This window comes from Epinephelus lanceolatus, chromosome 17 (genome assembly GCF_041903045.1).
Source record: "Epinephelus lanceolatus isolate andai-2023 chromosome 17, ASM4190304v1, whole genome shotgun sequence".
Classification (NCBI taxonomy): Eukaryota; Metazoa; Chordata; class Actinopteri; order Perciformes; family Serranidae; genus Epinephelus; species Epinephelus lanceolatus.
This window is the reverse complement of record NC_135750.1, coordinates 13,232,206-13,304,294: the sequence shown is the minus strand read 5'-3', so window position 1 is coordinate 13,304,294 and position 72,089 is coordinate 13,232,206. Positions and strand designations below refer to the sequence as shown.

Genomic DNA, 72,089 nt, shown 5'->3' with positions numbered 1-72,089 from the left:
GTGCCCTTGCAAAACAGGGGATCAGAACTTGTTTTGGTGGAACATCAGCACGTGGGGAGGTAAGAACTGTCATTAAAATGGCTCATGCTCTGCAAAAAGAAACAGTAATAGTCGTATGTCGGCTGTGTGATTCAATGCCCACTGATAAAAAAGACAAACACAATTTGATAATCGATGGAGGTGAAGCCTGATTATACCTCTACAGGGGCTGACTGGACCTGTTAAAACCACAGATGATCTGCTGGCTGTATGTGGCTCTTGAAGAACATTATTAAGACGATATCACAGAAGCTTGTGTGAAGTGGAACGGAGTTGGTGAAGTCAGTGTCACTGGTGCATGCTGCTGCCAGAGTTAAAAGATGTGGCAAATTGGAAATGGTAACATGCAGGGAGCAGAAGGGGGAGAGAATACTGGCCTTAATAGTTGGCCAAAGGCAGGTTTATAGCTGCAGTCTACATCCGGTGAGTCAGTTTCAGGCGCGTGCAGGAAGAAGCTGGAGCAATGATGACACAGCCACTGATGGAACACACCTGAGAGACACCAGGAAAGCAACAGTGGAGAAGTTGTATTGTGCCACACTGAGATGATCCAGCAAGGGTGAGTACTTTGATTTGTTGTTTTGGACTGTGCGATAATTTGGAACTCCCTCCACCTTTTTTTACCTGTAAAATAAAACCTGACCTGTCCATATCAACAGAGGAGTGATTGTTCACATCCAGGAGAGGCCTTCCAGTCGGATATCTACGTCCTCCAAAAGCCTTTTAAGAGAACATTACACTGGAGCGGTGACAAAGTCTAATCCTGATGCTACAGGTGAGTCACAGTGACATCTGTACTGCAGAGGTGCAACACACAGGCTTGACTTCATTGAGACAATTAATTATGCACTTTGCACATTTTGTGGTTCATTCTGGTCTGTTGAGGTTTAAAAGCAGTTGTTTTACCCCTGAAACTTAATGATTCATGTACACTGAACCTTAAAGATATACTACACAGGATTTTCAAAAAGGTAGTGACCAGGTGCAAGACTGCATCCAATGGGAAGCTACAAGAAGCCTGGACAGAACGCCGAGAAAAAAAAAACCCTAGGAGGCGAAACACCTAGCAGACAATGATGTGGTTGGCTTTCACTTTTTTACCTTTGCTGGCAATACTGTTTGCCAACACTGTCAATTCCTGCACAGCAGTGGCGTAAGGTAGTTAGCACGGGCCTCAGCACACCATATTGCGATGGGCCCTTGTGTGCGCTAGTTACAAGTTACAAGGCGCACACACATACCATTGGTAACTGTTTATAAAAAAGCCAAAAAATCGAATTTAGGGAGCTTTGCTGCTGTTTCCTCCTGTTCATTTCTTTCCTGTCCTTTCTTACTAAAAGGCATATCGTCGCTGTCCGATGAAAAACATATATCTCCACTTTTGACGATTTTGACTTTCTATGTGCTTTGATGGACATTTCTGACACCCAGTGCAGATACGTGTTGAATAGACGATGTAATAAAACGTCTTTCCATTGGTCATTTGGATACCCAACGCTAACGGTTGCTAGGGAGTATTATGAACAGTCCATGCACTGTAGAAAGTCAAAATCATCAAAAGCAGAGATACGTTTTTCACTGGACAGCGGCGATATTTATGCCCCTGCTGCATGATAGACCTTTAATGACTCATGTACATCGGACTATAATCTTAAAGGAAAAAACTTAAGGGGATTTTAAGGGGTTCCATTTCTTCTTGAATGTAAACCAAAATTGTGAAATTGACCTGGGTTATGCTCAATCAGTAGCATGCAGGCCTCATGCTGTACACAGTTACAGTCAACAGCCTGTTATGTTCCAGTATTTAATTCAATGAATCAGTGAATGAAGCAGACTGTTGTGTTTATTTGTGCCAAAATAATAATGAGTGAAAGGTGAAACTGATGATGTAATCCATTAGTTGTTTTCGTCTCCATCGCTTCTCGTCTCCTTTAGATCAAACCGCTGCAGGATATGTTACTGTAATACTTATTACACTCATTACCTCACGTCTCTTTGATCTATAACTACACCACACACTCTGTATAGAGACGTGTTCACAAACACAATTATACAGTGATTTAATTAAAGCCATGCACAGTCAGGTTCACTGTCATCTTCCTGTTCTCAGGTATTATTCAGAAAAAAGAAACATTAGACTGTATGTGAGAAGTTTTACAGAAGGCGGGGCTCATAAGAAGGGGCGGAGCCAGATGTTGTAAGCATTCAGGGCTCAGACAAAACCAAGGGGGGTCTGGAGGCAGATTTGTATCCATTTAAGGCAGCTTTACACACCATTTTCAAGCCAATGAAAATAATAGAGTGCTCAAAAATCTGTACATCATTTGGGAAAAACATGACAGTAACCAAGGGCAAAACAATCCTCCTGTAGAGCCGACATCAAATTGTTCTCCAACTGTCATCATCATTCTGAAACCAAAACACAGCAAATGTTGAGGTTGACTTTTTCTGACCCTGCCACCTAAAAAGCGATAAAACTAGTAGAAATTCACAGAATGAATGTTTATCTGACAAATCTGATACATTTAAATCACCCCCATAATAATTTGGGCTGCTCTAATCAAGGATCCACAGCGATGCAAAGTAAATTTAGTTTTCATACCATGTCTAACTTTGAAGTTGTCGAAATCTGGTGCTTGGGCAGTGACTTGCAGCTTCAGACACTGACGAAAAAGCTGTCCTTTAACGTTGGCATGATACACGGCTGGTCGCCTTTACAGTTTAACATGGCTTGGTGCCATCAGGGGGAAACGTGGTGGGGCAAGAACAAAAGTTCAGGCGGTGAAAGTCCCAGTGGGGCGGGTGGGAGGGCTGGTGCATGGGTCCAACAACCACCAACCTTTACCCGGGAGAGCGGTGTTCATGTCCCATAAGATTATAAAGCCTTTTTTCCTTAAGCTAACCTCATGCGTTTGTTGTTGAAGGATGACTCAAAGTTTAATATTTTTAAAACCTAAATGGTCCGGAGCTTTAGAGAAGACATTCAAGACCTGAGCACCAGAAGATTTGAGTAGAAACTGGTGCACTAGTCATCCAAAAGTAGCCGCATCCTTTCCTTCCAGAAGGAGAACTCAGTCTTGTCTTTGGATAACATGCTGCCTCAGACAGAAGCTTCTCCTTTGTTATATATGCTGTAGAGGACTGTATCACAGCACGGCCTTTATTTGAATCAGCCAAGTGCAAAAGTACAGACGTTTATCCACTACTCAAGCTGCTTTAAATTTTAATGTGCAAAAGTGGTACAAAGTGCATCATTTCCTGTATAATGTTTCTGGTTTGAACAGGATTTAGTGGCAAGTGTTTGGAGCACGTAAGAATGGTTAATAGAGGAATGGTTTGTGCTGCAGGCGTGATTTGGAAAGCCTTTGTTTAGTTTTGATCTTTTTTTTTGCCCTGGAAACTTTACAAAGGAGCATAAATCAGTAGATATTAAGAATCTTTCAGCATGAACTGAAAGAGCTCCACAATTCAAAAGCTTTCTTGGTCCATGACCTGCGTCAGCAGTCCGGTGGACGCAGACTTCCTGTCCTGTTAAAGAGCTGCCAGTCAGGGGAGCAGTTGTCAATTTACAACGGAAGCAGCGGTCGGATATTTTACACCGTCTTTCCTGGAAACCCAACACTGCAACGAGCAGCCGAGCAGCAGGAGGGAGGGGAGAGAAAGTTTTCACTCGTTCCCCGGAGACGAGAGAAGATGAATGAGGGACAGAAAAAAACAGTGCATGACAGGGGTGATAACGAGGTAATGTGGGTCATCATAGAGCTGCATAATGTTTGATTTTATCCATCTGTCAACACGTAGATTTATTTTTTCACTGTGGGACACTTGGTCCATGGTTATGGTTTCTGAAATGAAATGGTATAAATGAAAGTAAAGACTTCGTAGAAAAACCAGGTGCTGTCACCAGGAGACCCAACAACCCAAATATAAAGTTTGATGTATGTGTTACCGTCTGATGGATTGGATTTTAATTAACCGTGGCCCTTTCAAGAGTATTTTTCTGTAAGGAATATGATCAAAACTTGACCTAACGTTGTGCAAAGCCTTCAATGAATTGAGGACAAATTAGTTTCCCAGTTTTCAACATTGAGACAGAAAGACATTTTCACCATATGAAGAATCCAGATGATCAGGATTGCTACTGAAATCTGTTGGAGCATCGCTGATAAAGACCTGGATGTCAGAGCAATACCCCTTTTCGAACAAAATGAATGCATGTACACACGTTTTTTAAACATGGAAAGTCCTGCTAAATGTAGGCTATTGACCACTTTCCCATTACCAGTGGACCAGAGGCGTGTACATGGCTCTGCAGAAGACGAACATGCCTTTCCTGTTTTTGTTTTTACTGGTGTGTCACATGCAACATCATGGCCAGACGGAGAACAGGTTAGTAAACCGTAGAAAGCAGCATCGAGGCCAGTGAAAATGTTACCATGGTTACGTCTAGGCTATATCTTTGACTTATTCAGTGTCTCTTAAACTTGGTGCAGACTCATTTGGAGTGATGGACTAAGACAAATGGTATTTTATGGTGGCGTGTCATTGCATCTCGTTCGTTACCTGGGTGTTGTATTTCCATCACTGCCATCACTTTCCATCATAGCCGGTAAATACCTGCAGAGTCATTTGACTCGGGTATGAATGTCAATCATAACCTTTCCCATTACACATAAAAGCCAGATGTGAGCGGGTGGTAGTGGGTTTTTGTGCGGTGGGAAAGAGGCTCAAGACAGTTTCATCCAAAATTTCAGCATTGTAGAAAAAGCATTTTGATAAGATATAAATTAGGTTTTTCAAGGGTGAGAATCAGAAACCAAACACAGGAAATCTGACCAGAAAAAATACGGACCACAATGGATATACAAATAAATATGAGAAGGAGGACATGTTATTGATAAATCTGTGTGCTAAACTTTCACCGTATTCATGACTACAAACCCTCAAAACAATAACAAATATATAATAACGGTCTCATTGTTATAATAATTTGATTTGTTTAAGTGTCAGGAGCCCCAGTGTGGCCTAAAAAGCTAATTCCTGTTATCCCGTATCTGTACTGGTCTCTGTAAATGATTTTGATTATTTCAAACTCACTACTTGAAGAGGAATTTCTCTGGTTCATTTCTTTGGTTCTTTGTTTTTTTCAGGAAAGTCTTTTGAATTCACACTTGTCCGTACACACACACACACACACACACACACATACAGAGTGGTCCACCCCCCCCAACCCACTTCACCTCCTCCTCCCCCTCCTCATCTCTTTGATTCTCTCCTCCTTTCTCCTTGTCTGAGTCGCTACCTGTCATCAGCAGCTCCCTCCAGGGATTGTGTGTGTGTGTGTGTGTGTGTGTGTGTGTGTGTGTGTGTGTGTGTGTGTGTCTCTGTCTGTCTGTTGCCCTGTTAGCTGAGTTCTTTTCGTTCATTTTGCATCCACTCACTTTGACGTGACACCTTTAACTTTAATTTTCAACCTGACCATTTTCACCCATCATCTCCGATGGAAGAAGTATTCAGATACTTTACATGAGTAAAAGTACCAATACATTAATGTAATAATACTCCATTACAAGTAAACATCCTGCCTCCACATCCTACATACGTAGTAAGTAAATACAGAAGTTACGTTATCAAAGTAAAAGGACTCATTCTGCAGCAAAATGTCTCCTGTGACTGATGTCTGAAATTATATGACATTATTAGATTGTCAATACTGATGCATCACTGTCAGAGCAGCATGTTACTGTTGTAGCTGCTTGAAGTGGAGCTCGTTTGAAGTTGGCTAGTTTAGTTAAGGTTACGCCTTTCCAAAGGGTCACCAGGTAAATCTGAGGGGTCGTCAGATGATTAATGTGAGGGGAAAGAAGGAGAAACTATGCTCTGTTTACACAAATCTGTTTTCAGTTTTTGTATTTTTCTTTCACTGCTTTTTTGTAAAATATTGGATGCCCTTACCTTAATTATTTAAATTAAACCAGGTGAGACGTTTTGAGGGGAAATTTCTCTTTGGTGGAACTGTTCACAAGCCACAAGCCCTTTTTCCAGATCACACCGTAGGGCCACAATGAAGTCCCTTCTTTACGATGGCTTTGCTTTTTTATACAGAACCAAACATTGCCAACATAACACTGCCTCTTTGCATGATTTTAGACAGCATGCCGGCATTCCAAAAGCAAAAGAGGTGTGATGGGCTTGATGAGTAACACAACTGCTTCAGCCTCCAGTGTGACGTGTAAGATGTACGTCAGCAGTGCTTTATAAACAATAACAACGGCATAACATTGCAGCAACAATAATTTACTGTCTCAGAGGGTAAGAGGCACCCGTTTGCAGACATTTCAGTTGCTCTTCTTTTTTCTTGAGGTAGCTGCTAACTGCTATTAGCTGCTTTGCAAATCTCCCAGCGGTGGGTTGCTCACATAACACATCATCAAAATATCACACTTGTCCCATCTTGCCAGCTGTGTCTTTTACACAGACTTCAATTCAGTGCTGTTACTACCTCTGCAGCCGGCTCAGAGGTGAGACAACTCTGTCTCCCCGTTCCGTGAACCTATACAGAATGGTGAGGCAGAATGACGGCACAACATTTCCACAGTGTAAAAGGGGCTATAGACATCTGAAACATACCAAAACATGTATATAAACATATATATAGAATTTTTACATTAAAAGAAAAGTCACTCCAGCTGACAAATAAATGTAGTGGAGTTAAAAGTACGATACTTCCCTCTAAAATGTAGTTGCATAGAAGTATAAAGTAGGATGCAATAAAAACAAGTACCCTAAAATTAAACTGAAGTACAGTACTTGAATAAAAAGTAGTTAAAAGTCAGTATATCTGTGCTCTAATTTCCCACTGCATATCTACTGTATATCTGGATAATAACATCCAATAACTGGTCTTTGCATGAAGGAGTCTTGAGACATAACTTGGAGACAAGACGCTTCTCTGCAAAGTAGTGACAATGTGTTTGTGTTGCTGTAAACTCTGAGCTGAGTCAAACATAAGTTGATTTAAATGGTCCATAAAACATCATGCAGAAGTAGGAAATGATCAGCCCTATGTCGTTACAAAATAAATATCCAATGACTGGACAGCAAATGTAAAAAAGAAATGTGGAACCCCAGATTTTAAGACAGAGGAAGGTGAGTAAGGTGAGGCGCGTTGGGTTTGACCCCCGGGGCAGCCCCAGGCTGAGGGGTAACACCAGGACTACCGGTGGTCCACTTCCTTATCTTTCAGGCGGAGCACCCCGCCGAGCTGGCAGGCCGCGTATCGGGTTCGGGCCGGGGCGAGGGGTCGTGACCTCTGCTGGGAACAAGGGCTACTGTTCTGCTCCACTCAAGCTTTAAAAAGAGACGCCTGTTTTCAGAGAGGAGAGGAGGCAACGAGTCCACGCCTCATACACAGGGACAGTCTTTATGTAATAACGGTGAAATCAGAGGGTTATAACGTCCATAAATGGTCTGATATTAAAATATGTCTCACAAACCTTCACAGCTATCCATGTTTACTACAACAAACAGATACTTACAGGACTTCTTCCCATTATACAAATCACCACATCAGTCTTTGTCCTTTCAGACAGCCTTTAGCTGAGGTAGAGTCCCACATTTAAGACCTTGCTTGAATCAGCTAATCCATCACAGAGTGAATTAAATTAGAAATTGGTGGAAGTTAGTCTGATATGTCCTGTTAATGCAGTTTTGGGAAACATTTGTACCTTCAGCTCTGATCTGTAGGCTCCCTGTCTCTTGCCTAGCCCTTTTGGTTTGGTCATATTTGGTTTTGTTGCTGCATAATTCAACATCCCAGTACATTTTACACTCAGTCATGCACTGCAGACACTGACATTGTATCTCGACTTCTTTGAATTGTACTTCATTTCCTCTTAGTTGGGTGACAGTAGCTGCTTTGATTGTGGATCTAAGTTGGCAAATATCGAATCCATTAAGCTTCAAGCCTATTAAATCTTTTGCTAATACAAAAAAACAAAGAGACACAGCAGATCTCTGATCTTTAGTCAGCCCTGACCTGACCTGACTTTCACTGGTTAAAATGACAAACATAACCCACACCATCAGATGATATCAGCTGCAGTTAATTAACGTTAATTGCTTAGGTAGATTGACCAAACAGCGAACTGAAACTCGGCTGTTCTCTGGTTAATGAGGCCCCCGCAGGCTAGTGTCTGCCAAAGATTATGCCAAAGATTATTTGCTAGTGAGTGTAGTGTACTTGTTCTGCAGTCCAACAAGACCCAGAACAGAGTGTCTGATCATGTTCTATCAATGTGAGCTGATTGACTCTCCCATTCAAACTTCCATGGAACATTGATTATTGGTCCATTCAAATTCAGTGTTTTTACATTTCAGCCAATAAAAACTCTTTCTGTTGTAGTTATTTTCAAATTCAGTCCCTTATAAACATTAAAATAGCATTTTATCGAATCTTAAAATCCCTTTTAAAGCAACTTGCATTCACCTTTTACATTACAGCTTTTAACTCCAACCCGAAGTTACACATTCATGTGTGGTCGTTCCTTTCTGTCCAACCTCGAGCTTAAGTGGGAATTATACTTGAGCGTCAGCTCTATGCAGAGCCTACTCACATGGCCTAGGCTGCTGTGAGCATTTATACTTGTGTGGTGGTGTGTCTGTGTCACTCTGCAGTTACACCTTCCAAACACTAGTCAGTGGTGGGGTTTCTGTGAAGTGCTGCAAAGTTTAGTTGATTCAATACACACCAAAAACACACATTAAACACACATTAAACATGGCTTAATAGAGACAGTTTCAAACATAAATACACAAATCAGCTTCACTATAACTCGCAGCGTTCACAGACAAACACTTGTCTTTATCTGGACACATTTTCCCCACAAATACAACATGCTAACTTTTTTAGCACAAGCCTATGGCATTTTACAGTGTATAAATTAGCTTAGCGGCTAGCCGACTTTTCCTCTACTCATACAGAGCCAGGGACAACAGCAACATTTAACAAAGGTAACATTACAGGTTAGACTCCATTGCAACTCACAAGGTTCACTGACAAAACAACTGTCTTATACTTAACACGTTTTCCAAACAAATACAACATGCTAACGTTATTAGCACAAGCTTATGGCATTTTACAAATTAGCCTAGCAGCTGGCAGAGATTTTTTTTCTCATATGAAGCCAGGATAAATCACACACAAGACTTACAATGCTATTTTTGTGGAGTCATTATTGTCTTCACAATTTATTGTTTCATATCTGTGAAATCAAGTAAATAAAAGTTTTGTTTCCACTAAGTGAAATGGCTTCAGCTTACAAAAACAGACAGGAGCTCTGCGTCACTGCGGCGTGTAGTTACATCGTTTTTCCCCGTTAAGTCGTCAGTAGAAACAGAGCCAAATCGATGTCTGCGTAAAAGGGACAGGTGGCACTCTGGAACAACATGCAAACACACACTAGATCCTGACACGATGGTGTTACACGTCATAGGTATGGGTCACTGGCATGCATTATGTTGGCATCGCTTGGCTCAGTGAAAAAAAGCAAAGCCAGTGTAATGGTGGATCGTCTTTACAGCAGTAATGGGAAATACACATGTAAAGGGGGCTAACGTCTAATGAAGAGATGGGACGTCTCGTAGTGTCACTGAACCTCTGCTGTTGCCTCAGGGCTGACATACCTGACGAAGGGAAATGACCACTCCACCTCCTACCTGTGTGTGTGTGTGTGGGAAGCAGCATTCTTTGTTTACTCTGATGAGGGAGTAAACAAAGGAGAGAGGAAGTGTCCTTTATGTGAGGGAAGAGTGTCCATCCAGCCCTGCAGTGCACAGACACACACACAGCAAGACCACCTGTTACACAAACACACACACATGGCTTTGGTTGCAGTGGAGTGTCCTCAGGCTACGATTGCAGATCAGACACACGCACACACACTCTGGTCATTGCAGTGACTCTAATCAGCACTGAGGTGGATCAGCTAAGGTGTGTGTAAAGTTTTACGAGCTGAGATGACGTTCACAGTGAACCACAAGCTAAGTATTTTTCCCTGCGGTTTGAATTTGTGTGTGTGCGTGTGTGGGTGTGTTTGTGTGTGGGTATTTCCCAAGAAAGAAGCAGAGCTGTGTTAGAAGTGACACGTCTTTTTTTAAGAGCACAAATCGTCTTCAGAGCTCAGTCACAGCAACGCCAACAGTCTTTCTGCAGCAGTCTTTCACTGCAAATGTTCAGTGTCACACATAATACAGCAAAAGACTTTCAGTTTTAATTTATGAAACGATATTCTTGAAATGACGCACAAAATGCCCTCAGTCAACACAGTGGCTCAGTGTCTGGCACTGTCCCCTCACAGTAAGAAGCTCCTGGGTTTGAACCCGGAGTTTGCATGTTCTCTCTGTCTGTGTTGTTGTCCTGGGGGTGCTCTGGGTTTCCTGGTTTCCTCCAAAGCATGTGAAGTGGAGACTGTTAATTGCCTGTAGATGTGAATGGTTGTCTGTCCGCAGCAGATTGGTGACCTGCGGAGGAAGTACAGTGCCTTCAGTCCTTGCGATCCTGCACAGGATTTAAATAATGGCATTGTTAGTTTCCGCAAACCACACATACGTCACATGTATTCATTTCATACCCATCATATCAACATTTCTAAAGTGACATAGTTCTGATTACCTGCTTATGAGTTGACTTTGTTATCTTGAGGTGGAGGGAATGGGGGATGGTTGCCAAGCTGCAGATTACTATTAGAGACCATTACACAGTAAAAAAAACTAGCATAGTGTTAGTTCAGGTAGGCCATGATGTCAAGCTCAGCTCACATCCCAGCTACATGGATCACATGATTCCCTTCTACGCAGCCAACTGGTAAATTTCATTCAGGGCGCCCTATTAAAACTGCTGTAGCCTGCCTACTGTTGCTGCTTCCTCTGCAAGCTGCTTTGCAACCCGCCTCCACCCCAGCTCCTCCTTTTCATGCTGTGTCTGACTTATCAATGTCATTTCTGTTTGTCACTGATGCTGATCTGTTCTGTACCTGGGGTCTGCTCTCTGCCTTAGGCTCCCCATGTAGGTGTGTGGAAAGGTAGAAAGGTGTGCTCTCTCCGCCTTTGGCTTTACACATAGGCGTGTGGAAGGGCAGAGAGGTCATAGAATAGAGCCGTACCACCAAATATCAAATAAGCGGTCTTGACTGAACGCCTGTTTTTAGCAAGACATCGGCAGCATTTCTAGCCATGATTGTGACACAAAACCTGGGTATTATAGTCCAAAACATGATCTTATTCTAACCATAACCAAGCAGCTTTTGTGTTGTATTTTGGAGATTCCCGTAGGAATGAATGGACTTCCGGTTGACTCTTCTTCATACACATATATGGAAACAAGGCGTAAACCTGAAAACATTGTCTATGTGTGAGAGAGACAGCTGGACTCATGATTTAGATCTCATTTCCTTATTTTTCAGTTTCTGTTATCAGACAACTGATAATGGTTGGATTAAAGGCTCCCTGTATTCAGTTACAGTGCTTGTTGTGACCTGTCACACTGGTGCACTGAGATGTGGATTGGATGTGTGTCTTTTTTTAAATTTAGTGACTTAAGTGTGGATTTAGTCTCACCATCTCTGTCTCTTCTCCTTCTGTCTCTCCCTCTCTTTCAGCAGTGTGTCCTCCCCCCTCTCCTCCCTAATCCATTTATCATTTACAGTAGGAAGCAACCTGCCAGCCGTGAGTTATCTGTGCTCCACCCCCAACCAGCACACACAAACACACACACGCACACACACACACAGTTCCTCCATCTCAACCCAAACTGCCAGTGGTGGAAAGTAAGGTTACTCAGTTTTGAGGTACTTGTACTTTACTTAAGTATTTCTATGTTCTGCAGTGGAAGTCATCTGAGGAGCTGTGTCAGTTTCCCCCGCAGGATAAAGGTGACAAACTCTCTCAGTAAAGTAGAATTCGATAAATTGGTACTTTCTGAAGGAGAGGATGCCGGCTGTTGCTCAATATGATGTGTGAAAGAATGAATCAGAGGAAATTCGAAGAATGAAAAAATGCTTTGAAATGTTATGTACAAGATGTGGCAAGAGTATTTCAGAGACTAAATCAAAATAAATAGTTTCATCTTGTCTTCCTTCACTGATCTCTTACGATCCGTCATAACTTCCCTCTCTCTTTCTCTGCGGTTCAAAGACAGCCAAAATTCATAATTTTCCTAAATCAATATATTACATTATACGCTCCTGTCAGTAACGTGCATTAATCAGAAACCTGAGCGTGTTCAGGTGTGTGTGTGTGTATGTGTGTGTGGAATGTGTGTGTCACGTCAGATGGAGTTTGTGAATGAACACCTGAACTCCGCCCACATACACACACACACACACACACACTCACGCACACACATACCCACACCTATACCTAACACACACTCACACACTTATTCCTGGCTGCTCTCTAATTCCTTCCCCAGTGACCTCTGACCTCTATACATCAACTGAGGTGCTACCTGCCCTGCGGCTCTGTGTGTGTGTGTGTGTGTGTGTGTGTGTTGTTGGTGTGTGTTTCCTGTGTCATAAAATTGTATTCTCCAGAAAGTGGAGGAAAATATTTACTTCATCGCTAATCAAATGTCAGTCAGCTCAAGCTATCCTCTGAGATTAAGCTAACGTAATCAGGTTAAGGTGGAGAACAGGGCGCTTTTATTTTGAAATAAGGAGTAACAACTTTATTCATTAATTATACTAGGAGTCGACTGACAGAAAAGTCATTGCCAGCAGTCAATTAATCACCCAAGTCATTTATCAAACAAAAATGTTAAGATGCTTTCAAGTTGCTCCTAAAAAAATGAGAATTTACAGCTTTTCTTTCTTATATCATGGTAAACTGAGAATCTGTTGGTCAGACATAACAGAACATTTGAAGATGGGAAATCATAACTGGGTATTTTTTTACTATTAATTATAAATAGATTGAAAAAATAATAATCAACAGATCAATTATAGTGAATAAAGAGAGAAGAAATTGTCCTGTAACTGGTGACTGATGACTTTAAATCACCCCCATCCTTCATACCCTCCACTAGCTCCCTATCCCCCAACGTATCTACTTCAAACTCCTCATCATCATATATAAAGCCCTCCACAACCTGGCTCCCCATTACCTGTCTGAGCTCCTCCACTGGCACACTCGCTCCCACACTCTCAGGTCTGCTGATGCAACCTCCTGTCCCCCCTCACCAGGACTAACCACCACCCCTGGGGGGACAGGGCTTTCTCAATTGCTGCTCCTACTCTCTAGAACTCCCTAAGACTCCTCAGAGACCCCCCCCCCACCACCACCACCTCACTTTCCACCTTCAAGAAATCCCTCAAAACACACCTCTTCAAAACTGCGTACAACCTCTTAAAATCTGTGTTCTTCTTTTGTTGTATTACAGGTAGTTTTTCACATTTTTCCATTATTATACTTCTGGGAATCCTGTTTTGCGGGATTGAATCCTATGTGCAATGTCATTTGGCAACACACTGCATTAGCCAATAAAATTAATTCAAGACCACATTCTTGAGAGATTACTTTACTCAATCTTATCATCTCAGCTGTACCTGTAACAACACGGCCACACCGACCCCTGCATATTTTTATGTTTGGTCTAAACACTTCAGCACTGGATCTGTCCTCAGTCACTGCGTGTGAGTGTTCAGATAACTCTCTATCCCATCCTGTCCCTCTGCTCTTAAGGTTGAAGCTGAGAACTGTAATTATACCGTCTGGCCCACAACCTACCATGTGTGCGTGTGTGGGTGTGTGGGTGTGTGTGTAACAGTACACCGCTGCATTGCAACACACAGCTCCACCTTATCTGCTGCCTTTGAAACACTCCTGTCTGACCGCAGCATCGCTCTAAGTGACTGTGACACACTCTGTCTACAGTTCAACTCTTCCAATCTCACACACACACACACACACACACCTGTAACTAAAGGCCTGCAGGTAGTCAAACACCGGTCGACACGTCATTCTGCATACTTTTAACATATTTTGGAGACACATCATCCTCTGAGCACGAACACTCAGTCGCCTCTGCTGAACACTGACGCTTCCTGATTCCAATTCATTTAACACATTAACAACAAATAGGGTTACATATCGGACATCTGTACTTATTTTACTGACTGAAATGTGTCTTTAGCACTGAGTAGAAAACTTCTAAAGGTGCTGTATGTAACTCTGGAGAAAGATAGTTGATTGTTGAGTCAGTTCTCAGGTTGTCAAATACCAAAGCTTTGGCTTGGTCATCAGAGTGAACCACCAACCCAAAGCATCGGTATTTGACGACCTGAGAACTGACTCAACAATCAACTATCTTTCTCCACAGTTACACACAGTACCTTTTAAATGTTTGGTCAGTCTTGAACCTGTTAATTTATTTAAAATCTATATAAAGAGATATCTGCATGCAGAATCTGTAGACAATAGGAGCAGATTTTGGTATCGAAAGTGTTCTGGTGTCTGTTCGTAGTCCTAGTTGTTTTAGCCAATGACATTTGAGCAGCAGGTAAATAGCCATGTGGATAGACATGGGACAATAAACAAATTCATGGTGGTTTATGATTAAAAAAATATATATATATATTCATTATCAGGATAATCATGAATATCTTACAGCACCTTTAGAGACTGCTGGGCAACCAACAAGAAAAGAGAACCAACCTCAAAAAACTTAAAAGAGATCTTAAACAATCATTGGCATATTTTATATCGTAAGATATGATGCAAGTTCAAATAGTTTAAAATCCTTTCCTTTTAAGATTTTTTGTTTTTCACTGAAGGATACTCTAAAAATGGACTTCTGTCCTATCCATGTTACAATAAACGTACTTATTTCTTGACAAAATGTAAGAACAACTGATTCTAGTCTCTTTTTTTAGTGCCATTTTAAGCATATTTTGATGAATATCATGATTATATTGTGAACTGCAACTATTTTGACCAGGATTTGTGACATGAATTTTTTTTATTTTTAGATGCCTACATGTGGAAAGGCAGGACACGTTGTCTGTAATGAATTTCCATAACCAATTGGCTATCGTTTCAAGGAAATTTATTTGTATTTATTATCATACTTTTCCAAATTATCCACATTAAGATGCAGAGTTGATTAAGTGCAGAAGTGACTGGGGCATGGAGGAGGAAGTGTTGGCCTGGATATCCGCTTGCCACATGGGATCTCCTGAAATATTGCCTGTTGCACGCAGAGGCTTATTTTCATCAGACAATGCTTGGTCAAATATTTCCTAATGTAAATCGTGTTTTTTTCCAGTTTCTTTTTCCTGTTTTTATGGAGCAAAAGTTTTTAAATGGCTGCATGTTTTACAATGCACATACAGTAATTAGCATGGTTTGCATACTAATCTTAAAATTGCAACTGAGGCTGAGAGGAAAAACACTGATTCACTATGCTGTTCTGGAACACCTTCGAGGATAGGGACCACTGCATTGCTGATTGTTCTCTTTTTTCACTTCCACAGCAGCACAGTTACAAAGAGAGTAAAAGTTTAGAGCAGCAAATGAAAAACCTTTTAGAAAACCGGACACAGCCTGGATAAAGAAAGACACTCAGTGTGATGGTAATGTCAGTGTTTCTTGACCCACCAGGACAATAATCTGAACATGTTATAATGGAAATAAAATATTACATTTATGTTGTAATTCACTTGTTCCTGTCGTCCTCCTGGTGGCGGCACATTTGCCTCAAACTGGCTCTGTGTCATAGATTGTACCTTTTTAAAGGAGATTTAATTGTCCAAAAGCCTCCATCAGGATCAGACTGATGTGTTATCAATACATTAATTGAATAGTTAGATTAACTGTACGAAGCGTGTCAGGTAGGACGAAGCACCAGCTCGGCTCAGACTGACACAAACAGATGAGACGAGCTGCAGGGAAACGGCAGGAACAATGAGAGAGCAAAACACACGGGGAGCTGCCCCGCCTAATGCCCTCCATGGTAATTGTATTGGCGTATTGTGTGTGTGTGTGTGTGTGTGTGTGTGTGTGTGTGTGTGTGTGTGTGTGCTCTCTCCCCTGCTAGGTGAGGGAGGGTCAGCATCACTATGAAAAGAGAGGAGGAAGGAAGTTTGGCCAGCAGAATAAAAGCTGATTTAATGAGAAAGTAAAAACCCTGAGAGACTCTTAATTTACTGGAACTCTTGTCCTGAGTGATGGATGGCAGAGGAGAGTGCGTGTGTGTGTTTGGCATTTATTAAGTGTATTTCTGGTGTATATATGCGTGTAAATGTGATCTCATAATTCTCAGTCAAAATGCAGCTTTTTAATCTTTTCATTTTCCACACTTTCCTGACCACTGTTGGCAAAGACGCTTCTTTACGTCTCTTTTTAGATTTGTGTTGGTCTCCTAACCTCTGCTGCAGGTGCACCCACTGATGAAACATTCAGCCCTGAACAGGCTGAGCAGGTGCAAACAATGGACAGATAGATTTTCTCTCCGTGTGTTTCTCGCCTGCTCACTGTTCTGTCTCATCAGGTGTCGTCAGCTGATTCTTCCCACCTGTGTTCTCAGCCCTCATTGGCTGGTTTGAACCTCAGTGGTCCAATCTCCAGCAGGAATGTGTGATATAAAAGGACTCCTGAGGCAAGAAGCTCATTTTTGACTCGATGTTGTTGTGTGTGTCTCTGTCAGTAGATTTGTATGTTGGCTTGTCAGTTTAAAGTGTGATAAAAAACAAACATGTTCCAGCTTTAATGGTGAAGACTATGACTGAGAAGATTCTCATGTCCAGTATTTGAGCCATGTACACATTGTCTGTGCTCATTAGAGGGCGAGTTTTGACCTTGTGGAAGCACAATACAAAAAAACTGAATATCACTGGCATTGCACATTTAATATTTAATTTTTGGCCTCAACAAAATTGCATCATCCCTAACATCAAGGTCAGGCCAGATTTAAGACTGTGTCATACAACAGCCACCAAGTTATACTGCTGCTAAGACTAACGTCAAATGTGAAGCAAACTGTGTGGTTGATCCTACTTTGCACATGTGGCATGTTTTCCCTTGTCCACGCAAATCTCTTGCCGATGCAAATGCAGATGGGCAGAAAAAGTGAAGAACCACACTGTAGGCATGAGTTTTTGCTACACCACCCCTACAGTTTGGGAGACTAACAATTTGCTGTGAGGAGAAACCTGCACGAGTATAAAGGATCCAAACATTTTTCTTGTCTTGATTCCACATCAGCTCATGTTTGTTTGACCATTCTTGCAGAAAACATGACTGAGGCAAAGTAGTGTGTAGAAGTTATTAGCACCTAGCAGTGAGCACTGAAAATCGCAACCAGCTGAAACTTCTCCTGGAAGAACGTCCAGTTAGGATTCCCTCAGTGTTCATTTTTCAAGAGGTTTTTACTTGGAGCCAAACTACCTAAAAACATTGCCATGAGCCACGCAAACATTTTTGAGACAGGGGAAATTGGCAACACAGATGGTGAGGTGGTGGACTGAAGCCAGATTGTAGAAATTAAATGTGAGAGGAATCATCATACGTACAATGATGCCTCTCACACATTCATTTCGCCTCGTATCACATGGTACTTATAGATTCACTTTATCATAAACATTCAGTTCACCCGTTTTATATTTGTTTGTGCTTATGATCCACAAACACCTGTCAGCCTACTTAAATCTCCCATTGAATTCTGGACATTATTTCATCAGCACCAACGACACTATCATATTGAGTGTAGAGCAGAGGGCCAGATGACACTCATGGTCAGCTATTGAACGCATATCAAATTGCATTAAATAACTGCAAACCAGAGCGTCAACAATGTAAATAAATTTCACCAAGTGTGACTTTCAGGTATTTTTTGTGCGTAAAATCACTGCAGTGAACATTATCTGTGCACACACTTTTCCTTCTCCAGTCACCTTACATCCATCTTCACCACCTGCGTATATGAACTGTGTAAATGTGTCGCCTTGAAGGCAGTTTCTTCAAGTTATACTTCACTTTCCTGTTTATTTGTTCACAGTTTAATTTAGTTTGTGGGTAAAAAAAAGAAGAAGTGGATTATTACCTGGCTTATTAATGTTTAAGTTGTAAAATAAATATTAGTGTTTTATATTTGAAACATACTGACACCACATCCTGTTAGGTCATTTACAAGTCAGTTATTTCCTGTTTACCTGGTCCTGCCATGAGAAACATGTGCTGCATGCTCCTGGAGCAATTCATTGCAATCCACTGATAAATATCATAGAGGCACTGTCATAAGCTGATTTGTGTGATTTTAGAAATATTAAAATGTATTTATCAGATGCTATTTGTTAAAAAATGAGACTTGATTTAAAACACATTTATTTACATTGATGTACCATGCAATGTTTCGTTAAAAGGAAAAGACAGATACTTAATACATTTGTGTTGTTTTTATTTACAGTTTTCACCGGTTGTCATTGAAGTGTGACACTAAATGGTCAAACTTATTTAAGACTTGTCTTCACTGGCATCGGTTTACTTTGGTGTTTAGTCAGTTTCCATACAATGTGCACTAAAAAGCACCCAGGTTGATATTGCATTGACAGTAAGTCTTGAATTGCTCCATGATAAACATTGCGCCAAGAAACACCACATTCAAAATTTGGAAGAGACCCAGAAAGAAAGTGTGTGAGATCATGGTCAAGAGGTACAGGAGAGTAGCATCAGGATGAAGGGGTTAAAGTCCCACAGGGGCCACCATAGTTACTATGTATGCACTCATGGGATTGTGAGGTGTCTGGATAAAAGCCTCCAGTTAAATCTAATATTTGGGAGGAGTCGGTGCTCTCCCTCACCTCTGGCTCCGCTTCACTGTAACATGATTAAGAATCAGGTTGATGAATCATCTGTCAGACGAAGTTAAAAAAGACATTAGATACAGTGGTAGGAGATCACACACACACACACATACACACACACACACACACACACACACACACACACAAGGGTTGTTTTAGTGCTTAAATTAATCAAGAGCGGTCAAAGAAACTGTGGCTAGGTCAAAGGAAAGAAAGTAAATTACCAAGACTGAAATTAAGAGGACAAAGGAAGAAAAAAAGTAGATTACTTAAATAAAATCAAATAAAAATAAATGAAAAGGATCAACAAAAGTTAACACAGAGAAAGAGACTTTACGTCCTCAAACCCCAGAACAATAACAACAGTGCTGATCGGCCATTTTTGTTTGTTCCGACATCACTTTGGGGTCAGCTGTCTGAGGACACAGAGGTCAAAGGTCACACCAAAAGAAAACTCCTCTGTCCTCCTGAAGAACCTCTGACCTCCTGCTGAATGGATTCTGCCACAGTCAGACACAACTTGTGTCTTCATCCAGCCTGATCAGCATCGACCTCAGGACCTTCTTCATGTCGACCCTGATGCACCCTTTAAATCTGTCCCTCTCACCAAGATGATCCAAGAACCCACTAAAACAGCTGTCAAACACATCTACAGAGATCCTGGGTTTTTAAAATTTTGTGAACCCCTCAAGAACATTAATCTCCACTTGGGTTTAATTGCTCCTCCTGTAGAATCTTGCATTAACTTGTCCAGATGGCATTAAACATAACCAACACTAGCTGACATTAAAGAACAATTAAAACTTGCGAAGTTGAAGTTCTTGAAAACCTCTCTACAGTTATCTCTCGTAGATGGGTTAGATGGCCAGAGGACTTATTTGTCTCCTATTCTATTTACCAGTGGATTAAAGCCATTCTTAACACTTAGCCTATTCCGCTAACTTCTGATTAAACCACACTTTGCAGAATTTATTCGCTCAAAGCCAGTTGATGGAAACGTGTCTAATCCTAAATTCGTTTTTGGGACATTTCAAAAATTTAAAATTAGCTTGACGACTGAATGGAAACGACACTTTTGTCATGACAGTGGTCAGTTTCTTTTATCTTTGGATTTGTGTATCCAGTTTACTCCACACGTTCCCAAATTGCTCAGCGTGAACATCAGAAAATGTATAGTATAATCCAGGTCATAAAGTTGCTAGCAACATGCACTTTAAAAAGTATGGTGTTCTGTAAATATCCAACCCAGTCTTTTTCCCAGGGTGTGAATTACAGATGCTTTGTCATGCTCCCTCTGCGTCTCATAGCGACACGCAAGCCTTTAGCATCTGTATCAACACATTCTCACTCCAACCTCGTCACATTTTGACGTTTGGTCGAGGACTTTCCACGTCCAGAGACAACGTGAAAGGTACCCTGGGTGCATTGGATGTTAACATTCTGGGACGCCGTGTCCACTTCTGCCTGTTACACGCATTGTCTTCTTTTAAAATCCACTTCCGTTTTCACAGGAAATTTACTGTTTACATACAGTCTCTTTCCATATAAATGGACTTGCCATTTGCCTTACAAAAATAACACGTGGTCGGGGTTAAGGCAACAAAAGAACAGGGTTTGGCTTTAGAATCTTACGGGATGTGAACACCACTCTCCCAGGTGAAAGTCGGTGTCTGTTGGACCCATCCACCACCACTACCGCCTGCCCTGCTCAGACTTTCGTCGCCTTAACTTTCATTCGTGTCCTGCAGCATTTCCCCCTGATACCACCTAGCGCCACTAAACTATAACAGCAACCAGCTGTGTATCATGTCAACGTTAAAAGACGGCTTTTTCAATAGTGTCTGATGCTGCAAGTCACTGCCCAAGTGCTGGATTTCGTCAATGGTTGTTGGATCTATCCACCACCCCTCCTGCCACCTTACTTGGAATTCTGCTCACTTAACTTTGGTTGTTGTCCCGCTGCATTTTTATCTGACGCCACCGGGCATCGACTGGCTTTGTATCATGCTGACGTGAAAAGACTGTTGTTTTTTGACGGTGTTTGATGCTGGAAGTCACTGACTTGTATTTGTCGACTTCGGCGTGAGACCGGGATGTCTGTATGTGATGCATAGTTGTCTCCTGGGTGAGACACCTTGTTAAACAGTGGTGATTTGATTTAGGCAACAAAATTAGTTGGTAAGGTTTAGAAAAAACATGTTTTGTGTTAAAATAAGTACATGAGGTGAGTGACGGAAGTTTGTCTTGTACCTACGTTAGCTACTTAACACTACGTTAAAACAATGTTGACTTTTTGTTTCACATTGGATACAAACAGTGGTCTCCTGGGTTAAACTCCGTGTTTGTTTGTCAACCTCCCCTCCCACCCACCCTACACAAACAATCTCTTACTTTATACTACGTCACTTGCTCTGAGTGTTATATATTGCTGCAGGTGGCATTGGAGTTAGCTAAAAGCTGGCGTCTCATGATGATGCCAAAGGGTGAGGGAACATGACCATGCTCGGTATTTGACAAACTGGGAATTAGAACAAGCTGAAATATCATTTTTGGACCCTGTTTTTTATTTTATTTTAACCCTTTGAAACCTGGGGCAACATCACTTTTTTTATGCTGCTTTGAGATGCTTTTCGCAAGTCTGTAATCCTTTGAACCCTGAGCAAATTGATGCAATTTCTTTCAAAAACATAGGAATGTTTGGTTTTTATATTTATGTATATTCTGAGACTCAAGACGGGCAGTCATATTAGCCCAAAGGAGATCCTGTAAACAAACAAAAATCCAAGTTTGCTCTTAAAAAGACGACAGAATAAAGATTAAGAATCTCCTTCCAGTCTACGATGAAAGCTCACATCTCCAAAGTGGCTGAGGCCCGTGATGGGGGTTTAGAACAGGTCTGATGGGGTCATGAAACTCACTCAACAGGCAGACGACTGGGTCAACTTTCAGTTCAGGTAAGAGAAAGAAAAACAAGCAGAGTTGCAGTTTTTGCAGCTTCTTCAGCAACGGGCTGACTCTGCTGACACATGCAGCTCCTGAAAGGCAAGAGATACACCGAAGGGGTCAATCATACACTCACTCAATGCATTCCTTCCTTCCCCCCGAGCTTCTGTCTTTCTCTCATTTCTTTTCTTCTTATGGGAGGCGGAGGGGGGGTGACAGGGCTGCTGGAGCTTGAGAAAACAAAAACCCTGGAAGAATGAGAGAACAGAGAAAGAGGAGAAGACAGAAAGAAAGAGAGGAGAAGAAGAAGAAAGAGGGAGGGCAGAAGTTAAAGTGAATGGCTTTTTCTGAGCGCCACAAGTGGACGGCGTGACGGGTAGCTTTCATCGTGAGCCGCCCTGTCATTCAGTATGATTAATGGGCCGCTCAGGGACAAGCGGCGCGTTCTGAATGAGAAATATGACTACTATCTGCTAACTTGTTTAGCATTGAGCTACTTAGAGACGGGCTGGTGTGTGTGTGTGTGTGTGTGTGTGTGTGTGAGTGAGAGAGAGAAAGAGGCAGCCCCATCCATCCTTAAGACAGTCTGAAGCAAAAGATGCTTGAGCCAATGACTACCACACACACTTTTGATTGACACCCTCTCAATTTAGAGAGGGGGGGGGGGGTCTGTGTGTGTGTGTGTGTGTGTGTGTGTGTGTGTGCCCCACAGCTGGCACTTCATTGCCAGTTGGGTTCCTAAAACTGTCAATCATTCTAACAATGTCCACCAGGGTGCCATCCCCCTACCGGTGTGTCTTTCTCACACACAGACACAGACAGACACACACACACACACACACACACAACAGCGCACATTGGCCAACACTCAGACACACACACATACCAGCACATGCAAGCACACACCCTCACACACACTCAGACACACAGAGACAAAGCTGCAGCGTCTCTTCCTGTTATATTGTTGAATCCCAGCAATTATCTGAAAATTACACCAGCCTAATTTAATTTAACACCTGTGTGTGTGTGTGTGTGTGTGTGTGCGTGTGTGTGTGCATGTGAGAGAGAGAGAGTGAGAGAGAGAGAGAGATTCACATTTAAAAAAGTCTAAACCACATCAGTAAAAGGAGCAGCGTGTAGGATTTAGATTAATCTAGTGGTGAGACCTGCGGATTGCAACCATCTTAAACTTAGCATGAAGCATGAACTCACGGCTAAAATTTCTTTTCATTGTTCAGATGGTTTTTACTGGGAGCCGAATAATCAGCAGATGTCTCTTCCTCTCCCAAACAAACGCACCAACTGATCTAAACCGGTAAAAACACTGAATAAACCAGTCTCATGTTACAAATCAGTGTTTTTCTGATGCTGTTTGGCTCGCTGCAGATGGGCTGCTAGCCAGCTCCTGCTAATGTGTGCTCACCTTTTTTCTGCGATAACTCAAGGTCCAGACGTTCAGGAGGTTTTTCACCAGGAGCCAGATTATCTGCAGATGTCTCTCCAGGTGATTTAAACAAAAAAACAAGAAAGCAGTGAATAAAGCTGTTTTAATGTTAAAAGAAAAAGAAATTTTCCTGACACTGTTCAGCTCATTGCAGAGGGGCTGCTACACAGTGGCCAACGCAAATATGCGAAAACGCAAATGGCCCTATCTAGAGCTAATGTTTCATTTGTCCATTCTGGGCTACTGTAGAAACGTGGTGGCACAACCTAGCGATCTCCGTAGATGAGAGCCTATTGGATATGTCTTATTAAGAACACTTTATTGCTGCAAAGAGGAAGAAAACACTGCACGATAATGGATGAAACATCTAAAAGTGAATGAGAAAGTTTTTAAAAAGCAGATTAAGCTGACAGCAGGAGCAACATCTCTGGCTAAGAAATGAAAAAAGAGAGGTCACAAGGTGAATTATCAGAGGGAGGTGAAGAGTTGTTAAAAATCATACATCTACTGACAGCATGCACAGACACAAACCCACCCACTGCTCCACTCTTTTGCCTTTACACACACAAACAGCCCCTCAAAGACATTCACAAGTGGAGCAGCTACGCCCTGCATGCCTGGATGATGCAGCCAAGACAACACAGCCTTACACACACCTCCAGACACACACAGACAGATGATCTTTGAAGCAGAGGCGAGGTGAGCCGGGGATCACGGAGATTGATGCAGCGACACGCAGCTTTTGAAACCAAAGCCAGAGTTGTGACAAGCGGTGATTAGCAGCGTTTGTGTCTTTAAACTCCACCCTCTGTCTGTCTCCGAGAAAAAAAACACATCCACCTTTTTTTTTTTCATTTATAGGGTGTTTGTGATCCACACATGTCAGGGTCTGTGTTGCTGTGTGGGTGAGATGTGCTATTTGTATAATGAGTGTGTTGTGATGTAGGTGATCTGAGGAGGTGAATTCAGGTACATCACATTATCTCACTGATTTTAAAATAAAGAGAAGTCAAACCATGATCTTTTATCTGAACCTAATAAAGAAAAGGCATTCTGGCAGACAAACTTCTAGGAACAGCTTTTCTTTTTTTTTTCATCTTGTATCGTGCCTAACTTTAGTGGGTCATAACATATGAAGTATGGCATTAATCTGCAGATGTTTAAGCTCAAAATGAGACAAAACTTTTCTATGGATGTCAGATTTTGAGCCACATCGAAAGCCAGAATGTGGCCTGCAACAGACAGTAAGGCTTCTTGTTTCTAGCTAGGATGATTTCTGGAAATGGCTTTTGCTCTGTGCTTTTGGCTGCATGATTTTGTTGATGACTTACCAACACATTCTCGCTCCAACCTTGTCACATATTGAAGTTTGGTCGTGGACTTTCCTCACCGAGATAAGACGCGCTAGGTACCGCCAGGTAGGTTATCTTCTTTAAAAATACACTTTCTTTTTCACAGCAAATTTACCGTTTACATACAGTCTCTTTTAAAATAAACGCACTACGTCAGTACAACACCGTGAAGTGATGTGTTTTTTCCCTTCAACAACAAATGCACAATGTCAATGTTTTTTGGACCCATCCACCACCCGTCGCATTTCCCCTGATGCCACAAGGCACAGTTAAACTATAACAGCGACTGGCTGTGTATCATGGCGACGATAAAGGATGGCTTTTTTCGTCTGTGTCAAGTCACTGCCCAAGCGCCAGATTGTGACAACCTCGGAGTGAGACCAAGTTGGACTTGCTGCCCCTACCAGGTGATTTAGAGAAGTGAGGAGTCAATAAAATAAAGTTTTCAACAACCCTGAATCACTGCAACCACAAGAGAGTCTTGAGCAAACAGTCATAAATGCGCAGGCAAAATATTAGGCTGATTGGACCAGTAGTGTGTAGAATTAGCCGCGGAGGGACAGATACACATGCTTGCACACACGTGACCAAATGCATGATCTGCTTGAGGTTTGGCCTGGTTCTGACAGGGTTCCTCATAAACGTGTTTCTTCTCTAAAACACTGAGCTAAACAAGGAATCAGCTCACTGTTGAACTAGAGTTAAATGACAAATGACCACTCTTTTACAGCTTTCCTGTCTCCACATCCCCAACTAATGCTGTGTTTTACCCTGATGATTGTATTAAGGGTTAATAATGTGACATTAGTGGTTTGGAGTTGGTGAGCAGATGCTTCTGTTGGTTTTTAGTAGCCTCAAGGTGCGTTAAATGACACTCCTACTGAATTGTCTTGTTTGCGCAGCAAGTAAATCAAGTTTGAGCTGCTGCAGAGTCACAGAAGTTTAGATAACAGTGTTGCATGGATGTAGCGAGGACTCAACATGTGGCACCTGTAGAGGTTAAAGCAGAGCATGTTTTCACAGTGAACTCCCCTGCAGCCGTTTGGCGGTGGAGGTGACTGTTTTTGCTCTGAGCAGTCGGCAGGAGCGGATCTGAGCACTGAACCGAAGCAAAGCAGAGTAATTGTCTCTTTCCTCCTTAACAGGATTAGAGCCCAGCGGTGTGGCGGGTTCAGCCCTCCAGTCAACCGTACTGCTGGAAGCCGCCAGAGGCTGCCAGCTGGACAACTGCTAACGTTAGCCGGGGTCACTGAGCTCCTCCGGGGTCTGCAAGTCTACGTGAGAGAAAAAGAAAGAGAGGTCTGCAGGTTGTTACTGTACGTGTGTGCTCGCACTCAACTGGAGCAGGCGATGAAGATCTCTATGGAGGAAGAACTCATTTCAGATTTAAGTGTGGAAAAACAGTCCAGCTTGTCTAATTATTAAGCAACAAGTGGAGATTTTTGTTGAGTTATTGTGCTCCTCCAGAAGAGTGTTAGGAGTGAATACAGTTATGACACTGAAAGATTACAAAATACTTCTATTAGTTAATCTTAGCAGCTCAAAATGTTGTATTCGCCAACAAGAGCACTTCATCATGCACTTTCTTCATAGTTTACCATCATAAATCTTTCTGTAAATCAGCAGCAGAGGCACTGGAGAGTGACAGAATAGGGGATGTGAATGAATGGTAGTGAAGTTTTTGCCCTTATTCCAAAAATGAATATTCCTCTAATATTCCAACCTGGTCTCACTCTGAAGTCATTGAATACCCGCGCTTGGTGAGTGACTTCTGGAATCAGACACTGAGGTAAAAAGCTGTCCTTTCACATTGGCATGATATGTGGTCGGCCATAGCTATTGTTTAACGGTGCCCATTGGTGTCAGGGGAAGACACAGCAGGACAACAACGAAAGTTAAGGGGGCAGAATTCCGAGTATGATGACGGAAGAGGTGGTGAATGCATCCAACAACCATTGACTTTCACCCAGGAGGTGTGTTTGCTACCCGAAAAATTGTAAAGTGAAACCCTGTCCTTTTTTCCTCAACCGAACCACGAGTGTGTGTTGGCTAAACGTAACCACATGCATTTGCTTTTGAAGGAAAAAAAACATCAATTCACAGTGTTGTACCGACAAAGTGCATTTATTTTGAAAGGCACTGTGTGCACACTGTACATTTCCTGTGAAAACAGAAGTGTACTTTGAAAAGATACAATACATGTAACAGGCTGAAGTTGACATGGCGTCCCAGAACGTTTTTTCAAAGTTTTCCACCAGTAGCAGACTTGTTTGATCATGTAAATACAGCCTCCCTTTTTCATTCCTTCAGTCACTTCCATGAAAAAGTTGGTGTTGCGATATTTGCACATATCCACAAATGTGTTGCCATATCAATTTCAGGGCCTTCATGCAGGACACAAATAGATACCATCTTGGTCTTGGTTGATTTTTATCAGATTGCAGGTGTTCAGTTGCTCTTACAAACACAAACTGCAGACAACACCAACCACCACATCATGAATTCACAAAAAGCTTGACTGACATTTGAAGTGATGACATGAAGTCACCCTGAGCTGCTGAAATCCTGCCTGATCAGATCAGCGTACATTAAGGTCCATCAGTGGGAGTCATTGTTCTGTATATTCTAACCTCTCTCTGTCTCTTCTCAGGGCCTTCTTGTGAACCTGATATGATAATAACAGCACGCCGCTGTAACAGGTCTGATCAGACAAACTGAAGATTAATGTGAGGTGACATGATAACAGCAGGAGGGTTACATCTTCTGATGAGCGGAGGGGCAAAGAAACTGCCTCGGGTACTGTGGTTTCAACTCAGTGAGTGTGTGTGTGTGTGTGTGTGTGTTTGTGTGTGTGTGTGAGTGTGTTTCCATCTTTGTGAGGACCATGTTGAGTTTTAGAGGGTTAGGGTTAGGGCATGTTTTGAAGGCGAGGACATTTTTTAAAAGTGAGAGCATCTTCAGGAGCATGGAAACATTTTTTGAAAGTTACAACATGTTTAGCAAGTGAGGACATCTTGGAAGGAGGACATTCCTCAAAGCAAGGACATTTGAGGACACTTCTGGGAAGTGGAAATATTTTTAAAAATGTGGATATTTTGGAAAGGAATGTAACATTTTCATCAACTTGGTCTCACTCCCAACTTGTGAAATACCAATGCTTGGTCAGTGGCCCTCAGCGTCACATACCAGCACACAGAGACACCCGTTAGCAGTGGTATGAGACGCACCAGGTGGTGTGTTTTGATGCTCCGAGCAACTGCCGTGGTGTAAAAAGTGATTAAGTCTGTATGGCGTTGGAGTGGAGGGGATGGGTCAAATAAACTTAGGACTTTCACCTGGGAGCCTATAGTTCATGTTTTGTGTGAAACCAAAAGTCAATCAAGTTATTTTGATAGCAATGTACGCTACAATCATACGAGAAGCAAACACCGGCCTCCCGGGTGAAAGTTGATGGCTGTAGAGCCCATCCACCACACCTCCCACCCTCCCTACTCAGGCTCTCACCCCCTTAACTTACACCCCGTTTCCCACTGACACCACTGGGCACTGTTACCCAGTAATGGCGACCGGCCACATATCACTGACTTGAAAGGGACGGCTTTTTCGTTGGTGTCTGATGCTGAAAGTCACTGCCCGAGCAGCAGTGTTCAACAACTCTGGAATGAGACTGGGTTGTTGCTGGAAGTGCTCCATAGTCTGACACACAAGGCCTCTGACCAAGCGTCGGTAGAGAATGTGTTGTTTGTTTAGTGATGACATTGTGAGAAGAGAGAGACATTTTTGGAAAGTGAGGACATTTTTCTAATGATCTCAAAAATAGAGAAGATAATAGAAAATTAATACTCACACACACACACAGGTGGGTCAGCAGACCGTTACTTTAGTTCCAGGGTTCAGTCATCTCCCCGCAGACATTAAAAGTTGAAAAGCTCCATCTCCTCCTACACCTCCTCTTCACTGCTTCTTCTTACCTCTGTGTAACCCCCAAGCCACCTCACACACATACGCTCACATACACACTCTCCTACACATCTTCACACGTTAATGACACTAATTACAAGCAATTACTCGACATATCTTGTGCTGCTGCCCCGCGGCTGTGTTTAAAGCGTGTTGATTCAGAGGAAGGTACATTGACCTGTGCAGTGAAGGCCTCACACTGAGTCTGCGCACTGTTTGGACAATACCTCTGTTTTTAGTATTTTTACTTCATAAACACAACTACAACTCTGATGTGTTTTTTGATCATTTTTTTAAAGCACGGCAGCAGATTGTAGACTGATTATCTAACCTTCAGGCAGCCTGTGGTTTCAGCTGTATTAAAATCAACTGACAAAGACATATTGTAATTTGTTGGTGCATTCAAAGATGCTGGAACATCTGATATTTAAGAAATAATTGCTGAAAAAAAAAAACATTTTATGCAAAAAACAAAATTTGCATTATCTTTTCTACAACACCACCCATCAAAAATATTAAAAAATAGTACAATTTGTAAAATGTATAGATAAAATCTGACAGATAAAAATATAGAAAAATACTTTGAAATTCATTTCAAAATACCAAAGACACTTTGTACTTACAAAGAGTAAAGACATGTCTGGAAAGCGACAGAGTTTACTGTAATGTTTTGGAAATAAAAAGAACATCTTTCAAAGTGCAGACACTTTGGGAAAAGGACCTTTTCTGCAGCATTTTAAAAAACACACTATTGAAAATATATAGATATTATGATAAAACAAAGAGTATGGAATATGTGCATAAGATCTGAACCATAAAATACACTGAAAATACTTAAAATATCAGTTTTTTTAATTTTAAAAAGTTTTTTTAATATACTGTGCTTTTGCCATAATTTTAAATATAAATATTTATAATTCTTTTGGCTATAATTACATGGACCATTACTTCATATTTGGGAGCTGTTAACATTTGAGTCACCTGCTAAAAATGTGATGTGTTCATAACAAAGCTGTCAGGAGTTGAGTGTGAGAGAAAGATGACAGAAGCCTAATTACAGTGTGTGTGTGTGTGTGTGTGTGTGTGTGTGTGTGTGTGTGTGTGTGTGTGTGTGTGAGTGGCAGCTTAAACCCCGGCCGCCATTTAAACACTCTTAAACTTATCTTATCTGTCTCAACCAGCTCAGATCCATTTCAGCCCAGTATGCAAATCCCTCTGGTGTAACTCCGCTACTGTGAATGTTTGTCTGAGTCATTATGTGGAATATATATGGAGGAGGTGAAACCCAAACCTGACGTCTGTGGCAGGAGGCTAATCTGGGCAGGAGACTCAAACAATTACGTTTACTCCAGACTCACAGTATTTTGCTCAGGGATGAAAAAGTCAGATCGTTGCATTCCTGGTTACTGTAGTTCATTTAAAAAGCTCTTAGTCAAATATGTGTGATTAAGTGTCTCTCACTCTCTAAATAACCACCAACAGATTAACATTCTCTAATGAGTGTGTTCAGGTTATCAGTGTGTGTTTGTGTGTTATCAGCAGAGCAGTTAGCGAGCTGATAGCGCTGATGGTCGCCTGCTGTCAGTGTTTACTCTCCATCCTGAGGCTCCAGATAACAGCAGATCAAATTATCTGCTGCATCACTTCACTCTAAAAAGTTCAGCTGCTTGCATCTAAAATTGTCTGGACAGACTATTTGTACATTTTACTGTTTCACAGGGATGGATGTGGTGTTACAGGATACAGCAATGCACACTTTGGCAAGCTCCTTGACCATCTCAGTTCATGTTCCAAGTGCATAGATAACTTGCTTGCACTTAAGGGGGGCAGCAGTAGTTTAGCCCATACGGACTTGGGTGGGGTTCAAGTCCCCGTCCGGACCAAGTATGGCGTGTATGTGCATGTGTGTGTATTTCAGGCCTGTATGTATATGACAACAGAGTGAAAAAAAGGAATTTCCCCGCAGAGATGAATATCTTCTTCTTGTTTGCAAGAATGCAGAATAAAAATTCAATTTGAGAATTTGTCAGCAGTTTGGTAGCTAAGAGTCATTTGAAAATCTGCATGGAAGTCTAGTCATGGTTGCAGCCGTGCAACAGGTCATGGAGCAAAAATCTAATCTTTATAAATCCATGATGGAAAAAAGATAAAAGTCAGTTTTGCTGGTTTATCCAAAAAGTGACAAGACAACCAAATGCCAGCCAACGACAACACGCATCAGGCACACAGCACTCTGTGTGATGCAGGACATTGAGGCACCACCCCGATGTAATAAAAACATATTAAATATTATCCTCTTCCCTCAAGTTTAATTTATTTTTGTTTCATTTATTTGGCAAACAACAAGCACCACTGTCAGAATCTGTACTGATTTGGACTGTCTGTGTAATCTTAAGAGTTTCAGTAGATGTTGCTGACCAAACCTGCAAACTGAAGCTTTTTTGTGGACCTTGTGAACCTTTTCACTGCACAAAAAACACAAACCTCTCAACCTGTTCTCTGGCTTTTCCGTCATGTCAAACGTGACACACCAGTTAAATAAAACAGAAAGTCTTCTGGCAATGGGAATGGATTCTATTGCCTACTTTTAGCTGGTGTTCCCGGGTTTGAAAAAAAAAACATGTACACATGTTAATTTTGGTGGAAAAGGGTTACAAGGAAGGAGAGGAGAGGTGGGAAGGTAAGAGACGAACAAGCGGGGGAAGGAGGAGTGGAGATGGTGCCTAAATCAGGCCGGTGGTGCTGAAGTGTTTACACAACAAACCTTTCAATTAGCAACAGGCGACAGCAGGCTAACTGTGCTGATTAGCAGAGCATCGGGGGCCTGTCTAACTGTGTGTGTGTGTGTGTGTGTGTGTGTGTGTGTGTGTGTGTGTGTGTGTGTGTGTGTGTGTGTTTGCTGTTGGAGGGGGGGGTTACCTGTGTCTGTCCTGATAAAATCATGAATGAAATAGTACCAATTACAACACAGCAGGTCGCTGTACACATAAACAGAGCCACAGTGTAGGTATGGTGACTGATGCAGGAGCAGAAATGGGGCTGTAAGTGTTGTATTTTCTGAATCAGTTGATAAAAAGTTGAGCCACAGCTTCTCACAAAGTGACATCTTCCAGTATTTTGTTTTGTCTAACTGTCCTAAACCTAAATTTTAGTTATTAAATCCATATAAAAGAGAGAAACGCAGCAAATCCTCATATTGTTGCTGTATAATGAATCGGGTGTTTTTAGATATTTTTGTGGCTTTTTGGCTTTTATTTGATGGGACAGCTATAGCATGAAGAGGGGAGAGAGCAGTCCGGTCTCACTCTGAAGCCGGCGAAATCCAGCACTTGGGCAGTGACTTGTGGCATCAGACACTGACAGAAAGTCATCCTTTAATGTTGATACGCGGCCGGTGCTCGGTGGCGTCAGAGGGAAACGCAGCGGGACAAGAACAAAAGTTAAGACGGTGGAAGTCCAAGCAGGCTGGGCAGGAGAGCTGGTCAACAAACACCGACTTTCAAGCATGAGAGCGGTGTTCGCGTCTCGTGAGATTATAAAGCCAAACCCTGTTGTTTTTCCCTAAACCTGACCATGTGTGTTTGTTGTTGAAGGAAAAACAACGTCAATTTGCAGTGTTGTAATGACGTAGTGCTTTTATTTTGAAAGAGACTGTATGTAAACGTTAAATTTCCTGTGAAAACTGAAGTGTATTTTGAAAGAAAATGCATGTAACAGGCAGAACTTGACACAGCGTCCCAGAACATCAGCAACCAACGCACCCGGGGTACCTTGCACATTGTGTGTGGACGTGGACAGTCCATGACCAAAAACGTTAATATGTGACGAGGTCGGAGTGAGAATGTGTTGGAGTAAGAGAGGGGGAATGACATGCAATAAAGAGTTGTGGATTTGAATTGAACCCGTGGCTGCTGTGGCAAGGACAAAGCCTTTGTACATGGGTGAGCTAGCTGGCGCCCCATCGCTACATTTCTGTGCTGGATTTTGTTTACCTCACCTTAATAACCAAGTGTTTTTTGTGCCTCAACCTAACCACACATTAACCACAACAAACATAAAGAAATATGAAGTTTCAACATGCACCAAAAACAAAGTAATAAGATGAGAAGATGTCTGTCCACATATATGGTGATAATATTTCTGCAGGTTTTATATTATAAAGTGACATGGCCTTTTTAACTGGGTTACAAACAAAGACAGAATGTGAATTACTCCAAAGTTTAAATAGCTCCTGAGGCACCTTGGTTCATTTCACGACCTACGTCAGTCTGTCTGGTATTTAACTGATGACATTTGGAGCGTGCCATCTGTGGTGTCTCCATCTGGCTCACTCACCACACAACAAATTAAAAAGAATAAAACTATTATGCTCTTATCTAAATATCTTAAGTTCTTCTGTAATATTTGTGGTCAAACAAACGCTGAATTTGGTTCCAGCAGCGTCTGCGATGACATGACGGTGATTTAAAGTGTACTTTTGTGTCTCACAACAAAAGAAAGAATGTGAAGGATTCCTCTGCGGAGGCAGCACATCTCCTCTGGACGCTGCAGATTTGTTCTTACCTGTTTGCCGTTGCAGAAGACACATACCTGCTCTGTGAGGCGTGTTTTGCAAACAGCGATATTGCAGGATGCTACACACCAACATGTCACACACACGCACACACACAGAGGCTCCTGCACAGGTCATCATACACACACACTGAGTTTTGACATACTTTCCACATACTTTTGTACAATTATGTTACAGACACACAGTTACATGCACTCACATTCACATACAAACACACAAACGCATGTTCACACTTACAGTCACACATGTGAGGCCAGCCCAAGTTTTTTGTGGAGTTAAATCCTATTTCACAGTTTCAGTTTGATTCATGCTGCATACAGTTTGTCATAGGCCCAATCACCACTCTCACAGACTCATGGACTCCAGGACTTTGCGGTGCATTCTCCGCAAAATGTTTGAGGGCTAAGGGCTATCTGTTATGTAAATCATTAAACTGTATTTATCACTTAAAGTATTGAAATTGTGTCATAAAAAATACAAAAGACAGCGCCGCTCTTTTCAGTAGAGATGCAACATTCTCTATTCAGTGAAACTAAAAGTGATCTTAAGGGAAGTTAATGTTTACTCTTAATGATACAGCAATTCATTTTTCAAACTACTTAATCAGTGAAATTCACTTAGTTTCAAGGTTTTCTTTGCTATCGCAAACAATAGGGGTGTAAAGATCCATCGATCTGGATTGCTCTATCGATTTAATGATCATTGATCCAATCACATTGATGCAAAGTGAAAACATCGATCCCTATCATCATCTTTAGCTTTTATTTTGAAAGTCTGTGTCACTGTCAAACAGCAGCAGGCTGATGGCAAGCAGCTAAGAGACAGACGATGAGGATAACATTATTTACATACATTATTTTTGGATTTCAGAGAAAATACAGGACAACAGACAGAGCACATGTTGTATGTAAACAATGATGTTACGGGATAAAACACGACGTAACATTACCTGCCTGGACGAGCGTCTCACTCCGCTAACTTCTCACTACAGCAACGTTAGCTGCTCTGTTTTAACAATGTTCGGCTGAAAAAACATGCACACAGGCTGAAATTCAACCGTGCTGTTTGGTCAGGAGATACAGTGATTTAAACCATAGGTGAGTAAGCTAAGCGAGTTAAGCTATGAGAAGAAGAAAAAAGTCTGCTAGCCGCTAGGCTAATTTACGCAATGTGAACATACTTAAGCTAATAATGGGTGATTCACATATTATTGAGCTGTTGTTAATCTGTGTTTTATGGCTGTTTGGAGAAGTTTGTCTTCAGGGCTTTGAGCCAGATATTCCTGAAGTTTCTTGAAAAAGAAACTATCCCATTTGCTGTATTATTTGTGTTGGAGTGGAGTCAGTTTAAAGTGAACTTTACTGTACTTATTATTTATGTGTTGTTTGTGTGTTTTATGGCCAAAAGCAAAAAATAAAGGGGTGGCAGCGTCTTCTGTAACAGACTGTGTTAAATGGGCATTTCATATCACCTAATATCGATCACAGACCCCTAAATCGCATTGAATCGAAATCGTATGGTGGCGGACTTTATAATATCAGAAAATATCATATCGTTGTGCAAAGAATCAATATGATATTGTATTGTAAAGAAACTGGTGATTTACACCCCTAGCAAACAATAATAAAAAATAATAATAATGAGGTTGAAAGTGGAAATTCACATATTGCAATATTCCTAAATCTGCTGCCACTATATGTATCAAGATAACTAGAAAATGATAAATGATGTGGGTTGCACGATAGGATGCATTGTTGGCATTGTGCATCATCTCTCTAAAAACTATGGATATGTTAAATTTGTACACTATTTTGTAGCAGATACATAGAAACTTAATAGTTCTCAACAACACTGTGGTGAGGGTGTGGTTAGGTTTAGGCACAAAAACCACTTGGCTATGGTTAGGTAGAGATCATGTTTTGGCCTAAAATACCCGTTTTTGACGGCACAATCCCGCCTGGAAAAACAAGGATAGGGTGGGGGGGTAGGTGAAGAACACCCAGGTTCAGTGGCTCAAATGCTACTGGGAAACGCCACAATGTGTCCGTTAAAAACACCAAAGTTTAGTGGCTCAAACACTGCTGGGACACACTGCTGGGAAACACCCCAATCTGTCGGTGGGAAACACTCGGTTTTAGTGGCTTAAATGCCACTGGGAAACACTACCATGTGTCTGTGACAAACACCCCAGTTTGGTGGCTCAAACACTGCTGGGAAACACCACGATGTGTTGGTGAAAAACACCCAGGTTTGGTGCCACAAACACTGGTGTCTTTAACAGTGGTCTGCAGCTTGACATGCATCTTACCCATGTGTCACACCATCCGCCGTCCCCTCCACCTCCCAGTGACAAAATCAGCTCATATAGTTTGTCATTTTAGAAACACTGATATGCTATACAGTATGTGAAATATTTAAGTGTAACGTATATAGTGTGGTTTGTGCAATGTGAACATGTTTCTCTGGCGACTGGGCCACCAAAAGTTTTCTGTAGATGATCTAAAAATGCCTGTGGGGTAAACTGATGGCATCATTCCTGGGAAGGGTGGATGCTCGCCCACACAGGGGCTCAATCAAAATTTCTGAAAATAAGTGCATGATGAAATACAGGTTTGAGTCAACAAACACTTCAACAATGACTCACAGATGGCGCAGGTGAGGACGTAAAAAGCGTGGTCGGATTGCACTGAGGTCACGACCTTCATTGAAGGTTGTCCCGCCGCTCCCATCTTTTCCTCTGCGATGCACGCCGTCTGTCATCACGTAGAATTTTGGTTTTGAGCTTCACTTTCATCCGCCCTCACATTCAATCCCTTCTTCATCTCAGTTTTCTCTCCTCCTCATTATTTTCCGACAGTTGTCTTTTTCTTTCCAGGCTGTCTGTGTTTGTTTTGGACCGCAGGTTTAATTCCCTCCGTGCTAATGTAATCTGAAAGCTTTTATGACTGTGAAAACACAAACACCTACGGTACACCTGGGACTGTTTCCTAATGGGCTATTGTGTGTTAGTGTGTTACGCCCCTCAGAGGTTGGATTCTGGACAACTACCGAAAAAAACCCTGATGAGCTTTGATTACATGTGATGTTGTGTTTTTGTGTTTGAGGTGAATTTACTTCATCGACACTAGAATTTAAGTTGTTAGGAATGTAGGGTCCTGTGGTGAGATCATGTTGCAAACAACACAGACAGGAAAACATTCAACAGTTCATACTGGTAAAACCTCTGTGTACTGTAAATAGACAGAAAATGTAGTGACGACTGATTAAAAACACCGCTTATTTACCTGATATCTGACAGAGAAGTCAGCTCGTTACACATTTCCATCTTCAGTCGGACATTGGATCAACTCTAATTCAATTTTTCTGACCTGCCAATCACTAGCAAGCATCTTAGCTACCCGAATCTAATGTGATTTTTAAGTCCACACCAATGTGTAGCTTTGCCAACGTACTGGTTTTGTCAGGGTTTTAAGAGTGCTTAGCTCTTTATACATTGTTGTTATTACTCCTTAGTGGTGCTGTTCCCTCTTGGCAACACTTGACAGTGGCATTAGTCCAACCTGTGCTGCTCATTTGTCTTTTTTATTTTGACAGAGAAACCTCTGTTTCATGTCACAATGCCAGATGAATCGCTCAATTTGAACTCAGTGGAGTCAGCGGACACGGAGGTCAGGTACCAGGAAACACTCTAATAGAGCAGAACAAAACAAGACATTAATATTTCTTTACTCCAGTAAAAGTTGTCTATAGTTATTTTTGCATTTAAAATGCTGCACAAGCTTCCTGTGAACTTCTTCTTCTTAATTTTAGAAGAAGAAGCAGAAGAAGAAGAGGAGGAAGAAGAAGAGGAAGAAGAAGAAGCAGAAGGAGAAGAAGCAGAAGAAGTAGAAGCAGAAGAAGAAGAAGAAGAGGAGAAAGAAGAGGAAGAAGAAGAAGCAGAAGAAGAAGAGGAGAAAGAAGAGGAAGAAGAAGAAGAAGAGGAGGAAGAGGAAGAAGAGGAAGAAGAAGAAGAAGCAGAAGAAGAAGAGGAGGAAGAAGAAGAAGAAGAAGAAGATGAAGAAGGAGAAGCAGAAGAAGCAGCAGAAGAAGAGGAGAAAGAGGAGAAAGAAGAGGAAGAAGAAGAAGCAGCAGAAGAAGCAGAAGAAGAAGAGGAGGAAGAGGAAGAAGAAGAAGAGGAAGAAGGAGAAGCAGAATGAGAAGAAGAAGAAGAAGAAGAAGAAGAAGAAGAAGAAGAAGAAGAAGAGGAAGAGGAAGAGGAAGAGGAAGAAGAAGAGGAAGAGGAAGAAGAAGATCGAATCTAATTTAACTTTGCTTTCTGCGTCAAGCCTAAAATGTTCCTAATTACTTGTATCTCCACTCAGGTCTAACAATATACCACAAATTGATGATGTGCATTTAAACACATCTAATATCTTCTTCCATGGGGCTTTTTTTCTCAAAGAGAGAGGATGCCCGGTGAGAATAATTTCCTTTCCTAAACTACAAACTTGTTTGCTCAATAGTCACCTGCATGATACCATCTACTCCTTGCCAAAGTTCATAGTTGTATGACTATTTATGCCAACGTAGTGCTCTAATATTTGCGAGACATGTCCCAGAAAAGGGCTGTTTGCCCCCCCTGAGACCAAAGCAGAAGTAACTTTTTGCTACCGTTGTTTCATTATTATTTCCTGTTAGCCTACACGCTAACAGGAAATAATAATGAAACAACGGTAGCAAAAAAGTTACATAGACAATATAACTTGAAGTGAGAGAAATGGGAGGGGTTGTTTTTATTGTTTGTTTGTTTTTTGTTTTTTTTACTATATTTCATTACCTTCCTTATCTTGTTTTATCCTGTTTTATTGCTGCTGGTCATCAAAAGTTGCCAAAAAAAATTGTTGTCTTTAGTATGTCCACAATGATGATAAAGTGTCATATTCAATTCCTTGTTTTTGATTGACCAGTAATTTTGGATACAGTTCTTTCTGTTTCATCTATTCTGTTTTTTTCTGTCAGCAGTAGCGGCAACAGTTAGTGACTGTCATAGGGAAAAGTTTTTCACATACTAAACATTTGTTCATGTCCGATATTCTAGAATGATTTCAAAGGCTCTCTGCCACCTTGTGCCCACTGCAGTCTTTGCATGAATCTCTACCTGCATGTGGATTTGATTTAATTGGGTGAAGTTATTTTGGATGAAAGTCTTTTCTAATTGAGGTCCCAGAATGCAGCCACGGCCCCCCTGATCCTGAACAATCATGACCCGCTTTCCCAACGCCACCTTATCACTGACATCATATTATTTGTCTGTGGGATTACAGCTGAACAAAGGTCACGTTAATGCTTTGGGAAACGCCTCCGTCCCTGCAGTGATCACCAGCTCTGCTCACAGTCGTGGGTCTCAGGCCGGGCTTAAAGGTTCAAGGCGTCTTCGGCTCTGTGGCTTCCGTGTCTTTTGTGGACAACCTTGGGAGGCTTTCTATTCATCCCGGGGTGTATTATAGCCGTCAGCACTCAGGCTATATGTAATTAGTGTCGGGGTCAAAGGTCAAGGCGGGATTTAAGCCTGAGACCTACTGGTCAGTCAACAAACCTGGGGACCAAATCCCTCTGGACTCTGGGGACCGAAACCCTGCTGCTGACAGATCTGAGACACACACACACACACACACACACACACACACCATGGTTTGTTAGGTCTAAAATGAGGACATTCACACAGAACAGGTTTTAAGCACACACACACAGACACACACACACTAAGGTACACATAAACAACAAGTTTATTCCATTTTTAGCTCGATCCTCAACTCATCAAATACCACTGTTTTGTCAGTGAGACCAAGGCACAGTGGCACCATTTGTAGCGGTATGATACACACCAGGTGGTGACTGTTTCTGACGCAGCGACAGTCCAGCTCATCTAATGCCGCTGCTCTGTCAGACCCTGTATGGCAGGCGAGCAGGGAGGTGTATGTGTCAGGCAAGCTCTGGCCTTTCACCCAGAAGTCAGCTATTGGTTTTTCATGTGAAACTGAAAGTCAGTGGAGTTATTAGATTATAACATACTGTGCTTGTATGTGTAGCATGCTACGCTAGTGACGGATGTCACATGACATATGTAAAGTAACGTGACATTATGTTTGGAACAACTTTATTTATTCAAAGCCAAAGCATGATGTTTTTTTCTAAACTGAACCACATGCTTTTGTCGCCTAAACCAAAGGAAATAAACCTAAAATCGCAGTGTTTAACCTACATTGTGAGTTGATTTTGAAGAAGAATGTATGCATATAACGATATCACCCAGGTGAGCGGCGCCTACTTCCCGTAAGATTGTAAAGCCAAACCATGTTGTTTTTCGCTAAATCTAAACGCGCATGTGTTGTTTACGGAGAAGAACTTCCTGTGAAAACTGAGGTGTATTTTGAGAAAAGACAATGCATGTAACTAGCAGAACTTGACACGGTGTCCCAGAACATCAACAGCCAATGCACCCAGTGTTCCTTGCACGTCATATCTCGACATGGATAGTCCGTGACCAAACGTCGATATGTGACGAGGCTAGAGAGAGAATGTGTGTATCTGCAGAGTTGGGATATTATATTATTATTATATATTATTGTTTTCAGAGCAGTCTGACTGCGACCGTCCTTCACATGACTCTGCTTTTACTTTAAATTCTTGCACACAATTTACTTTCAATGCTTGTTTACTTTTACTTAAGTTAAACTTTAAATGCAGGATTTTCACTTATAATGATGTGTTTTGTGGTGTCACTACTGTTAATTAAAGGATTCACCACAGGCACACGTTCATACACACACACACACATTCATCCAGGAACACACACATAATACAGTTGAATTACACAACAGTGAGGGCACAGCAGTTCACACCTGTAGCCGGGAGGCAAATAACAAAAAGCAACCGACAACATAGCACGCACGCACACACATACACACACACAAGAAAAGAGACACATATTAAATAGACACAGATAACAATAAAACAATGCATAATTAGCAACCAACACACACAAACATATGACAGAATAAATGCTGATGAAAATATAAACATTTACACACACAGACACACCGGATTCTTGCGCCAGCGTTCACACCGACATGAAAGCCTATAATTCATCATCAATCTGAGAGCGCGGAAAGTTCAGCAGCCTCTCTGAAACCTCCAGGCTTCTTCCTGTGGTTCCTGCTGTCAGCGCGAACCAGCAGCCAGCCACCCAGTGGCGGCGAGTGTAACCCCGCCAATCTGTCAGCGAATCAGAGGGAAGGACTCCTCAAGTGCTTTTGACATAGAAGGTGCAAAGGTAGAAAAATGAGGGCTTTGTGTTTAAAGTTTGTCAAAAGTAAAGGCAGCTGTGGTTCAGCAGGTGGAGTGAGCTGTGAGCTCTCTGCTGTGTGCAAATGGGCAGCTGAGAGGCAAAATTGTGGAGCGCTGTGGATAAACGCTCTGTCAGCACTGTTCATTTAAAGGTGCTCATTGTGATAATTGGTGCCTTTACAAAAGTTATGAAAATCCCCCTAAATTGGAGACAGTAAAAATACCACACCTTCTACCTGCTTACCTCAGTGTGACCTCTGTGACATAAACATGAATGCTTCAAGTCCCACCTATTGTTAAGAGAAATGCAGACTGCACCACTCCTTTCTCTACTGACTCCTTCGTTCTGTCTCTCATGAAGGTAGTGAAGTTGTCGAGACTGACTTTAGCATCTGGGACTCTTTGAGCCAGGTCTTACTCCAACATGTTCTCATCCCAACTCGTCAAATCTTGCCACTTTGCCAGTGGACTTACATGTCTAAATATGGCATGCTAGGTACGATCCTACATCTGTTACGGACGTTCAGGGATGGCATGTCAATTTACACTTGTTACATGCATGGTGTAAACTATTTAGCTTAAAATCCACACAGGAAATGAACTGCAGGCCCTCAGGTTAAAGTCCAGAATTCATTTGACCCATTCACTCACTCTTTTTATCTCACTCACTATTTTTTATCATTCGATTGCTATTTCATCGTGAGTTGCTGGCGGCGTTAGAAATGGGTCCATGTCATTGGTTCGACATCCCATTAGCCCGACTGTCCGCGGTGCTGAACGGCTCGCGGCGGGCATATGGTGCGCCGCGACCGGCTTGAGGCGGAGCAGGTTCACGGCTTATGTGTTTGTCACTTTCTTTTTCATTTTAACCCACACCATGATCTTTTCCTGACCCTAACCAAGTGGTTTTTGTGCCTAAACCTAACCAGACCTTAACCACAGGGCATCATGATGATTTCGGAACGGACTTCGTAACAATGAGTTTAATATGGTCGGAACAATGGGATGTCGAACCAATGGGCAGTTCCCATTAGAAATGACCACTGCTCAGCGCATATCATACTATCATGCCTCTGTGTGTCCGTGTCTTACGCCAATGTCGACTGACAAAGTGGTGGGATTTGAGGAGTTGGGTTGTTCCCTGCTGCCTCTAAAACTGATGCGACCCATGTGTATCTAATCGCTGCGAAAGGTTCCTCTATGCATCTGTATCTGCAACCTGGTCTCACTCTGAAGACATCAAATTCCGGCACTTGGGCAGTGACTTGCAGCGTCAGACACTGACGAGAAAGGGCCATCCTTTAACGTTGGCGTAATACGCAGCCAGTTGCTGTTATAGTTTATTGGCCTGGTGGTGTCAGGGGGAAACGTAGCAGGACAAGAGCGAAAGTCAAGGCTGTGAAAGTGTAAGGGTGTATGTAAGGGGTAAATTTCCTGTGAAAATGGAAGTGTATTTTGAAAGAAGACAATTCATGTAAGTGAACTGAAGTTGACATGGCATCCCAGACCATCAACAACCAACACACCCAGGGTACCTTGCACATCATATCTGGACATGGAGGGTCTATGAACAAGCGTCCATATGTGACGAGGTTGTGAGGCTGTGATCACATGACCTGTGTGCTGCAGGCTGTCCATCATTTGACGGGAGCAAAGGAGGTAGTCAGGTGAGGTAGTGTAAAGCGCAACAAAGGGAGGTGGTTGGGGTGGATGAATGGGTCAAAGAAATACAGGACTTTGACCCAGGAGAGTGTGTCATCATGCCCAACCATGATTTTTGTTCCTAAATCTAACCCAACTAGTAGGGGTGCTAATTGTAAGATATCAACTGTTGTATGCGGGTATGTTGCATAACACCGCTCAGTAGGAAAAGCAGCATATCATTGTTTATTTTTTTATTGTTATTTTGTGGCATTTAAAACAACATGTTTTCCCTCATTTTTCTTTGATCTGATTTCATTTTCTCTCAATTGTGCTTAATGTTTTTCTCTCACTTCGTATTTCATTTTCAGTTTCTACAATTCTGTAAACAGTTTCGCAAAGTCTCCTTTCAAGTTCCATAAATCAAGTTTTATTGTTATCATGATAGATAATGTTGAATATTTCTAAGCCCACCGTCACTCATTTGTGGTTTAATCGTCTGGTTGTGACAGTTTACTCTTCACTTGATGTGTTGGCTCTGCTCTCCCATGATTTGGTTGTGCAACACGTAGCTGACAGAGATTGTTTATTATCAGTAATCTGCAGTAGTTATCACTGTCCCACCCCTCCCCTGCAGCACATTAAATTAAAGTTGGCTTTGATGAAACATTCCAGTCATGTCATGACACTCTGCATTTTACTGATTAACCCTTTCGTCCAATCAGACCAACATGTCTTACCTGACAGTGGATGACTTTTACTGTTAAAATAACAAATTAAGGATGCTGATCTGCCAGCTCTCTGATTGCTTTCCGATTTATTAAATCTGGGGTAGGCAGAATACTGGAGAAGGCAAAAAGGAAAAATAAGAAGAGTAGAATTTGAAAATACACCCCCTACCTGCAGCGCTCTCTCCTCTACCTGTCCTTAACCCCTCCCACCAGACGTCCACGGGCATATGCATGCGCTTCATACAGTAACACAGTGTTTCCCACACAATGGTTTATTTAAACTTATTTTACTGTGGAGTTGCAGCTCATTCTCTCAGCCCCTCCTTGCCCTGCTCTCTGTCTCTGTTTGTCAGACTACAGATGAGACTGAATGAGAAGAATTAGCCAGCTACGCCACAATCCCTCAACCTCGCTTCCAGCCGCGTGGACCGCTTTGACAGGAGGAGAGTGGGCAGCTGCGGAACCTTTCACCAGTGGTTGCAGTGGTTCGAACTTGGGCGGCGCATACGCCCAAGCGCCAGGTGTCACAAAGGGCTACCTGCGTAACAGCAGCAACAGAAAGTTTGCTAGTCCAGCAGGGAGTCGGGGCTGTCCAGTCCACCAGAGCTGGGGCTTGCATTGACAGGATTCCGGTTGCTGCAGTCGCTGAACCTGCCACTCACTCTCCTCTTGGCAAGGTGGTAGGATGGCTCTAGCTAATGTTAGCTACATAAATGTGAACTTGAAGCCGCAGCTTTGAGCCTTTGGCTCCACTTGGAAGAAGGCTAAACTGTAAGTAACATTTTCTCTCCATGTCTGAAATGCTTTGCCAACACTGACATGTTTTATCTCATTGTTTTGGGGGGTTGCTTTGCAAAGTAGGCAGTTATGGTCAATAATGGAATAGCAACTTTTTTTTTAAATTAAGACAAATAACATACACAACATATAGCAACCCACAGCACATATAAATATCATGTGGTCGTGGCTAAGTCTCCCTCTGGCCACCAATTTAGACTTGCCATTAGCATGTTAACTGATTCCCCCAAACAAGTACTATAACATATACACATATAGAATACATACACACACCCATACACATCTCCACAAATAACGTAATACATAAAACACGCAAACACATGCTGACACACACAACTCACAAGCATACACATACATACAAATGTGCATTAAATAAGAGTATGTACAGAGGTGGGTGAGTGGGCAATAACAACTTCCTCTCCAGGATTCTCCACCATTGAATTAGGCTTTCACTGAAGGGGTGTGCACGAGCATCTGCTTTTGTAGAGTAGGATCGCCCTCTCTCTGAAATAACCAGTGATTCGCCACATTCTCCCATCATGGGCAAGATTTTCTAAAGCCTGAAAACAGAGCTAAGAGGAGGTGCAGAAGTCCACTTGAATTAAAATATGCTTCAAGTTTATATTGGAATTATTGCCCAATAATGCTACAAAGAAACTGCCACCCCCAGCTTTAATCAATATGGATAAATAGCAAAACAATTTTCTAAACTCCTCTTTGCACAGGATTGAGTTTTTCCTGGAATTCTCATGTGATAGCTGAACAAATATTTGGAGTTTGTCATGTCCATAATTTCTGAAGTAAAAGTCAGTAAATGTATGTCACCAAATACAGACATCACAACATAAGCTCTGTATCATGTCCAGCGCAAATATGAAAATGCAGAATATCAAGTCCAGTCTGGTGGTTTATTAGTGTCTGTTAAATGTATGATCACCTGCACAAATTTGAATACCTCTTCCCAGTCAGGTGTTTGCAGGGCAGTTAGGGGGAGGATTGGTGTCCATGGCTCTAGACTGAAGGACCTGGTATGCTGCTAAGTCCTTTTTAATACACGACATAGCTTACTTAACGCTAAGCTGACATAACTCTGCGGACGCAGAGGGGGTCAACAGATAGAGAGCAGGGAGAATAACTGCTCCACTGAATGTTGAGTTTCACAACTAAAATCACAAAAGAAAAAAACAACATTACCAGTGTCCAATTTATGACAAAATTTCCCTCTTAGACCTCAGCTTCTGTTTGCTGTGCATTTTTTATGTCTGCTAGGTGTTTGGGATCAGGCGGCCATGATAAGTATAAAAAATTAAACACTGTCTTTGAACAGGAAGTTGTTTTTTGAGGGGGAAAAAAAGATGTCCTCATATGGGGACGATGGGTTTATCTTAATAGTCACAAGTGTGTCATTAAGCATAAAAGTGTTCACTTGAACATTGTTGTGCAAAAATTGAATTATTAATAATACAACACATCTAAAAATCTTGTGGTTTGTTCATGTAGAGACTCTGCATAAATTTTCCTTGATCCATACTCCAAGCTAGGAATGTCCTTTTGTCTGTAGGACTAGTCAGTCACACCTAATTGGTCCCAAGGTCCCCAAACAAGACAATTATAAAGTCCCAACATCCTCAAATGCAACAAATTCTCACTCCGACCTCATCACATATATTGACGTTTTGGTCATGGATTTTCCATGTCCACATACCATGTGCAAGGTACCTTGGGTGCGTTGGTCGTTGACGTTCTGTCACACCGTGTCATGTATTCTTCCTTCAAGATACACAGTGTCTTTCAAAATAAAAGCACTACATTGTTACAACACTGCGAATTGACTTTTTTTCCTCCAACAACAAACACACATGGTTGGGTTTAGGGAAAAAGAACAGGGTTTGGCTCTCTCGGTTGAAAGTCTGTGTTTGTTGGAACCATCCACCACCCCTCCTGACATTGCCGTACGCTGTTAAACTATAACGGCAACCAGCCGCGTATCATGCGGATGTTAAAGGACTTCTTTTTTTGTTGGTTACTGATGCCACAAGTCACTGCCCAAGCGCAGGATTTCGATGACTTTGGAGTGAGACCGGGCTCTCGAACAAGACAATTATAAAAGCTTGTTTCTGTTGCTAAAATCGGTCAAATTTGTTGCTACATCAAACTACAAACATTATTAATCATAAATAACAAAGTTTCAGACATAAAACGTGATCAGGTTTTGGACTTTGTCCACTTTTGTGTCGGGATCGGCTGCAGACTGACTTGGCAGAGATGGCTGCCATCTTGTTTTTACATGGATTAGTGTACTGTGCTTTTGCTGCCACTAGATGGCACACCATTGTCCACCATTGAGGACAACACGTCTAAGTTAGGTAGAATGAAGTATAAGGTGCAACAAACTGATACTGTGATGTCATTTAAGGACACAGGGTCTCAGGAAGATATTCAGTGTATCAAAGGTAAAAGTGAAATATTTAGTGCCATTTTAGTGTCTACAAATTTTGATGTTATAAAGTCGTTGGAAAGGTTTAATTGAACACAAAGAGATGGATCCACTCTCAAGGGTCTGAGGTGAAGACAGGAATAAACACAGACTTCAAAAACACTAAATAGTTAACTGAATAAATAACTGTAATAGTAACAGTAGAACAACTCCCAAAATGGAAATACTTGTAAAGCAGGACTTCAAAATTGTCCCCATGAACAATGCTGGAATAATTATTATTCAATTACTTCCCACATTTGGAAAAAAGCGAGATGTTCAGCTCTAAAACAGATGTAAAGACAGGTGCAGTGTTGTTAATACAGGAGGAGCTGCACATGTAGTTTTCCTTACTGAAGTTTGTGCTCTAAGAAGCAGTTTTTGTGTGAGTGTTTGCTTTGACACAAGTTTGACACCAACATCGTCACGTTCAAAAATCACCTGCTGCTTTTGACCTTGAAACATTTTTATACGAAACAAAACCACGGACAGCTGCAGCCACTTCAAAATAAAAGCCTCAGGTGTTCCAACTCTTTGTGACAGAGGTTTCAAAAGAATCGCCGCAGACTGCTGATTGTCGCGACTGTGTTATACATGAGAGGCTGGAGGGAGCAGAGAGGGGCGCTGAGGCTCAGGGCTTCATTAAGTGAACTCATGAAGTGTGTGAGAGGTCAAAGCCCACGCAGCGCTGCCTAATAAGAACACCACCACCACCCCTCCATGCCCGTCTCAGGCCCCTCCGCCCCATCATCACACACTGGAGCTGTCAGTTAGCATCTCAGAGCTCCTTATTGGTCCTCTGTTCCGCACCAGTAAGCCTGCCTGGTAACCACTAACCACTGGGTGGTGTGTGTGTGTGTGTGTGTGTGTGTGTGTGTGTGTGTGTGTGTGTGTGTGTGTGTGTGTGAAAATCCAATTCCTTGGCACATTTGGTGTTTTTTGTCTCGTGTGAACAGCAAAACAAAACATGGTAGCGTAATCTGATTGAACCTAATCTTTCAAATTAGATCTTTCAAATTAGACCCTAGCTCTGATGCTAGCTTAGTTCTATGATGCTTTTGCTGCCTCATGTCGATAAACAACTCACACCAAAGGTAAGCTGCTTACACAGCATATAAATGAGTTTTGTGTGTTAGGTTTGAATCCATATCCTGCAGTAATCATTACGTAAGTCATTTTCTTGCATATATCTTAACTTTTACTTGTTAAAGTATTTTTAAGGATTATAATTTGGACATGCTGCATTTTTAATTAAACTATAAATTTCATACCACTGTATAAATGTGTCTGAGCTCCGAGCTTGAACATCTGGAAGGAGCTCGGAATTGAGCCGCTGCTCCTTCGCATCAAAGGGGGTCAGTTGAGGTGGTTTAGGCATCTGATCAGGATGCTTCCTGGGTGCCTCCTGTTAGTGGTGTACCGGGCATGTCCCACTGGTAGGAGGCCCCAGGGCAGACCCAGAACATGCTGGAGGGATTACATATTTCATCTGGCCTGGGAACGCCTTCGGGTCCTCCAGGAGGAGCTGGAAAGCGTTGCTGGGGAGAGGGACGTCTGGGTTGCTTTGCCTGGCCTGCTGCCCCCATGACCTGGCCCTATATAAGAGAATGGATGGATGGATGGATGGATGGATGGATGTACAAAAGTGGCGGCACAGTGGTGCAGTGGTTAGCATTGTTGCCTCACAGCAAGACAGTTCTTCCCCCGGGGTAGGGGAGCCCTTCTGTGCGGAGTTTGCATGTTCTCCCCATGTCAGTGTGGGTTTTCTCCAGGTACTCCGGCTTCCTCCCACAGTCCAAAGACATGCAGGTTAATTGATGACTCTAAATTGTCCGTAGGTGTGAATGTGAGTGTGAATGGTTGTCTGTCTCTGTGTGTCAGCCCTGTGATAGTCTAGTGACCTGTCCAAGATGTACCCAGCCTCTCACCCAATGCCAGCTGGGATAGGCTCCAGCCCCTCTGTGACCCCTAACAGGATAAGCAGTTACAAAAAATAAATGAATGAATGTATAAAGGTGTGTGTGGATAGGTGAGCTGAAGGCTGACAGGAGAGTGTGGGAGGAGTGCACGTATAATATTCAGTATTTCTTCACATAGGTGTGATTCACCACTGATGCCATTATGGAGGTGTGGTACCAAGAGATCATATTGCATTATCAACCCAATCACAAGAAAAACAATTTTGGCATTGTACAATTCTGCACACTACAGCTACGATACATGTTGCAAGTTGTTATGTATTATGTTTCAACAATGTGAAGTTTTGGTTATGGTTAGGAGAAGATCATGTTTGGCTTAAAATACTTGGTTAGAGGGCACAATCAATGTTTTTGCAGTGGTCTGCAGCTTAATGATAATAGTAATAATGATACATTTTATTTATAGAGCGCTTTTCAAGGGACTCAAAGACGCTTTACATTGGTTAAAACAATCATAAAATTGACTACAATAAAATACACACATCATTCACACATTAAAAGCGGTTTTGAAAAGATGTATTTTGAGTAGTGATTTGAACAAGGACAGGTCAGTGCAGTCTCAAATGTGTGTTGGGGAGAGTGTTCCAGAGGGAGGGGGCAGCTATGGAGAAGGCCCTGTCGCCCCAGGTTTCGGTACTTAAGATGTCACCCAGATGTCCCTCTCCCCAGCAACGCTTTCCAGCTCCTCCTGGGGGACCTCCAAGGTGTTCCCAAGCCAGATGAGATATGTAATCCCTCCAGTGTGTTCTGGGTCTGCCCTGAGGCCTCCTACCAGTGTGACGTGCCTGGAACACCTCTGACAGGAGGCGCCCGGGAGGATCCTGATCCTGCCCGAACCACCTCAACTGACCAATTTCAAAGTGAAGGAGCAGCGGCTCTACACCGAGCTCCCTCTGGATGTCTGAGCTCCTTAATCAATTAAGTCCACAAAAAATCCAAACTAATGTCAAAAATATTTCCAACATTTTCCAATTTATATTGTCTCCTTTTCCAGTTCTGCATTCAAGCTGCCCTCTTACACTTGTTGAAATATTAACAAGGAAATTAAATATTACGTAAGAAGGGATGCTGAATCCATCAAATGGAAAACTTTAATAGGCTTACGCATCACTTTATACACATCATTCATCCAGACATGTGAACATTGTGCTCCAGCAAAGTGCTTCAGTGTCTGTTTTATTGTTCCGACCAAAGTCTGACAGCGGAGATGCGGACAGGCTGATCAGGGGTCTGTGTTTGTCTTGTTAAAACATCAACACTTAAAGAGCTGCTGGTTGTTTCCGGACTGGAGGCAGCAGCTCTGTGATCAGCTCTGTCCACTGACCACACACACACATCGACCGAACTAACCTGACTACATGCCTAGCCACACACACACACACACACACACACACACACACACACACACACTCCAGGCTGTCCCTGCTCTGTCAGTAGCTGGCAGCCCCTCTTCTCTTCCCAACTGGAAGCTGATGAAAGCAGCAAGGCGGTTGCCGTGACTGCAGTGGTGGCAGCGAGCAAGAAAAGCCGTCATTAAGTGCTGAAGCTTGTTTCCACAACAACATATCAGGGATTATTATAAGGTGTCACTTCCTGGTTTGGCATCCCCACGGCGACCGACAACCAACAAACTATTAAAGAGGAGGGGCCGGTTGGGCGCCAGTCACCTCTGAGGTGTGTTGAGTTGACAAGGTTAGAACAACAAATACACAACGGCTGCAGGAAGTCAGAGTTGAACCTCCTGTTGCACAATCCATCACTTCTCCTCGTGTTTAACTTCATCTGATCCTCCGAGTACTTTCACTGACTGACGTTCCATATTTATTGGTCACTGATAACACAACAGGAAGCGAGGAAGTCTGTAACATTATGTATGTTTACATCGTAAAACATCAGGAACAGCAGATAAAACATAGCCTTTGCAGTATTGTTCCTGTCCAAATATTTGAAAATAAATTCTCCAGAGCTTTCAGCCATCACACTGTTTGTCTTCACACTTATTCCCTTCTGCAAGACGCAGAAGTAGACAGAGGCAGCAGAGGATTTAAGATGACGTCTGTCAGAAAGCTGAAATTTAAAACCAAACTCACATCAGCACCACCTGTCCCAGTGTGTGTGTGGCCTCAGTGTCTCATATAACATGTCTGAGTGTCCATCTTCTCTCTGAGAGAGACCCCCAACATCTAGGAGGTGATAGCAGATGACCTGAAAGTGTGTGTGTGCTTCTTTCAGTCATGGACTTTGCAGCGTTGCCTTCTCCATCAGTCTGATAAAGTGACAGCTTTATATCAGTCAGATAGAGGAGACTTTTACCGGAGACTGTTAATGTTGCTTACATCTTTATTTAGGTTTACATTTACACTGACATTTGGCACCGCAGAGAGAGAAAGCGCAGCAGTGATTTTAAAATATATCAAAGAAGAGGAGTGCACTGTTCTCTCCAAGGCTGCAACACTGGTGGATTTTAAAGCTTATTTTGCAGTTAAAGCGTGGAATTCTGTGCCTGCTGTGCAAGAACAGGGCAACTGCTCCTGCACATTTCTTCTTGTTATTTTTCTTTCATACCAAAATTCTGCCGCGAAACTTGTCTCGCAGCGTTGCCAGCACAATCACAAAATATACGTATCGTTAAAAAAAAAACAACATAAAAATTCCCATTCAAATAAATAGAGATTGCAAAAATCAACTCAAAAATCAACTCTTTCTTTGTTTTTAAGAAAATACAGTTTATATTTCATGATGTGTTTGAGACATTTCGGATTTGATAATGGGTGTCCATGGGACAGAGCTAGAGTAGACAGACACATGGATAGCATAGACTGCAAAGCTTAGTGACTTAAATGCATTTTTCCCCCACTCATTCTCTGCTTTAAGCTCCCGTAGCTGCTCCTCTTCTCTGCTCCTATTGCAGCTCGACTCTTTTCCCACCATAGATGTATTAAGAGAGCTCTGTAGCTGCTGCTGTGTCTTGTGTGACAAAGAATAGATGAGAGACTCGTTGTTGAGGTTGAGAAATATCCTGAGCTAAACAACCCACAATCCGGTCATTGTAAAGATGATGGCCAAAATATTGTTGGAGATCTGCTATTTAGGTGAGAGATCAAGTTTAATTAGGGGCTCTCCACATGTTTTTGTCTGTTGATGAGCTGCAGACGTGCATTTTGAAATGTAAAGGCAGCTAAAACAAAACCATAAAACTGTAAACAGGGAAACAGCTTTGGTTTCATTAGTCTCTTCATTCCCCTGATCAAACAGAAACACGTGCAGACATTTCCTCTGCCTCTGTCTCCTCTCTCCCCTCTGTCCCTCTCTGTTCTCATCAGCAGCTCTATTGACTGGAGCCTCCCATCCATCCCTCCCTCCATCCCTCCATCTCTCCCTTCATTCTTCAGAGGGGCACAACCTAAACTAATCTGCCACCCGGCGCTGGTTCGTTCCCTCGTTCACCCTTCTCATTCGTGCACAAGAAGAATACCGGCTCCTCTTCCCTCTGTTTTTCTTTCTCTTTCTGTTTCTGCTGCTCCGGGGTGAGCGGCAGGTCAGCCCTATTAGCCTTTTTCACTGTTAGCGGCCCGCTAAACAAGACAAGCTTTTATTTCATTCACAGAATAACACACAGACACACACACACACACACACACACACACACACAGCAGGCAGGCACGAATGCTGTTACACCAACAAGCTCTGTAACTCACTTTGTTCTTTTGTCATTCATCTGTTTTTATTTATTTAATGGACATTTTTTTTATCTTTTATTCCCTTTTTACCTTCCTCCGTTCCTTCCTTTTGTCCTCTATCTCATCCTCACCTCCTAACAGTTAATAAATTGCTGGACCTTTACGTTTAGTGGGATAGTAAGAGTTAAAATGACCCAGTGATTGCAAATGATCATGGGTACTACAATTTCCTTAATAACTCGTTGCTGGAAAGAGATAACCTACAGCTGTCATATATTAAAATAAATGGTTAGATTCATACCTTTAGATTATTTAAAGTACATGTCAATTTGAAGTAATAGTAAAACCTCTAAAACCATGAGTGATGAGGCTGTTTCAAGAGTGGATATCTGTGCTGCCACGCAATGTTATTGAAACAGCTGCCATGATATGCGAATCCTACATGAGCATGGTTTAACCTATCTGGAGCACCTGAATAAGTAAGTCTCCCACTTGCACTTTAAAATCATCTCTGTGGTTTCTTTGTCTCTATTAGAAATATAAGTAATTCATTCTGATTAGCTTTTGGGGTGGGCTACATGCAAACAAAACAAGCAGTTAGCATAGGAGTAGCTACTGGCTAACCAGGATTAAGTAAGCACCACCAGGAAAGCTGTCCATTGGCATGTGTTTAAAGTTTAAATCACTACAGGTTGGCTTTTGGGTGTCGGCCTCAACACAGGTGATTGCAATGATCTGGAGAAGGAAAGTTGTTGGAGCTGCGTCAGGATCCTGCAGCATGTGGTGAGCATGTGGCACATAGCTGCTATCTCTGGCTAGTGGAGCCAACATGACTGACATTTGTATCAGTTCTTCTACCTTTACCTTTTAAGATAGCCTTGTTACAGACAGCTTTAGCAGCTCAAATGACACATGATTAATTTAACATTACAGTAGCAATGTCATGGCCTGAATGTATGCTGTGTTAGTGTTAGCATTGGCCTTATTATGGCCAGAGTTAGCATTGTATATTTGATTAGCATTATGGCTCAATTTAGCAGCCGATGCCGTCAAATTATATTTTGTTTATAGTGTCCGTGTGATCTGAAGTTAGCCGCTAATGATGTTTTTTTGGTAGTTGCAGCAGTAGCTTTGTGATGGGTTTGAAACGGTAATATTTAGCATCTACGTTGCTGACGTTTTATTGTTTTAGCATTTCAATTAAATATTTTACATCACTTTTACATTAACAGCTACAGCTTCAACCTAAAATAGCTTTCTATTCTGCATGGGATTTATCAATAGTTGATTTTGTTGACATAAATGGAAAGCAACATGGTTGGATTGAGATTTCTCTCCTGTGTGGGGCATTTGCCTGCATTTACAGGTGAGTTGCATGTGTCATTTAAGAGTCAAACCTCAAATTATAATCTTGCAGAGTCACCAGACCCATCTCCTGCCTCCTGAGCAGCTAAAGCCTGGATGACTCAGGATGCATTCACACTGGCGCTATTTGGTCCACTTTAAATGAACCATGGTCTGCTTCCACAGAGAGTTTGGTTCGTTTGGAGTGGTGTGAACACTCATAGGAACTCTGGTGCAGACCAAATGAGCGAACCCTGGTCCGCTTGAAAACTGGGGGTCTCGGTTCACTTGCAAGTGAGCCCTGGTGCAGTTCACTTACAGTGGGAAATGCAAACGGATTATCCAACGGACCAAAGAGAGGAAGTGAACCAAAGAGAGGAAGTGACGTAGAGCGCAGTGCATTTTGGGTAGGAAAAAACATGGAATATTGGAGCTCATTCTGCATGGAATAGCCTTTCAGCTTCTTCTATGGAGCATGTCATGGTAAGTCTAAAGAACAAAGACTGCAATTAACATTATTGACTCTGTGTAATTTTAACTAAACGTTACTACAGGGACGTCCAAATTAGCAGCTAACATTTCTCACCTTGTTGTCATAACAAACTTACTTAGCGGCTAATGTTAGTGAGACTTCATAAGCACTGTGATGAACCAATTTAGAAGCTAATGTCATTACCCTTGACCTTATTATAGACCATTTTATCAATGGAACAATTTTATCAGTATTATTAGTATTATGGACAAAGTTAGTAGCTAATGAGACAATTTTGTAACTTTAATTTATCCCAATTTTGTTCAGATTTAGCAGCTAATTTTACAGACATTGTATCCGTTTAGTTAAGTTTAAACATCGTGAATATTTGACCTGTTAATATCACCTTAGGATGATCCAGTGAATGACTAAACATACTGACAGTTTTACCTTTTCTCTTCAATTGATAGGTTCTGCTGCTACTTCAGTGTTAATGAATCTCCTGCATGTGGTGCACGCTGAACAAATATGTCATATTATGCCTTGTGTAATTGCTTGTATTACTATTGAATAGTAGCATTATACTTAAACTTCCCCAAGCTTGTTGTCACCTCATCAAACTTCAGCTCTGAACTGGAGAGACCAGGAGGTGTGTCTGACTCACAAATGTCACGATGATGGATCCCATGTTCCTGCTGTATGAGACTTTTGCTGCTTCAGCTTTCCCCACAGCACAAGGTACACTCATTCAGCTTTTTTAACAATGTCAGAGTTTTACAAATACAGTTTTATATCAACCAGTTTGAGCAGAAATCCTCAGACCTGTGTCAAGGGTATGTGTTTTTACTTCAACCTGAATAATACCACTGATGTTTCTTTTTTTTTAGATATTTTTGTGGCAAGGACACAGCCTTTATACATGAAACGCCTGCTCTACAAGGTGAGCTAGTGGGCGCCTCGCCACCGATGTTTCTTAAGGAAGGCAAGTAAACAGAACAGTGTGGCAGCCTGAACAGCTGATATCTGGGGAATTGAAGGTGCCATAATGGATCAGTTTGCATGGGATTTATCACAACTCTGCATCCTCACTGCTTCGAGGTTATAAGTCTGTCTTGTGAGTGTGATGGAAACAGGTCACCAGAAGACGACAGGTTTTGGGATGACCTTCCTGCCAAGCCTATTTTTGACTCGTCGGAACCAAGGTACTATCCACCTTATTTTTCACGGAAACACGGAGGCAAAACAGAACGCAGCCAGCTTCCGTTTTTTTGTGCGACACTTCCGGTCCAGCACTCTTACCACTGTGTAAATGGGAATCGCCTTGTTGTTTACCTTGCTGAGTTTAGCTATATATATGTATATATCACATTTTTCACGTCACTATATCACCGTTTAGACTAATCTGATGTTTGTAAAGTCTGTAAACACAATGACTGAACAAACATTAGTATTTTCTCTGTGTGTAATTAATAACGTGGTTATCGTAGATTAGCTGGGCTAACCGTTAGCTGTTAGCCGTTAGCCGTGTCTGTAATAACTCACTAAACTCACAAAGTGGCCCGTGAAAAAAATATTTTCGCCAGCGGATGTCTTAGTTACAACATGATTGAGCTAACTGGAGTAGTTTCATGTCGTATCCGACAACGGGAGGCTTTTAACGGATGACGATCCTGATGTTAGCTTTGCTGCTAGTGTTAACGTTAGCTGTCCCTGTCAGCTGCAGCCACTGATGCTTTCTAGACATCGTGATTTCCCAAAACTGAATAAATACCACACATAGCAACACAAAACTGCTTTGCTAGCTCAATCATGTTGTAACGGCTGGATGGTTGATGCGTACATGCTGATTCAGGTGCAATCAGAGCCGATCCGCGCATCACTATGGCTTAATGATCAACTCAGTCAATTAAAACAACCCGTCTTGTGGTAGGAGTGTATGTCGCTGACAGAAAGAAAGAAAGAAAAGGGAAAACAAGATAGAAAAGCAGCGTACACCTCACATATTTATTTCTCACAGTTGCGCACACGTGTGGCTGGCATGCAGAAGCACCGTCTGTGTGTCGAGGGTGCGAGCCGCAGCTTCAGCTGCTCAGGTAGAGAGGCTGTGTAGCTCGCTGTGTTTTTTCGCTGATTCGGTTCTGCAGGTTCTCTGCTGGTACACTGGAGACGGGGATCAAGCAGTTTGTCTCACTCGGGATAGATTGTGCTTTTTTGGTTCATAGTTTATGATTGACGTGCGATTTATTCGCGTTTAGAGGGAATAAATTTCCGTTATAACGGAAATGTGGGCACAGTTATCTAACGTTATACAAAATACACAGACTAACTAACTAACTAACTGATTGACTAACATAAACAACTGAAAATTGAAAAAAAATTAGCTTGCACCATTAGCTCCGGTTAGGGAAAGCATGAGGGAAAGCGGCTGACTGGAAGTCACGCACAAAAAAACGGAAGTTGATCACTATTTACTTCCGTGTTTGAAAATACGGTGGATGAGGTAGGTTATTAGCTTGCTTACGTAGCATGCTACTGAAATATTGTTAACATGCAATTTTCAAATATTGAAATGAGTGGCACTGTCTACAGTATGATACTGATTCTTAGTCTATATGGAGAAGCTTTTACACTTGTGTTGATGAAAGCAAAATGCAACCAAGTTCACCAGAACCATGAACAACAACAATCATGTGACTACTCTAATGTATTTTGCTTCACTAGAGAGTTAAAAAATACATCAGACAAAAATATCAGATGTTTGTGGACCAATGAGGAGACTGAAACGTTCCTCAAATTAATACATGAGACAAACGTATATGTTGTTTTTCCATCACGTTTTCCATGTTTTTTGTTCATTTGAGGTTCATCTGGCATCATCTCTCTGGAAATGTGCATTCATTCACATTTTGCTTTGCTGATTTTCTGTAATTTTGGTTGCACACAATTTGAATGTAGACCTGAGTATTAAATGATGTCAAGTCACAGTCTTCTTCCATCTCTCTTCACCTTCTTTAATAGGTTTTTAAAGAATTAAAATCTCCCAGAAGAACACGGCTTTGACCCAACAACAAAACAAAACTATGCATCAAAATGAGTGCTTTAAATAACACAGTAAGTATTACTTGTTGAGCCTGAGTGGTTTTACATAGTTCCCTTTTCTGAACTACTGGAGAAAACAAATGTTCAACAACAGATCAGTCAGTATTTATGTTTGCTTTGTTGTGATACCTTTTTTATCTTAACTTTATTGAATCCGCTGCCACCCCGTGAACAAACTGTGCGTGTAAATTCAGTCCAGAGAGCTTACATAACCCAACAACCTCAGACCATGTGAGGTCAGGATGTATTATGAGATGTTTCAACTGAACGAGGACAAAGGGAGGTCAACTGGACAGGAATCTCATCAGTGCAGATCCCATTTAGGCACCCAGGCAGTGGCCTCGAGGTTAAAGGAGTGGGTTTGTGACTGGAACGTTGCCAGTTCTGATCCCCCAATCGGTAGAAAGAATCTGGACAATGCATATCTGCTGTCTATAAGGTCTGTTTGAGCAAAATGCTTTGAGTGATGGACAAATATGAATACAAGCAATAGAAAAACAAATGCTTTAGAAGGGTTTATATAGAAGCTAGAGACTGTAGGTTTTTTGATCAGTTGGCAAATTATTACAGGTATCTGGAGGCTGTTTAATTGTAAAAGTCTGATCAGGGGTCTAATTTATAAAAGGATCCATGCTAAAAGTGTATGTGTGGACAAAGCCAAAAATGGCGTGCACCAAGAAATATTCTGTTTATAAAACCACAGCACATCTGCCAGTGCGCAATTTTTCTTTTATAGGGGGCGGCTGTGGTCCGAGGTAGAGTGGGTCGTCCACTCATTGGAAGATCAGCTGTTTAATCTCCGGCTCCTCCAGCTCGAATGTCGAAGTATCCTTGGGCAAGATACTGAACCCCAGATTGCTCCTGATGGCTGTTCCATCTGTGTTTTAGTACGTGAATGGTTACTGAGTAGCAGGTAGCACCTTGTACCCACCAGTCACCAGTGTGTGACTGTGTGTGTGAATTGGTGAAGGTGACATGTGGGAACTGTTGTATATCTGTAAGAATTATGTCCATTTTTTCCCCATTCTCCCAAACTTTTTTTTTTTAAAGAAAGATGACGGCAGGCTGCCATAATTGTGAATGGAAGCTGGTGTTGCAGGGAAAGTTGAGATGAGCTCAATTTTATGCAAATATCCTCTTATGCAATGTGGCTGACATCCGGGCAAAAGCCAGTGGCGCTTGCAGATAAAAGAAAGCAATGACTTTTCTACAGATTTACCATTCTCTGATGAGCCTCCCAACTTTATGGAAGTACAGCACTAAATCAGTACAGTACTTTTTTAAGATGTTTCAAGTTTCAATAGGCAATTGTTTGTCATCAAACTTGAACTTGTCCAAATGCATCTTGACTTGTGTGTCCTGCTCAGAGGTTGACGTTGATTAATTGTACATATTGAGAAATATTAAGTATATGACAAATAAATCTGTGAATGTTTAATCATTGCATATTGGATATTTTCTGAGCCAGTTAGCCTGAAACTTGTCTTTAGACTACTGTTTCACCTTAGTAATATTACCATTACCTGTCTGAGGAGCCTGAGAATTAACGCTGTTAACGTTGACATTACTGGCGCTGCACTAGTTGCACTAGTCCTTTTTGGTTACGCCAGCGGTCCATCATCTTTGCAGGCCTTCAACTTCATTTCATTGAAATCTGTCTGTGTGCCAGCGAGAGATGGTGCAACAGCAGAGGGGGCTCGTTGCCTTGTAGAGAGAGGGAGAGAGATCTTACCAGGGGTGTTGATCAGGGTGGAAGTTGGTCTGTCTGATGCAGTGTTTGGGCCAGTCTGCCCAAGGGTCAAACTTTGACGATACAAACTTTGGCTGAAATTTACTAGTAACTGTAAATGAGTAAATGAGTGCAGGAATTTCCTGCATTTAAATGGCTAGATTTGCAGAAATCAGTGAAATTAAATGCAATACACACAATCTCACAGTGAAATCCAGGCCCTGTTGTACCAAAGCACATACAATACATTCAACCTTGACCGTGACCCACAGTTGTAAGGGGGAGGGAGGGACCACTGGTTTAGCAGCTCCCAAAAGACAATCAAGTGATTCACAATTTGACAGAACCACTGAAGACTTTACCTTACACCCATGTCTATATTGGACTACTCATACTTTGAGCCAGAGCTGTTTTCTCTTGTGTTTATCAGAGTTTGACCCTCCATAGCTTCACCGCCACTGTTTTTCTGAACCTTTTCCTCATGCTGCCTGGTCGCAGACAGATTTTGGCTGGTACCCCCAGTTTTTCACTCTCCCTGGATGTGCCAGCTAGGAGTGGATGTGAACTCTGGGAGACGCTGCGGCTGATTAGGCCATGTCCTGCTGCTGTCATGAGGACACAGTGGAGACACTCAGCTTAATGGGGGAGACACATCGAAGCTAATTGCCTCAATTTGGATGAAGCCCTGTGACAGCTCGCTGGTGAGGAAGGGCACACACAAGGTCAATTGTCCTGCGCCTGAATGCTAAACTCATTTCTGATGTGTTATGATTGACCGCGTAGACACTAATGAACAAGGAAGGGTCATTATTTCAGGGTTCAGGGAGTACAGAAACCGCGGCCGAGCACAAGAAGCCCGTTTTCTGCCTGGGTGCACCGAGCTCGGCGAGCGAAATCATATCATTTCAACTTTCGTCATTCCAACGTCAGCCTTTGTCATTTGGAAAATGACCTGCTATAAAGTGATTCCCAGGGCTTTCTGTCTTTCTCGCTTGCGAGACATTCACAAAACAAACAACGTCATCAAAAGTACAAGCAGACCAGCGGCTCCAACTGATGGCGAGTTGTGACAATGCAAGGCAGATTCAAAGACGTAAACTCATGCGTCATTTTTTGACAAAGTACATTTTCATTATAAAAAACCAAGAGAAAACCGTCATAGAAGATACAAGAGGAACAGTGGACCGAATACAGCGTGAATACAGCAGCAGACTGCCAGCTCTAACAGGTGGCGAGTTGTGACGAGGTCAGGCGAAGAAGAGACGTAGATGTAAATCTGTCCTTTCTCAGTTATAAAACTTATTGGAATTTTCCAGTGAAATTTGCCCTTATTCCAAAAAAGACAATATTTCTACTAACCTGTTTACATGCCGCTGTGCATACTACAAATAGCTTGTCCTACCATGTCATTTATCACAGTAAAATAGAGATGAGTGCAACAACTTTTGCTTGTGCCAGAAGTCTTTCAGAGTTTTCCATCACTGGAGGACTTGTTCAGCTGTATGAAACACAAACTCCTTCTTTCATTCCTTCAACCACTGTCTTCAAAAGATCAGTGTTGCTGTATTTCCACTTATCCAAAAACCTGCTGACAGGTTTTTGGATAAGTCTTTCATGATATTTAAAAGTAGGTGTGTTTCTCTTTCTTACTCGGAAAATATACATTCGGAAAAGGGCCTGATTCAGAATATCCAATCTGAACATGTTGCTTACAAGACCTGTATACCCATTTATAGTTAGAATTATCCAACATTACCAGCTTAGCCCAGGCAGGTGTTAGTTTAAATGAATCCATAAATAGTTGAGAAAATCTCTCCAAAAAAGAAAGACAGGAGAGTTGTTGAGGTAAAAAAAAAAAAAAGGAACGTAGTTGGAGTTGCATGAAGAGAAGGTACAGGACTAGATGGAGGAATCGTAGCATGAAAGGTAGTTGCGGAAATATGAGATGGTTGAGGAGTAGTAGTACATGAAGGGACATTAACATAAAGGAGGATGGTTGTAAATGGAGAGGAGGTGGATGAGAGATAAAACAGGTAGAGGAGAAGTTAGGGTCGGTTTATACTTGGACAGAATTAGTTTAGCATGAAATTTGAAATCAAAAGTGTTTGCAGTTGTTTAAAACTGCAACACTGGAAGGTGGCGTGAAGAGTTTGTCTTTAAAGCGAGGAGATATTGTTGAAATAAATGGATAGTAGTGCACATTTTCAGAGTCTCTCCTAGAAGACATTCACAGTTTTGCACTCTTGGATGCGACGCCTCTGATCACTTACAATTTTTAGCAATTTTTAATCAGGTCTGGGGAGTCATCTTTAGGTGTCAGGGCTAGAAAAATGGTGACAAGCACTGATGAGATTGAAGTGTAGAGATTTCTGTAAATCAAATTAAATCTGCATATTTCTTCAGTCTAATATAAAAACCAAAACATGAATCAGCAGGACGGATATGTCAGTGATCACGATTGGTTACAGAAAAGACAGCAAACCTTTCCAAAACAGAAAATGTTTTACATGAACACAATTCCAGACCGAGAATTGAAATCAGCATTCTAGTCTGGTAAATAGAAAGGAGCTGACGATGAAGGGAAACTAGAAAGAAGAGCACGAGGCTGTGAAGTTGGAAGAGGAGAAGTCCGACAACAGGAAAGAAAAAGTGAGGAGAAAGAAGAGACAGTGGAAAGGCCGGACGAGGAGGAGAAGAGGTAAAGGAAGAGAGAAGCCTGACGAGGACAAAGAGGAGGTGGTTATTCAGGAGGCGGGTGGAGGTAAAGAGACGTGGGAGCAGGACAGGGTGCGTGCCTCCATCCCAGACACACTGGAGACACTTCAACAAAGACAGGAGAGGAGACGACATGCAAACACAACACACTAATGACCTCCATCACACAAAAAACAGGCCCGACAATTACAGAAGTTTCGACCCAAACGCATGAATCCTTCAGATCACATCAGATCACGTTTTACTGAGTCAGAGCCCGACACTGAAAACCGAATCTGTATTTACATGTAACTTTACAAACATGAAGGTAAAAAGGTTTGGAGCTCGTTTTGAAAATTAAAAGCAGGAGCCAAAAAAAGACAAAGAGATGGAGAAAAGAAAATGAGTCAAAATGTAAAAACATTTTAGAGAAGAATTAAATTAATAAAGATAAATGATAGTAAAGATATAGATGATAACGAGCAACCTTCTAAAACCATTTATCACAAAAATGTATTTTAAAAAACTGGGTTAATTTATTATAATGTTTTTTTAAAGTGATCCATACCTTGTTTTTGAATGTCCTGTCATAATAATAAAATACTTAAAATGATGATAATGTATTTTAACATAATCTACACCTTTATTTTATTTTAAGTGGCATATAAGAATAACTGTAAAATAATAACAATAATGATAATAACATTATAAAATATTAATAAATGATGATATTTATATAATGTAGGCCTAATTTAAAAGTATCCATCCCTTATTAGAATCAGAAGAATCCTAGTAATGATAACTTTATTAATAATGCACTTTATACAGCAACTTTCAAGGTGTCCAAGGTGGCTTTACAGAATAAATAAAAAGAAAATAAAAATTAATTAATTAATTAAATAAACAAATAAAATGAAAATGAAACAAAACAAGAGCAGTAATAGTAATATAAATGATGTTGGTAATGATGATGATGACGTCTATTTATTTAGCTATGAGCACTTTTAATTGAAACAAATAAAAATATTAATTCTGATTAAATGACAAATTATTAAGCCAAATGTTAGTGTGTTTGTTTTAAAAACAGAGCTGTGAAAAGAAAAAAGGTAAAAGGTAAAAGTGTTATTTTAGTTTTAGTTTTTAGGTGTGGTTTAAAAACACCTGCACACTGCCAAATGTTCAGCTATGCAAGTTTCATTTACAGTTTCAAACAGGTTAAAAAATGTATTTATTTGACCTTTTATTTTAACATGATGATCACTTTACAGCTGAATTCCATTTCAAAACAACTGTTACAACATACCATTAAAAAAGTGACACTGAATACTTACTCAAATTGCAGTAACCTAAAAAATAAAACTGTTTTAAGTCTTTGTCAAATGCACAATTACAGTGGAGCAGCAATTAAATTCTTTGCTCTCAGGCTGAGACAATATGTTGCCTACAAAAAGAAAATCACACAACTAAAAATGAGAATCCAAGATGTAAAATATCAAATAAAGATGATATAAGATATAAGAAAACACTTTATTTGGATAGTCAGCTTACAGGTAGGTTATTTAATTATGTCTACATTATGCCAAATTAAATGTCTACCACAGTATTGTATTTGGTGGCACTTTATTTGAATATACTGTTTACAGAGAGTTTATAGAGGATTTGTAACATTTCAACAGCTTATGAGATGAGATTCAACATAAGAGCAGTTTTGGTTTGTCTAAATATATCTAGGTATTCATAACCTACTTATTCTTAATATAATTTACTTGAACTTGAGCAAATAGTTGAACTGAAAATATGGAGGTTTATTCATTGTCACACACACTCACTGTCACACACACTGTTCAGAAATCAAATCTGTCTTTGCAACTATTTTAATATATATAATACAACTAAAGTTTTGTTGATATTTATCTTTTTATAACAGTAAACAAAACATCTGATGGCCTGACAGGAAGAACATTTTATTAATATAGTGCTTTTCAAAACAAAAATTATTACAAAATGCTTCACAATAAAAGCATTAAATCAAACATGTTTTAGGACATAGTTCTGAGAGTTATTATTATGTTTAAACATGGTAGTGAATTAATATCACATTTTTGTTCCAATTAAAATAATCTTACATTATTGTAAAAAAAAAAAAAAAAAAAAACTTTTCTAGATCCCTTAAATCTAAAATCATTTTTCCTTGTTTAATAAAATTCATTTTTTTCCATTTAAAATCAGCTTTGGGTTTAAATCTAAAAACTCGGCATCATGAATCAAGTCAATTTTATTAATTTAGCCCCCCAGAAAAGATGAAATTCTATATTCATAATGATCTATACTTGGGTCTGTACAAATATATAAGAGAAAAATAAATAAAATAAGTAAGTAAGTAAAAACTTATTTGATTAATAAAGTGAAAAATGAAAAAAAAAAAACTTCAAGAGTAAAAAGAGACATTTCTGTAAGAGCAACAGTGAATAAGTCATCCTCCAGGACGGGCCGACAAGCACAGCAACAAGTATCACTGCACAGAAGAGACAGAAAAGTTAGAATTGTGAGTTTAAAAAATAAATACAAAAAAATAAAAATGTAATTTCTTACATGTGAGACAGACAAGAGGAGCGAGGGGTAAACAAGAGGAGACAGGAAAAACCTCAAGAGCGGAAAATAACACAGAGGAAAAAGAACAAAAGAAAAAAGGAGGAGAGCATGTTTTGTTCCACGCTGCCCTTTTCCACTCTGGAACACCACTGGTGGCACGTTCAACCGCTGAAGCTGCTAGCCAATCGCCTCTCCTCGTTTGCAATGTCACCCTGCATCATTGGGGTCAAAGGGCGCTGTGCCTCCCAATTAATGAGCCAGCGAGCGCCTCAGTCCCCCTCCCCACTCCCCAAACTCCCACAATTCAGTGGGAGACAGAAATTAAGCAGAAGACAAGGAGGAATAGTTTCAGAAGCACCTCGACCTGAGCGTCCCCTCCAGCTGCTTTGTTGATCCTCTGGCTCGCCGCAGAGACCCGGCGAGGATGAGAGTTTGTTTTCATCTTTAAAAACTGATCAGTTTTTGTTAGACAAATAAGCGCAGTTGCACATTGCGAGTTCCCCTTTCCCCTGGTGGTAACTGTTCACCCTTGTAATCAGATCATGCCTGCTGAAGGGTCAGGAACAAAGACATGCAAATTCTAATTAAATGTGCAGCGTTGGGACAGGACCCGTTTGATCGCTGAGCCCTTTCATGCCCCCTAATCGCTCCTGACAGCCCCTTCCAACAGATTCTGTGACAAACTTCTCGATTCAACTGAGGGGGATTTTTGAACTTTGCTTGCTCCTGCGGCCTTGGCTCCAGGTCTGTCAAACAATCCAAATCAATGACCCAATTGACCAGTGGTCCCCTTGTTGATAACCTCAATGAGCTCTATGTTGCCATTCATTGTGTCAGAGGGCTAAATGCAGATAGCATTTTATGGTAATTAAACACTCCTTTGAATACAAACACTGGAGCGGGGGGTCCGGAAAGCACGGGGCAGCACTGGGAGGATGCAGGTGCAGGGAAAGGACGGAGGGATGTAGCGGAGGGGGGCCACCGATAGACTGGTACGACCACGGGACTTTCCCACCAACATGGCCCGGCGCCACCGACCCACTCATTAGGTCATTACAATAAGGAAGGGGGCATTTTTTTTGTTTTATTAAAAATCTCATTAATTCCACAACAAAAGGCACGTACTGACCTCATTGGTGCCCCTGTTATCTGAATATGCCTTTATATAATGGAGCGTCTAATTGCAACTCGGCGCCTAGCGGCTTTCCCTCCGTCCGACCCGGCAGTATTTGGTGTGTGAGGAGTGAAAGGGGAGCTAAAGAGAATTGGCCTCCCGGGGCGACCACTGACCTAATGGGAAACTGGTTTTTGCCACTGTTGAAGGTCTGAGCCTTTCCACAGGTGCGACACTCCGGGTTACAACTCATGTAGAAACTTTATGAGTTTAGGTGACACATCCTTATAATCCGATTTATTTGTTTTTTCTTTTTTGTGTTAACCTCTGTAAGCACTCGGAGGACCAATTCATTTGGAGGTCTAAAACAAGCTCTTGTCGCCAGAAGAAAATGTTGGCAATGTAAATTTTTGCAAACCACATTTCATATTTATCATATCAACATGTTTTATGTGCCATAATACATGAGCTGACTTTGTCGTCAGTTGGTGACAAGATGGAGACAGAGATGGTGGATTGCACGTCACCTAGGCAAGACGCCTGCAAAGCTGCAGACCACTGTGGGCACCAAACACGGATGTTTTTTAGCAACCTGTCGCTGTTTCTTCACCGGAGTCAGTGGGAATCTGGCCCCGACAAGCAGAGCCCGCTGTCAGTCTATCTGAAAGAGGCGAGCTCTGGGTGGGCGCAACATGATGACGACAGTGCTGCGCCGTAGGAGTCGGAAAGTAAACAGCCAAGATGGCAGCTGCCGAAGGGCCTTGTCCATTCAGTTTAGCTTTGGAAGAAACGCTAAGCCAACTACACTTATCTTTTTCCTTGAGAGAGGAACAGAAGACTACCCCAGAAGCCTTCGTTTCCAGGAAGGATGTTTTTGCTGGTTTGCCGATGGGATACGGCAAAAGCATAATATATCAGTTAGCCCCACTGTTCAGCAATCAAATGGGGTTTACTGCAATGAATACATCACCTTGTTTTTTTGCTCTGATTGGCCATCGTGCTATCCAGTTGCGTGTGGCGGTATTTGAAATGCCTCAGTTAGTGTCGCCCCTTGGGTAGGAAGGGTGTATCGGTGAGGGCCAGACTCAAAATCTTTCTAGATTTGAGTCTGGATTGCCAGGCTAGGGCAGTTAGGTTCCATCATTTTCAACAGTTCTTGTACACTGAATATTTCAACAACAGGTAAGTAGGATCTAGCATGCTGTTGCAAGCGTAATGTCTAACGTGTGTTCATCATCTTCGTTCAGCATGCTAAACTAAAAAAAAGGCAAACTCTTGACTGAGAATGAATCAAGGAATCAAGGTCCAGAGTTTCTAAGAACTGAAACGTGCAGGATTCTTTGTATCTTAAACATTTCTGAATTGTACATAAAAGTTACAGGTATGGCAATACTGTCCTTTCTTTCCAGTACTGAAACTTAAGTGTTGGCCAATACCGAGGACTAACCCAATACCACTGCAATAAAAAAAGAAATAGCGGTTTACTATTAATATTGTTTGGATGTGGAATGATTGCTGTTGTTGTTGTATGGCAAAGCTCAGGTTAAACAGTAAACTGTCTGTGGACTTTCCAGTGTAAAATATTGTCAAATTACTGACATTTTACAAACAGATGAAGTTACACTATTTACCAGAAATCAATTCTTCTTCGCCGCTGTAAGACAGTAGCTGTCAGTGGCTGCATAGTGCAGCTCTTTGTGTAGGCCACTGCTTTAGAGCAGTTGATTTCCAGGAAAATTGACGTTCTATCCAGATGTTAAACTACTTCAAAGTATATGAACAAAATATGTGGTATCTGATCGGTGCATGGACTCGTGTACTTGCCAGTATCCTATCCAGCATTTTAGGCAGTATTGGAGGCATTCCTGATACTGGTATTGGAGCAAATGCACTATTTCTTCCTGTCTGTTTGATTAAAAACTACAACGAGCAGCTGTTATAAGAAATAAATGTCCCTTTATTTAAAAAAAAAAAAAAAAAAAGAAATATTATATTCATGAGGTGTTTTTTTAAAGATGTACGCCTTTAGTAGGAACCAGTGGCCATGGAGCTGATAGCCACAGAGAGGGTAGGGAAGTCAGACGTTAGTGAGAGATTAACGCATTGTTGGTTTTGGTCTTTTCCTGAATTGGTTGACTATAAGAAAAATAAAAAATATCACCAGCTTCATCTTTAACTCACCAGGATTTGTTCCTCATAGTTTGACACGAACAGGTGGATCCAGGATAAAGTATGAAGGGCCAAATGTTGATAAGACCATCGGTTACCTTGGATGTAAAATGTAACCTTTATATTGTTTCCTGCCTGCTGTGCGTCACCCTCCGTGGCTACCTGTCAGTCACAAAGGATTTTCAATTAATCCTCTGCATGTTTGTGCTGACAGACGCTGACATGTACGACACTGGAAAAACAGAAGAGGACGCACACACTAATGAGCCACACATCGGTGTGCGGCTCATGCAAAACCGTCTTTTCATGATAAACGTCAAAGTAAAGTGTGGGCCATTGTTTTTGTAACAAGATCAAGAGGTCATATGGAAAGATATTAAAGGGAATAACAGAGCAGGAAGTTGACTATCAGATCATATGTTTAATTAAATTATAGATCAGATCAAAAACAAAAAACAAAAGGAAACTCATCATCAGGTCTTTGAAAATTCAAATCTGATGTTTCTGTCATCACTGCCCCATTACATCCCACACGGATTGTTGTCTGCATGACAGCTGTGATAGATGGAGCGGTAACACCTTTGCAGTTGCATCACAAACCCTCCAACAACCACAACTGGTACCGTCATGGAGGTTCACCAATGAAGTGTCTTTGGGAAGTATGTCCTGTCAACTTCTACATGCCAGTCATACTTTAAAATGACAACATGGCTAAACTCAAGTATGACACGAAATATATATATAACTGTGTGGATCTTGAACTAATGACTAAGGAGAAATCAGGACCCCATGGCTGATCCAGTTGGGAACCACTGGTCTAACCTATTCTGAAAATAAAAAGCAGGACATAAATCTCGAAAGCCCCTTTCCCACTGGGCAAAAACCCACTAACATCTGGCTTCTGTCTTTAATGGGAAAGGCTACAATCAGCATTCATTCTCTGGACAAATGACTAAATAGTTATTGACTCCAACTCCATGATGGGATCATGACACTCAGGAGAACAAGTTAATTTTGGTCTTATCAGCCACAAATTCAATTTGTCACCATCCATCGCTTGATTGTTCCAAATCAGTCGGCACCAAGTGTGAAAGCGAGACTAAATAAGTAACAGATATAAAAAGAGAAGTAACCAGTTTGACATTTTTACTTGCCTTCATGTTGCTTTCTACTGTTCACTTACTTGTCATACTTTCTACTGGCAATGGAAAAGTAGTCACATCTAAAACAAACCTGCACATAGATGCTAATTTTGGTGGAAAGAAGGTTATTAGACTTGTTGTGAAATGCCATAAATGTGTAAATGGAGTGAAAACTGAGTACCAGCGCAGAGTTCCAAGGTTAAGACAGGAAACAGATGAAAATAAACCTGTCACATAAAAACATAAAAATTGTTATACAGGTTGAGTCATTTAAGTTAAGTAATTGTCTGTGTGATAAGGTGTCCCTAACCCCGATTTTTATATATGATGTATCACAGGCCTATATCAAAATATGGAGAACTGGAGATTGAGGATCCTCAGTGTTAGCTGACAGGTGACTTCCCAGTTTATACCTGTCAATCAAATAGCGTGGTTGTCGTGGTAACGGCGGTAGGATTGCTGGACAGCCCTGCGGTGCAGAGGTTAATGTCGACTAAAACCAAACAGCCTGTGGTGATGGAGTGATGAGTGGAGGAGGAGGGAGAGAGCGAAGGGAGAGATGAAAGAGTGCAGGAGGAGAGATGAGTGATCCAGTCATCCAGAGCTACCAGACATCCCAGAGGACAGGAAACACTGTGTTGACCTGTAGTCTGCAACCCCCCTTCCCTCTGTTTCTTCCTCCTGACCTCCTCTTCTTCTTTTCCTCCTGAGCTCCGTATAAAAGATGTCTGTTGTTTTAACTTTTAATCCCCAGTTCCATACTTATCAATGACATGATGGTCAAGATAACCCAGACTGCCACATTCAATTTAGGTCCACCCACTAGATTTCCCACCTTGTTAAATTTTTTTTAAAAAACATTTTTGACATCTCCTTCTAAAGCATAGGTCCAATTTGTACCAATTTTTTGTGGATCATCATTGTAGTTTATCAAAAGTGATCAAAAGCTTGTTGATATCTTATTGTCTTCTGAAAATACTGACCAATGAACCTTAGTTGGGGGCGTGGCTCGGCATGTAAATGGATCTAACTCCATAACTGTTGAGCCAATCATCATGAAACTTGCAGGAATTGTCTACAAAAGTACCATTAACATATCCTGAAAGTGTCATTTGAATCAGACACAAGGGGGCGCCACAAATGTAAAAATTGATCATGAAACAATGCAAATCAAACTATTGCCCCTTTTTGATTTCTGCAGATTTGCAGGAAAGCTCAATCAGTATTTTTTCAGCATTGGCAGTATAAAAACAAAATGGGGGAGTGCAGCAAAATGCCGCCTACCTACTTTTGTTTATACAGAGTGCGCCTATTTCGGGGCAATGGGGGGCGTGAGCAAGTAACAAAACGTGTAGCTTAGCGTGTGACGTAAACAGTGACGTGGGAGGGAAGCCACGGCTGGTCAGTCCTTCGGCGATTCTATCATAAGTCGGCCCATCCTTCACCGTCCCCGTCATCTGATGGTTAATGGCCTCTTCGTTTGTGAGTGTAAGGAGGGCGCGCAATTCCTTGTCTCCCCAGTTGCTCATCTTTACAGTGTCTGTCAGGTTTGCGTTTCCCTCTTGCTACTAGTCGTCGCTAATTCCTGCTATCAGCTGTTTCCTGTTTATCCACCACCAGTGGGTCACACGTGCGGCGTCATCAACAGCTCCTCCCACAAGTCTTCAACAGCCCCTACCGTGGCAGAAGGCCGCCTCGGTCTGTTTAAACTAAAAAGGTTCCGCCAGTATGTCTACCCTACGAGGAGGAAAATTGGGCGCCTCGAATCAACTCGCCATTCCACCTCTGTGTGTCTAAACTTTCGCAGCTTGCCGGCAAAACAGCCCAACATTCGCAGAAAATCTGGCAGTGTAAAAGGGGCTTATAAATCATAATTTGTTTGTCTAATCAGTACAAAACTCACAGGATATGTTCAATAATAGTATGTGTGTGTAAAATCATTTTGAAATCTTTCAACAGGGGGCGCCACTGGTTCCAAACAAGTGCATTGGCCTTGACCAAAATTTGTCCATAAACGACAGTTTGTCCAAGCATCACCAAACTCAATGGATATTTTTAACTAAGCATTGAAGCATGACCCCTGAATGTTTCTGCAACTGACCAAAGAAAGCAACAGTGTTGCCAAAGAAGAGTGTGGTCCGAGAGAGATTTGAACGTAAACTATGAGCATTTTTCCCGATTGTCATAAACTCTATTGATAATCTTTAATACAGGTGTCCTAAAGTGTCAAAGGTCTTGAACCTACCCAACTTTGAACTTTTTTTTTTTTTTTTAATTTGTTGTAGGGAAGTTGCAGTTTTATTTATTTTCTCAACGAATTACTTTTTTTGTCCTGACAGTTTCTGGTTTCTGAAAATAACTACAGAGGAGATGCATCAGAGACTCAGTGCCAAACTATATATTTAATCTAAGTCTATAAAATATACACTTTGCATTATAATTCACCCCTTTTTAAAGCTGATGTACAAGAAATTGTTCTGTACTTTTTTGTACCAACAGATCCTTTGATATGATGTGATTTGATGTTATTTGATATGATATACTGATATGAGATGCTGATATACTGCACATGTGCCAACAAACGACAGTCAAACTTTTGAACACAACTGGAAATTTAATTTCAAATTTTGAAACTTTACAAAGTGAAATGTTATAATACTTACTTAAGGCTGAAAAATACAATAAAGTTAAGAATAAACAACATACAGAACATTAATAACAAACTGTAAGATGTTGTGTTTTTTCCTTTATGCTCTGAAGGAGGCACACTGTTGTCTGTTTCTATTGTGCGTTACATTGTGGAACAACAGTGTCCGTCAACACTGCAGCAGATTGATTTGACATTTGACTTATTTTTTACAGATTTATTCTCTATTGCTGCTGCTGTTTTTCCTGCTTTTTAAACTCTCATCCATTCCTCTCCATGCAGCCTCCTCTGCCCTGACCTCGGCCTCCCCGCCTCCTGCTGTGGTATCCCAGAGGCCCCCGGGGCACCAGGCTCCTTCTTCCCCTCCAGCCCCACCTCCACAGGAAAGCCCCCAGACTGCCGCCAAATACCTCCACAGATTCTTCCTCTCGATCAGATGCGGCGAGAGGCCCCTCGTGGCTTCGCCTCACTTCCACCGCAGGGCCTCGGAAATACCTGAGATCCTTGAGTGTGGTCGCCGTTTATCTGCACCGCTTTGACCGCCAAGAGGTTCAAACCACAGATGTTCACACTCAGATTTGAATCAACTGCTCAAATCAGATTTTTTGGATGCTGATTTTATCTGTCCTCAGATGTAACCTGCACATACTGAACTAATAGTGATGTTGAAAAGATATCTGTAGTTGCTGACTGGTTTTGCAGCTGAAATGGATGGACGGGTTGCTGTGCTTCTATTTATTAAGAAAATAAAATAACATATACCTACTGAGAGTAACTGTGGGCATTTATTTTCATGGATTTTTCTGAAAATATTAAATGTAATGCTGATGTTTGTTGTCTGTAGTTTTGAAACAAGTATCTACGTGACATCATGAGACAATCAAATGTCCTCACATCCTCAATTCAACAAAGATAAAACAATATTATCATTAAACTACAGCTCTAATAAATGTGCCACAGACTGAGACTCGCGGGGAATGTTGTTGCTAGTTGCATATGAAATAAAAATAATGAAAATTAACACAAGGACTCAGGAAGGTGTGAGTAAAAATTTCATTATTAAACTAAAAGAAAACATTATGAGATTTGAAATCAAGCAGAAAACCACTTCCCAAAACACTGAGCTGCATATTTGTAGCTTTACACATTCTTTTCCTGTGTACATGCTGCATAAAAATTCAAATATAAACTGTGCTTCACAGTAACCCCATGTGTCCACCGACAGTCCAAAGATTAAAGCAGTCAGATTAAAGCTGGTCATCAGACTCCATCTAGTGGTCCCAAGTGTACA

At 41.5% G+C, this 72,089-nt stretch overlaps 1 long non-coding RNA gene across 1 annotated transcript; it reads left to right on the top strand.

The window, feature by feature from the left end:
• Positions 1-52,217: 52,217 nt before the first annotated feature.
• Positions 52,218-71,562, top strand: LOC144467484 (uncharacterized). The gene is made up of 3 exons (XR_013493678.1): positions 52,218-52,275; positions 52,488-52,579; positions 71,081-71,562. It is a non-coding gene; the product is annotated as an uncharacterized LOC144467484 (long non-coding RNA).
• Positions 71,563-72,089: the final 527 nt, after the last annotated feature.